Below are 72089 nucleotides of genomic sequence, written 5' to 3' on the forward strand. Positions count from 1 at the left end.
ACTTGTACAGGACCTTGACAACTTCTACGTGGTGAAATTTTGTATTAGTGGTTTTCATGGTTTTAACACTTAATAAATCTCAAATATTTAGAGCTTTTCTAAAAAAATAGGAAAACCACACATTTTATAGATTTGTGGAAAAAAAAATCGAGATTCAATTGTTAGTAAATGGGCCCAAAAAACAGTTGCTAAGCATTGGGCAGAGGCCCATCAGGAATGATCCATCAAGTTTTAGATGCATGCCTATTGATCAAATAGCAAATAAATCAAGGGGTGGAGACTTACAAAAATCAATGGATACATTAATAAGATTGTGTCACACCCAAAGGTTTGAATAGTCATTTGAATTTAGGTTGTTTTCTGGGATGAACAGAGTGGAGTCACTTTAACAATGTGGCAAAAAATAAAATTACAATTATACAGTTTATTTGTAGCAGATTTCTTCTAATGTAATGATAAGTTACTGTATTTGTATTTTTAAAGATTGGATTGGCTTAGATGTGCCCAATATGAAACATCAAGATTTTTTTTCATTATTATTTTGGCTTTTGCACAACGATTTTATTAACATGTGAGTGACATCTAGTGGTGAAAGACACAATTTGAACTTTTTCATTTTTCATACTGTTCAAAAGGTTTTGCGCATATTCTGAATAAACTTTATTAGTACATGTTACAAAGGAGAGGAATCTGAAGCGATCTAAACTTCTGTTCATGGAACTCTTTCACTCAACTTTCATCTGATTCATTAAGAATTCTATTGATTCAGTATACATTTTACACAGGGGCCAAGTTTTATCTGCAACTTATGCAACTTTTACCTGAAGCTTTCAAGGTTAAAACTCCCAAACTTGGCTGCCCTTTTATTTGCCACTACTGGGATCACCTGACTATGGCTGGAAATGGTGGGAGCTACAACATGGAGCTGGTCACTGCTCCTGTATAACTATAACAAACAAGGGAAAGTTGTGCTCACTAATTTTTAAAACTATTAATCTGGGGGTGCAATGAGTCTGTGACCACAAAATCCACATAGACACATACAAGAGTCCTCTGCACTGAACCCATTAGCAATATATTTAGGACATTGAGACATTTTGTGCCATTTTGACTTTGACGTAGTTGGCCACAGATGTCAAACTAAGTTTTGCATATAAATGTTCCCTTTGTGTCCATCACTAAACCAAGTTTAACGCAAAACCTGCATTAGAGATACGGATTGCTGATTGGAGGATAGAGAAGAGTAACTTTATTAATACAGAAGCAATACCGAATTTTGAACTGATCATATATAGAAAGCTTCTTATTTCCATGGGATAAAGCCTTTGTTAAATGTTTCTATTTTGGTGGTGAAGAGATTTTAGAGACTAGCAACTAAGTTTACAAGAGGAAAATCATATTTTAAGTAAATGTGGACAGTAATAAATATGTATTTTACAATGTCACTAAGGAGGTTAATTATCAAGATTGACTGTTAGAGTTTTTATAACTCGAATTACAGTAACGTAACTAGTAGGGGGGCGGGCCCTGGCACGGGACGCGCAGCCGGGCCCCCTCCGTATGCTATTTTGGCCCGGAATCCAGTGGCGCGCGAGCTACCGGGGACACTAGGGGTTGCGGGCCCTGGCCCAATTGCACTCCCTGCTCCCCCGGTAGTTACGCCACTGTCGAATTAACTCGAATTAACTCACAACTCGCATGGTTCCTAATTTAAGAAAAAACTGAATGGAAAAAAACTCAATTCAGTGAGTTCAGGGTTAACAACCTGAAAACTCATATTAATATAGTTTTTGGTAGGAAAATCACTTAAATTGGAAGAATTTTCTGGCAAAACCCTCTGAAAAAATCTCCAACATCATGAAGGCTATTAACATCTCCAAATGGTTCAAGGGACCTCTACCATGGACTTCTACATGACCTTGACAGGTTTGAGATGGTGTATTTTCAGATTTGAGCTATTTCAATAGGTTTTTTTTAGCCCAAAAATGTGATTTGATAACCCCCTAAATATCTTTGAAAAAAAAAATGATGCATTATTATACTGCATTGTAAATGGTAAAACTCTTCTGCCATAGACATTGTGGAAATTAGTGTAAGCCACTTGCAGTTACATTTTTAATTATTTCCTTTGGTTTTTGAGTGTACTTTGTAGAAAGTAAAAAATTGAGATGTTTCCTTTGAGACAGAATAGAAAACACGTTGTTCTGAAAGAGCTGACTATATATTGAGTGGCAAATATCAAGTTTGCAGTCAGCTTCCTCAGAGATTATGCTAAAGGTTTCACAAAATGCTGAACTAACCGGCGAAATTTAAGTTTATTTTATTTAGTGCATATACTGTGAGTATGAAGACACTCAAATTATATGAACAGACAGGAGGCAATACATCTGCAGCTGATGAATATGCTGTGATAAAAAAGCAGTCAGAGGGAATAAGTATCTTGCTAACCGTACTTCTGTCTTTAATGGTTGTGCTCATAGTTTTAGGTAACAGTGTTGTGATATTGTCTTTCATTGTGGACAAGAGACTCAGGAATCGCAGTAACTTCTTTCTCCTAAATCTGTCCATTTGTGATTTTTTAGTAGGTAAGTTTGCTGCTTGTTTAGCTTAGTTGTTTTGGGAGTCAGTGACATCTGTGTAAAGTACATTTATCATGTACTATGTATGTTTATAATACATATGCTGCATTGTTTTCCTTTTTTTTTAAATTTGTGACCATTTAACAATTTTTTCACCAGGAGCCGTCTCTATCTCCATGTATATACCGTACAAGTTCACTGGAAAATGGATGCTGGGAAAGTTTCTCTGCAAACTGTGGATAATATTTGACTTCACAACAACAACTGCCTCTGCCTACAGTGTCGTTCTTATCAGTTATGACAGGTTTATTTCAGTCAACAAGGCAGTTAGTATTCTCTTATTTACTTTAGTCCTCTGGTGATCAGGGCTGCCAGATCAAAGCTGAGAGGTCGTGGATCCTGGGTGTTTTTTCTAGGTTTTCTAAATGATCAAATTATTGATTGATTTTTAGAATGTGTGTTAGGGATATCAAACCTGCAACTCTCCAGCTGTACTGCAGTATCTAGAATTTTTCCGGTTATCACTAGTAATGGGCGAATTTATTTGCCTCGCTTGGATTTGCGGCGAATTTCTGCATTTCGCCACTTGGGAATTGTCTTGCGAACTGCTGCCAAAAATCGGTGGTGAAAAAATTTGCTGCGACAAAGAAGTTGCTTGCGTGAAAATTGTCACGAGTCAAAATAATTTTGACACCGGTCAAAATAATTTTGACGCCGACTTTAATGCATTTGGACAAAAAACATGTAAAAATTGTCGAGCGCATAAAAATTTTCACGCGTCATAATAATTTTAATGCCCACTGACTTTAATACATTTTGCAAATGTTTAGTCGTTTTGTGAATTTTTTCCGAGTTTCGCAAATTCCTCAGTAAAACTAAATGGGACAGATTCGCCCATCACTAGTTATCACTGCAAGGCCATGCATATCCCATTGTTCTCCTCAAGTTAAAAAAGTAGCCATTTTGAATTGTTCTCTATAATTCTTCTCTTACTCAAGCCTGACCATAGTTAAAAGGTGTCATTGAATTATATCTCCTAGCTAACACTGTTATCTCCAATTCAATAACAATTTATCTGTGCAAATGTGTAAATTTTCAGTACATCCAAACCAAGCCCAAGTGAAGTGCAGAGTGATTAAAGAGAGATAATAAAAATGCATATTCTGCTGGGCCAAGAAGCAGGAGTCTAGTTTTGAGTTTTGAAACTTTGAAACAATAATAAAATGTCATAGTTTGTATTTAGGATTTTCCTTTTCAAATGTGCATTATGTATAGTCTTATAATAGAAGAATTACCTGTGCAGTGCATCTTGAGATGAGATGTCTCAAATGAAAAACTTTCTTCAGACTTTGGGAGAAATCTCTGCAGTATGTCGCTATGTAACTGTACCGTATTAGATAGTTCTGTAATCAAGAACTGAAGAAGAAATATTCCACAAGAGTGGAACTATATTTGCAAAGCTAACATAGAGATATCAAAGGATACAAAATTGCAATAATTTAGTTATAAGTTGATATCCAGATGGTATTATACACCTACTAAACTTTATAATATGTATGAAATGCCCGAGGTATGTTGGAGATGTGGAAAAGAGAAAGGAACATATACCCACCTATGGTTTGAATGCGAGGTGATCAGGCCATTCTGGGAATATGTCCTATCTGTAATAGATAAAATGGGAACCTATATATCAGATACAGACATAACACAAATTATATTGCTCTATGACTATAAAAAGAAGAAAACTATCACTGATTCAGTAATTAAATTAATAATAGGTGTGGCAAGGAATATGATACCACATAAATGGAAAACAAAATTACCAATAAGTAAACTATCATGGATTAAGGAAATTGAAGAAATAAGAGGTATAGAAGAAATAATAGCAAAAAAAAGAGGTAAAATGAATAAACACCATAAATTATGGTGTGATTTCCTAGAGAATGAAGGACAATTAAGAAGGGGGTGACAGTATTAATCTCTTTATTATTATTATTATGATTATTTATTTATTAAAAAAATTCTTTTTTTTCTTTTCTTTCTTTTCTTTCTTTTTTATGTATTTGTGCATACAGATAAATGTATTTAATGAGCTGTGACGACCATACAATTAGAAAACATTTATTGCTGTGTTGTTTTGTTATATGTTGTACTCTTTGTTTTAACAAAAAAAAACTGAATAAATAAATTAAATATAAAAAAAAAAGAAGAAATATTCACTAAAGGTTTCAGGGTTAAGATAAAGATTACAGAAACAAGGACCTAGATGGAAGAGATGGAAAATTGGCACAGAAAATATACACATTAACTTTTATCACATTTTTATCTATCCCTTACCAAGGAATAGGTTGAATTAAGCATTATAGGGAATCAGATTGGATTTACTTAATTTTCACCAGGTTAAAACTCTTTTAACCAGGTAGTATAGGCTGAAGAATGGAATTCTTCTATACTGCCACTTTTAGGTGGCTGTTTCTATCCTAAAACAAAAAACTGCACTTTATTATGCTACAACTGATTGCTAATTTTTGTATCATGGACAGCACCATCACGGGTTTCTTTTCTTTAAAATACCTTTATTGAAACATGGGCTCTGACCCAAACAATCGTCAACATTTCAGACCGCAATCTGTCTTTTATCAAGCCTTGATAAAAGACTGATGGCGGTCTGAAACGTTGCAGATTTCTTTTAAAGAAAAGAAACCCGTGATGGTGCTGTCCATGATACAAAATTTGCTGTAACAAGTTGAAGGTGGAAACTGTTGGACGTGCACCAGATTGAAGCAATTTAGAGGGTACAAGTGCTGACTAAAGAACCTGTTGAACAACTGATTGCTAGCAAGCAGGTCTGAGGGAGACAGAATGGAACAAAGGTTACCGTCTCTTTCTTGAAATAGTAAGCTCTATTTGGTGGACACATTTGCCACCTTTCTCCATTGCTACGTTGGAATACATATACATTTATATGGAACTATAGTTCACTCTTGTTCTTTTCATGATCCTAATCGATTAATTATTCAATAAATTCTGTACATTTTTTTTTCATTTTAAAACTCTTTTGCAGAGCAATTTAAACAATGCCCTACATATTTCTAAATTGCAAAAACCATTTTCTAATTTCAGGTTTTACATCGCTCTCTACAAAAAAGACACAGCCAGACAGCACTTAACATGACCCTAGTTTGGATAGTTTCTTTTATTATCTATGGACCAGCAATTCTTCTGTGGGAGATCATTACCGGTACTAATAACCTTCCAGAGGACAGCTGTCGTGCTGCGTTCCTTGAAACGTGGTATTTTATTCTGGGTGCATCTACATTAGATTTCATCATCCCGCTTCTCAGTATTTCCTTTTTTAATTTAAGAATCTACCTAGAAATCATAAAACGCAGCACAAAGCGACAAAATCATTCCATATCTGGTAATTCAAAAGAAACAATAAAAGAGAACATGTCCAGTAGCATCGCAAACAATATTGTCCTTTCATCACCACAGACAAATAAGAAAGGGGACATTAGTTTGGACCCATGCACAGTTCATAAGATCACTTCAGATGCTCCTCAGAACTCTGAAAAATGCAATGGGCCCAATAATAGTAATAAACTTTCCCAGGACAAGAAGGCTGCAAAATCTCTTGCAATTTTGGTTTCTGTTTTCATTCTTTGCTGGACTCCTTATTCATTCCTAGTTTGTATTCGTGCTGCTTGCCATGGTTATTGTGCTGATATTTTCTATATAGAGATTACAGTTTGGTTTATATATACAAATTCAGTAATTAACCCTATCCTTTACCCTGTGTGTCACAAAAGTTTTAGAAAGGCTTTCAAATTGCTATTAGAACGGATTATGAAATTTTTCTAAACCTAACATTATTTCTTTTGTGTCGTCACCTTATCTACTGTTTCACATCAAACATCGACTATTGGGGCAGTCTTCATCTGGTTCTGACAATTATGCCCTAAAAAACTTCTTCTCAAATTCAAAAACTCAAGGTGGCCATCAACATTGTAACCATCTAGCCCTGTCTGTCCTGTTTATACAGTTTCTAACCCTAAGCATTATGGGATGTGACAATAACTCTTTAACGCTAACTTCAAAATCAACATCAAATAAATTAATCTAGCTGTAACAGAATATGTAAAAAGCCTGACCAGGTAGAGCACTTTATGCCCTAACAGATAATTGCTGTTTATTGGGAGAAAAAGAGGTTTGCTGGTCTCAGACCTACCTAATTAATTCCTTCAATCCACACTTTAAACTTTGAGAATTCTCTGTTCTGTTGGCCAACAAAACACTTTACTATTGTAAATGTTCCTGCTTAAACATTGTTTGATTACTTTATATTCTGCCAATTATGCTTTGTGATCATTTCCTTTGTGATCATTTGCTAATAAACTTTGCTGAATTAAAAAAGTGTAAAATTTTAAATTAAATATACTGAATATTAGACCAGTAATCTCCAAGTTGGTGTTTTTATAACATCTTGTATGTTGAAGGGCAAAAGGGGTTGTTCACCTTAAAATGTATATTTAACATTGTATAGAAAACAATTCTTTTTTACAGTTTTTAATTTTTTATTGTTGGTAACATAACATAGTAAAATAATAACTTAGGATGAAAAAGACAGACTTTCTTCAAGTTCAACCTTTTTTGTCTATATAAAACCTGACCAAGTTGATTCAGACAAAGGCAAAAACTGCTTTCAAAGCCTCTCCAATTTGCCTCAGAGGAAGAAGAAAAATCTCTCCTGACTTCAAGATGGCAATCAAACAAGTTCCTGGACAAATTTGTACTAAGAGAGATTTTCAATAAGCCTGTATATTCTCCCATGCTAAAAAGCCATGCAATCCCTCCCTCAAGCTATCTAATTCATCTGCCAGTACAACTGATTCAAAGAGAGAATTTCACAACTTTTCAGCTTTCACTGTCAAAGACCCTCTCCGAATATTAAGATGCAACTTTCTTTCTTCTAACCAAAATGAATGCCCTTGTGTCTGCTGGAGGAACCTGTTGGCAAATAAAGCTTTAGAGAGTTTAATATATGGTCCCTTATATGTGTATTTATTTATTCCTTAAGCACATCTTCTCCAGTGTAAAGAACACAAACCCATTTACCAGCTAACTTGTCCTTTTTTTTGGACTCTAATTCAATAATATCCCATTTGAGCAATGGAGATCAAAACTGCATGGCATGTTCTAGATGGGGTCTTGTAAAGTGGAAGATTGACCCTCATACTCCTGCAAATCTATATCCCTTTTATTACAACTTAAAACCTTGTTTGTCCTTGCAGCTGCTGATTTTCTAGCTTTGCTACAGCCAAATTTTCTATGTACAAGGACTCCAAGGTCATTTTCCATTATGGATTTGCCTAGTGCAGTCCCATTAAGGGTATAAGTGGCTTGGATATTTTTATGTCACAGGTGCATGACTTTACATCAACACCGAATCTCATCTGCAGTTTAGCAGTCCAGATTGTCAGTATGTCAAGATCATGTTGCAAGGATGCCACTTCCTTGGTGGAATTAATTGGGCTGCATGGTTTTGTGTCATCTGCACAACACTGGTACATTATTTACTATACCCTCCCTTAACTCATTAATTAGCAGGTTAAATAAAAGTACAAATACAAAACCCTAAGGCACCCTACTTTAGAACCATACTACATGCAAAGAATGTACCATTGATAAAAAGAAAGTTGTGTGTGTGGCACTGTAGCAAATCAAATAGATCACATGTACTGCAACCCTGCTGTCCAGCTTTTTCTGACCTCAACATTAAAATTAAATTAAAATTTGTCTGACATGACCTATACTTCATAAAGCCATGACGATTACTGCTTATAATGCTAGTCTCCAGAAAATAGTTTTGAATGTGATCCCTTAAAAAGCCTTTAGATAACTTGCCAACCATAGATGTCAAATGTACTAGGCTGTTATTGCCATGTTACGGGCCTGTAGTTGCCAGATTGCTGGCCTATAATTGCCAATTGGTAGATTAAGAACGTTATGTTTGAGGGTCTGAAAAAATATAATTAAATTAAAACGGAGACCAGCTTGAATGAAGAAGAAACATCTCATTTAAAAAATATATGTTATTGTGCCTAACGGGGTCTTGGGAAGTCTGGAGATCATTGAGATCCCTTGGAAAGTCTTATGTTGAGCCCAGTGTTAAGCAAATGCGGTGTAGTAATTTTCAGAGCCATTTCTTCACACAACTGATGTTTTCAGGGGTTACATATTCAAATAGTTAGGCGTAAAAATAAAATCAAAAAAATTATTAGACATGATTAGAAACCAGTGACTGTGAAAAAGCATTCATTTAATGAGGTTTTTCAGTGTAGAGTGTTATTGTACTCGACTTCAATTTTATTTTTTTATCCCAATGAAGACCCCCTTAGAGTGCTGAAATGTTTTGGAATATGGAGTGTTTTTTTATACAATTAATTAAAAATTAATTTCTTCAAAACCAGGGGTCATTGATGATGAATGCCACCTCTTTCCACACAGTAATGTCCAAAAGAGCAGAAGTGGAGATCTAGCATGGCAGTTTTCATTGTAAAGGTAAGGTGGTTGGGGCGGCAGTTGTAGAGAACATGTTCTTCATAGGTCTGCCAAGCCTGGAAAATTGTACAGCAGCCCTATGCAGAGCTATGTGAATTGTAGATAACATTCTTGTTTTTGTTCACAATGTTGTTCATGACCTTTAAACCACATTTAAGGTCATGCATTTTCTTAGTCCCTACCCTTACCGTATAACATTGCTAAAGCTAATTACTAAATCATATACTACATTAGCATTCCAAATGTATCCTGAGAAGTACATTAGCATGTTTCTGTACTAGTTGCTTCAAATACCTTAGATACCTTAATATAAGGGCAAGATTTACACCTAGACCTGCCACACCGATAATTGCCCTTATACCTAAGCCAGGCACTATTTGCCCCTGGTCTACCCGAATTATACAAGCTCCTAGACACCCAGGAGGCTATGTTCCTATTTTTCTTAAATACAAATGATCGTGCATCTAAATAAAGACAAATGAAAACAATCCTACTGGCTTAAGTTAATTTTTAAATGATATTTAAGAGACTTAAGAGAGAATGTAATTAAAAGTCGCAAGCGTTATTTAAATGGCATCTTTGCAATGTTTAGCACTGCTCGCAATGTAAAATCAGTTGCTGGCAAATATTACATTTTGCATCTTTGCTAAGCAAAGGTTTAGCCCTAACACCTTCTCTGGAGTTTCATTAAATATTTTGTTGCTAAAAAGACTTTGCGATGGTGGAATTTATTTACATACGCTGTGAATGTTCGCAAAAGCCATTTGTTCGCAAAAGTCGCTATGCATGTCATTGCATGCACAATGACGTCACGACATGTGTGGTTCCACAGGTTGAAGCCGGCACCACCATCTTTGTTGTGGGCTATGTTATATTTTGCCCTTACTTCCTATTTCGGTCCTTTTGGCACCAAATATCGCTATTTAAACCTGCTCTCATTCATTCATTGCCCAAGCTGGTTTCTGGTTATCTCAGATCCTGCTCAAGCTCTATAGTGTAATTTGTTCCTGGTTTTTGACCTTGGCCTGTCTTTTGACCTTGAAACTTGCTGCCTGTCCAGACCTCTGCCTGTTTTTGACTACACTTCACTTAACCCTCACCTGTACCTTACTTTTGGGATTTCTGCACTCCGAAGTTGGTAGGTTCCCAGCTAGGACCGCAGAAGAAAGTCCCAGGGTCCCAAAAGGGCGTCTGTGAAAACTGGGACTAGCTGGGCTCTCCTGCTATATGGAGGAGTCAGATCTACACCAGCAACCGACTTAAAAAGTTCATTACAGCATGGACAGGGTTGCTTTTTATGGTCTTGTCTTGAAGGGGGTGATGGGCAAAGATGTAAAAAGGCAGGAATTGTATGGGTTGGGCATTGAGAGGGTCCAAGGTAGGACTAACATGCCAGAGAGGGAGGATTGTAGGCAGAAAGGATACACTGGCATGTCAAGCATGCTAGACAAAGGGGTTCCTACCTCGAAATGTTGCACATTTACAATATAAAGCAAGTCCCTGATTGTCACTGCCTTGAGTGCCAGTGTATTATTTCGCCACGAGGGTGCCAATCCCTCCAACATTTTGCACCAGGCAATCATTTACTAAGAAGGCCAGGGAGTGCGAGTACTGAGCTGCAATCTATTCCCTATTTTAAACATATAACAGCAAACAGTATGCTGGCATTGAATACCAAGAAATCTAATGAAAAGAATTCCCAGGCATGGAAGATGTCTCAAAAGAATTAGTTAATGTGATAATGTGCAGTTGGAATAAGCAAGGGAATATGAAACCAATCTAAACATGTTTTAAGCAGGTCTGTTTTGATCTGACTCAGGAGGAAAGCTCCCTAGATTAACCTTGGAGATATATATATATATATGTAGAAGTACAGTAAACCCATAAGAGAACATTTTATGAACCGTACAATTTTCTGTAGTGCTACATTTTCTATACTTAGCAGCAGGTAAGTTGTTTTAAAGTTAGAGTAACTCATCTCAGGCAAATTTCAAGCAAATCTGAAATGTGTTAATTTTTTTTATTTTTACAGTCATGAACAATGTTTAATGTGTTCACCATGAGTGTCAACCCCAGAAATGCCTCATTCATACATTTAGATAACATTTCTGTAAATGCTTCTAATCAAAGCCAGAATGAAAGGAGACTCATCCAGGCTGCACTAATGTCTTGTATGATTTGCATCAGTGGCACAGGGAATGCACTTGTTATACTGGGCTTCATTGTAAACAAAAATCTAAGAACTCCGAGCAATTACTTTCTTCTAAATCTTGCCATCGGGGACTTCTTTACAGGTAGGAACCTCTGATCAATTAGATTGTGTAGTACTTTGTTGGAAGAGTGTAAAAAGAATGAAATAACACCTGTTTTGGTAAATCTTAAAATTGTGTATGTATAGTAACTTGGAGGTTATCAGATTTTCCAACCCATAGAAATCCATTTATCAAAATTTAAATCTGTTTAATTTTAGAGTTTTTTTCTACTTTGCATAAACTCGCATATTTAAAAAAACAAAAATTACATTAAAAAAACTCAAGTGGAACAAAAACTGGAATACTTTGTAAGCTACAAAAACATTAGAAAAACTCAAAGAAACTTGAATTGAAAAAAATTGCTTAATCTTACCTAGGATAACTCCTGTTGACTTTTAGATGCCGAATTTCTACATTTAAGTTTATTGTGCTAAATACTGTATATCTCTAAAATTTAAGTTTTTAAGTGTTTAAGTGTTGATAAATCAAGTGTGATAAATCACACCCATAGGGGCAAATGTACTAAGCTGCGAAAATTTGCCAGCGACGGCTTCGCAGGCAGCGCAACACTTTGCCAGGTGAAAATTTGCTAATTCACTAACATGTGAAGTTGTGTCCAGGGGTGCCGAACGCTGGCAAAGTAGCGCTAGCGTTAATTCGGCAAGCAGAACGAAGTTACGCTAGCATTTGCTTATTTGCATACAACGGGAAGTTAAAGTTGAATGGACGTATATGTAGCAGCAAATACATTACACTACACAAGGCCAGGGAAGCTTAATAAAAGAAAATAGAGTTGTTATATTGCCCTACACATGAGCCCAGTGTATTGTTTATGTGCCATATGTAAGGAAATGTAGGGGGGGAACCCGGTTACCCAAAAAAAATGTATGATCTTTTGTAGCCTATCACCCTGAAAAAAGACACCAGCGTTTTTTGGGACTTAGAAAAATGTTCAACTAAATTTTGAGGAACTCCTATCTACTCTATTGCACTTCGCCTGGTCTGAGGTGGCGAAGGCAAGTCTGGCGCAAGAGTTCAGTAAAATAGTTATGGAGATTCAACTTACAGAAAGAGCCCTTATCCGGAAAAAAATAGGTCCCGAGTATTCTGGATAACTGGTCCCATACCTCTTTTAAAATATATTGATTTTAAAGTAGAATGGGTCAATGATTGTTTCTGTTTAAATTCATTAACCCCCTAAAGGATGAACAGTTATAAGCAGAAATACAACTAATGTATTTGACCAGGGCAATGTCAAGGCATGTGGTCATCAGGACCCCTACTGAACCGCTATGACTTACCATTTCCCTATACACCTGACAGTCCAGGATGGATGTCAAAGGCCACAGCTTTATCAACACTGTCATCAAACAGACAAATATGTGCTGAAATTAACTTTCAGATTAGTTGGGAAAAGGTTAAATAACATTAGACAGATGTGATGTAAATACACACATTATAACACATTGGGTATGATGATGAAAATAATGATGCTATCTCTTACTGATACTGTCCTCAGAGTAACAAATCTGCCACAAACAAAATATATTAGGTTGACCAAAAAGTGCTGTATTCTTTCTTGTTCAACCAGATTTAAAATATGATTCCTTATTTCATCCTTTTAATTTAGGTACATTCTCTCTCCCGCTGAATTTGCACAGTTTCATAACAAGTGGAAGCTGGGTGCTTGGAAAACATGTTTGCAAACTGTGGCTTACAATTGACTATACACTGTGCCAGTGTACCATTTATAATATTGTATTAATCAGCTGCGATCGTTTCCTGGCTGTTACCAAAGCTGTAAGTTCTTTCAATTATTTTATTGTTTCTTAAGAATGCATCAGGTCAATAGGACATTTCTTATATAAGGAGAGGCCTCTTTTTATAGGTTTAAGAGTAACCACACTAAATTGTCAGCCAATGGGGGTCACTGACTCTGGCAGCCAAAATACTGTTGCTCTGCAGATTTCCGCGTTTCGCCACCAGTGAAAAAATGTATTTGACGTGTGTCTGAAAAGTTGCGGCAAAATCACCGCACATCAATACTATTCAGACGCCCATTCACTTTACCGACGGCTTTAAATTTGTCGTAGATTTTTGGGTTTCATTAATTTTTTATGAATTTTTCGCCATTTTGCGAATTTCACAGGAAATGCGCAAATTTTCCCCAAAGCAAAATGGAAGAAATTCGCCCATCACTAATGCTGAACAAAATGCCCAATCACTAAAAAAAAAAATTGAAACCCAACTGCAAATTGTCTACAATCCCAAGTATTATACTGTAGTTAGTAAATATGCACCTTATTATTTTCAAAAAAGAAAACACCATTTTTTTCAATAGTTTTCTATTATTGTTATTATCATTTTCTATTATAATTTTTGAATTTTTCTAAAATGTTAATTTTAAAATGAAAAGTTTGTTTTCTTTATCTAGTAAGAGCACAGGAAACAGGCCTGGAATTGTGGTGAGGCCACAAAGGCCTGGGCCTAGTGCGGTAAAATTTTAGGGGTGGCATGCCACTTAGCTGTATTCGAAGGAGCACTGATGGACTCAAGGCTCCTCAGTTCTACGGTGCATGAGTTTTTAAATTCATATACAAAATGTTTAGTGCTACATCTGGTTCCGTTCACATAAACTTAACAAAGGTGAATTTAAGCACCAAAAAACTTTATACTAAGCCTATGCTATATGCTGCATGCTTCATCTCTAGTGGACATTTTCAAAAACTCACATTAAAACAGCTCACCCGAAAAAGGTGGTGACCCGGGTGTGTAAACCCCGGGTCCCGCTCCTGGGTTCACTTATGCCTGAAACAGTATCATGGGTAATTTGCAAGAGGGAACTCACCAGATCAGACGGGTGGCCCAGGTGCATTGCCCCCAAGCCCGTGGCTATAGGTGAGTCACAGACAGTAGAAAAGATTTGATGAGCACTCCATTCACCTGTTGAATTAAAAGAAGTAAATGTTTATTTCAGCATATTAAAAGCATCCATGGATTCTTTTAATATGCTGAAATAAACATTTACTTATTTTAATTCAATGGGTGAATGGAGTAGGGATGCACCGAATCCACTATTTTGGAATCTAATCCGAATCCTAATTTGCATATGCAAATTAGGGGTGGGAAGGGGAAAACATTTTTTACTTCCTTGCTTTGTGACAAAAAGTCACGCAATTTCCCTTTCCGCACCTAATTTGCATAGGTAAATTAGGATTCGGATTTGGTTCAGCCGGGCAGAAGGATTCGGCCAAATCCGAATCCTACTGAAAAAGTCTGAATCCGGCCGAATCCCGAACCGAATCCCATATTCGGTGCATCCCTAGAATGGAGTGCTCTTCAAATCTTTTCTACTGACTACGGTGCTTCAGAGCACGTACGCACACAGAGGGTTGGGGGTTGTGCATGCTAGGAGCTGTCAAAATTTCACCATGACTGTAGATTTTGTAAAAAAAATAAATAAAAAAATTGGCATATGCGTGAAAGAAACAAATATGTCAGATTTGCTTAAGGGCTCTTACACATGAGCGTTCTGACCTGCGCTCCCCTGCGTTCCGTTTTTTGGCGTTCAGCCGCAGGGGAGCGCAGGAATAGACGCAAGTCATTATTTGAAATGGGGCTGTACTCACTCAGGCGCGTGTAGGCGCCGAACGCAGGTTCAGACGCATCATGCTGCATTTTTCCTGCGTTCGGCGCCTACACGCGCCTGAGTGAGTACAGCCCCATTTCAAATAATGACTTGCGTCTAATTCTGCGCTCCCCTGCGGCTGAACGCCAAAAAACGGAACGCAGGGGAGCGCAGGTCAGAACGCTCATGTCTAAGAGCCCTTAAACATCAAACAATAGAATTTGAGCACTCTTCTTTTTGTCTATTTATGATGAGAGCCAAAAGCCCTAATTGTTGTCAGAAGATTATCTGCTGTTGATGTAATACATTTTTCTATTGATTACTGTTATAAAGAACAGCTGTTGCATAGTGGAAAGGAGCTTCTCTCACAAGGTAGGCCAATATATATACTGTATAAATTGTAAATTCTAAGGATATTATAAGTTACAGAGGAGTTTCATGACCATATAAAAACACGTAGCCGAAGGCCGAGTATTTTTATACAGGTTATGGAACTCCGAGGTGACTTCTAATATCCTCATATTTTGCAAAAGGGGGTACTTTATTTGTTATAAATTCACAAGTTTCAGTGAGTCTTGTGACAGAAATGACATCACTACTCACCGTTTATAAGTCTATAATTTACAAGATATTCATCGCTTTTGTGTATTATATATATATATATATATATATATATATATATATATATATATATATATATATATATATATATATATATATATATATATATATATATATATATACTGAGCCTACTTATATATGCAGTATTGTGCAGTAATGCAGAATAACAGATGATGCACATATTTGTGCTGAAAATTTGATTTATAGGGCAAATGTAATATAACGTTTTAATTAACATAGTGAAAGCCAGAGTGTGCTGGTCATATGCAGTACCTGCCGGCACCAACCAGAAGGCAAGGTTTAGAGTGAGGGGGGACCAACTCAGAGATACTTTTTCTCATGGTCGTTATCCTGCACAATCAACCTTCTTGATGAGGTAAAGGGTTTCTAAACTAATCCTGCTGTTTGGTAGCAACTACATAAAAAATATATTTCAGAGGTTCTTTTTTGCTAGATTCTGTCATAAAATGAAACCCCTGTGAAGCATGTGGAATGGATTAGTGCTGCCGTTTGTACTGCTGCCTTTGCACAACCCCTCAACAGCAAGAGCAGGTTACATGTATATATATATATATATATATATATATATATATATATATATATATATATATATATATATATATATATATATATATATATATATATATATATATATATATATATATATATATATATATATATACTAGGCAATATTACTAGTGTAAAGAAAGAAAAAAACACTGTAAAAATTTTTTACATTATCAACGGATTTATTCATCGACAAATCAATCAATTGAAAAAGTTCACAATAAGCAGCAAACAGCAGTAAAGATTTCTGCTGGTACTTTCAGCAACTAATTGGATATTACCTGCCTACCTTCCCAGCTGCTTCATACTGACCAGGAAGGAGCCTGCCATGCCATTCATTACTCTCTGTCTCTCCACCCCCTCCCCCCAGCTTCTCGTTTCACAGAAACAGGGCAGAAACTCCCCAACCAGTCAGCTGGCCAATGAGAGGGGAGTGATCTTCCCCTTTCCCTGACTGATGGCCAATCATAGGAGGTGGGAGGAACACAAGGCTGCTCGGTATGCGTTTGAGTGCGTGTGAAGGGAGTAGCAAAGGAGAGGCAATAATTGCTGTGTGTGCTGTAGTCTGTTGCATTAAACAACAGAAGCGGCCCATTTCAGCAGTAATTGGAGCGACCCTTCGGGCATTTGCCCGAACAGGGACATTGCCAGTCCAGGCCTGTATATATGTTTTAACTGTAACTTACTAGCTGCTTTCAAAGTAAAACTCCCAAACTTGCTGGTGTCAAACAACTGCACTGTAATATGTTCTACAAGGCACCTAAAGCACAATAATAAGTAGCATATTTACATTTTCACCAAGAATTTTAAAATCATTGTAATTTTAGGTATGAAAGTGGATATTATATAAACCAAAAGAACAAAAGCCTATGAACACATGCCTATAATTTGAGCAGTCATTTAAACAGCGTACTTATCCTTGCGTGATGCAGTTTGCTCTTGGCATGTCAATGTGGCCAAAGGGTTATTTCATGTATCAGTCATGCTTCTGTTATTCTGTTTACAGGTGAAACACAGAGATCAGCAGAAGAATGTAAAACTGGCCTTTATGAAGATGGCAGCTGTGTGGATTGTAGCTTTCCTCAACTTTGGCCCTGCAATTATTTTGTGGGAGTACATTGTGGGATACAGTTCAATACCAGATGGTGTATGTAACACTGAAATCTATTATAGCACTAACTATCAGCTCTTTCTTTTTATTTTTGACTTCTGTACCCCAATGGCTGCTATAGCATATTTTAATCTCAACATATCTTTCAAAATAAGGTCTCTCATGAAAAACAAGAATCAAAACAGTTCTGTTATTGTGAAAAATCTTATAAAGGATGACATTTTCTCTGTGGATTCTACTATTACCTCAAACCATGTAGGTGCACTGAAAGAAAATAGCACCAAACATTCATCAAAAATAATGCATATCACTAGGCATGTTTTTTCAAGATGTAAATCCAACCCTGGTCAGTGTAGAGAAAATAAAGCTGAAGTACCCACAGCATGTGTCAGAATCATGTCTTATGATCCAGTCAAAAATGCAGCATTATCCAAGGATATAAAAATAGCCAAATCATTAGCAGTTCTTGTAGTCACATTCTGCATATGTTGGGCTCCATATACTTTAGTCACAATTATTAGGGAATGGTTTTGCTCATGGTGTATATCAGAAATACTGTATAATATCTTGTATTGTCTTTGCTACCTCAACTCGGTAATTAACCCATTTCTATATCCACTCTGCCATCCTGCATTTAAGAAAACATTGCTGCAACTTCTCTGCATTGACAAATCATCAAAAAAGTGAGATCATGCAATTTTCTTCTATGAAACGTGATCATTAACATAGGGAGCATTGTGGATTTAGTATTATATGAGGAAGTCAATAAGGATGTGACCACTCAAGAATCACCCCACCACACAATGTCCCTCCAGTCAGCTCCGTAGATTCCATGTGCTCAGCCACCAGTGTCCCAGTTGTGATACAGGTCCAAATAAACAATAGAGGCAGCACTTCGGATTTGAGGGGGTTTATTGTAACATTAGGGTAACAGGAAGTGTTTCCTGAAACGCATAAGGCAATGCTGTTACCCTAATGTGACAATAAACCCCCCTCCGGAGTGCCGTCTGTATTGTTTATTTGGACCTTTAGTATTATATAGTTACATTTTTGATTTTTGTACAACAGACTTGATTCTTTAAAATCACTAGACAATTTTCAGCTGACATACTCAACAATTATAATACAAAAGAACCCTGAATTACAAAGAAGAAAATGAGAAATGAGAAAAATATGAGAAAATATTTTTCCTTTGCACATGAATGAGCCGATCAGGTTCATGTCAAATCACACTTTATTTATTTTAAGGTTTACAACTAATTTAAAAGTTTTCTCCAGTTACAAATGAATCACCACGGCCTGAGAAATTGATGATGTCATGTTAGTAATACCATATCTTTGTTTTAAATAACGACAGTGGAAAAGCAAGGAAAACTCTATAATAATATGCATATAGTCATGATTTACAGTAGCATGATTTATTATGATAGCACACTAACATCTAGGGGGTTATTTATTAAAGTTGCGTTTTCTTGAAACATTTTTTTACTAAATTGGAGTTATTTGAAGTTTTTAAGCATAGAAACTTGATAAATGCAAGGTATTTGAGTTTTTTCCCCCGATTGCATTCAAGCAAGATTTTTTACATTGGGTTTTTTTCATAAATAAGCAAACATTCGAGTTGTGAGTTTATTCGAGGTAGAACAAACGTCACAAACCTCACAAACTTGACCATTAATAAATAACTCCCCTAGTGATAAGTTTCATTATGATTCTTGGTACATTGTTTACTGGCTCCCAGTATCATAAGTTCAGCAGAACCTCTGTTTTATGCAAGGCAAGTATTTATTGAGATATACAGTATATTACAGGTATTTAATTTTTCTCTGTAATAATAAACAGTACCTTGTTCTTGATCACAACTAAGATATAACTAATCCTTATTGGAAGCAAAACCAGCCTTTTGGGGTTATTTAATGTTTACATGATTTTCTAGTAGACTCAAGGTATGAAGATCCAAATGATGGAAAGATCTGTTACATTCTGATCTGGTTCCGAACATTCTGGATAGCAGGACCCATACCTGTACTTACAAAACTCATATGATCTGTATTCACAGTATACAAGACAATTTAAAAAGCACCAGAAGATGTCACTGCAGCTCTACGATTTTTACTCTTTTGTCTGTTATGAGAATATAAGGGATGCTTTGGAAAACCATTTACACATTAATACCCAATGATCATAAAGGTTTTTGTTTTAAAGACAATCCTTTAAGAAATCTATTCTTCGATTTTTTTCACAGATTATATTAAAGGAAAGCCCTGGGTCTATAAGCACTGGGGCTGCATGACAAGGGATGTGAATGGTTCACTGGTTTATGTTTAAAGATTGGCAGAAACAGATGTAGCTGTGAGTGGGTGAGAAGGAATGAGTTAAGGCAGGGAAAGCTGGGCTGGGGGTGGAGAAAGAGAGGGAAGTGATGTCAGGGGAAGAAGCAGTTCACTTCCTCTAGTGCGGCGCAGCGCCTAGCGAGGCGCGCCGTGACTGCTGGGGAGAGGGGAGAGCTTACCCGCCCCCCCGCGCGTCGCAGCGATGACGTCATCGCTCGGCGCCGTTAACATTAAATAGTACTGCGCACAAGTGCGCAACTCTCTTTGGCCTGCTCCCTCCCCTATGCAACGAGAGTTTTCTGGGTAAGATTATGAGATTAGGGGGTCAGCAGCATCTCGCCCACCTACCCCTATGTTTGTTGTTTTTCAATTAGAAATGCTATGCAGTTTTTTTACTTTGCAACTGTATGTTTACTTTTTTCCTATTCTGCAACGCAATTGTCACAGCGGAAAAAGTTTTGATCCTTGCCTTTGTACTTTATGAACAAATAAAAAATGATTGTTCTCACATGCCCATTGCTCTTGCAATGGCCGGCATCGGTGTTCTTTGAGTTAAATAAAGGGTTTTAAGTCGGTTTAAGAAATATGTGTTTATAAAGGTGCAAGGATCTTTATATAAAACATGATTAATAAAAGCTGTGTCCGACCTTCATCCACAAGTTAGCCTCCGAGTGCTTTATTTGGGCAATTCAAGTTTAAAAGAAAGGGGGGGATTGGTGTTCTTCCCTGCAGTCTTATCTTCTGAGCGGATAGAAACACGAGGCAGAGCTCTCTCTGTAATATAATGTTATTAGCTGCAGTATATACACACTAACTCCTCACTATACTGCTAGCTTTGTGGGGTAGAACTATTTGGGAAGCTACTTGTTAGTATCTTGCTATTTATTTGCTGTTTTACAGCAGTTAATCGCACGGTAATCACTGAGGCAGTCTGGGCCCGAATGACACCCTCTGTATTATATAAATATCCAGGCTGTGTCATTGAGCTGCTGCAACTCCAACTCATTACAGTATCAGAGAGCTGTAGTTGGATATACAGAAACGGCAGTGGGAATTAGTCGAGAGTATTCTATTTTACATAAAATTGATGATAATAAAAAAAGCATACTAGGGATGCACCGATTCCACTATTTTGGATTCGGGCGAACCCCCAAATCCTTCACAAAAGATTTGGCGAATACCGAACCAAATCCTAATTTGCATACGCAAATTAGGGGTGGGAAGGGGAAAACATTCTTTTGTGACAAAAAGTCACATGATTTCCCTCCCCACCCCTAATTTGCATAAGCAAATTAGGATTCTGATTCGATTTGGCCGTGCAGAAAGATTCGGCAAAATCCGAAACCTGCTGAAAAAGGCCGAATACTGGCCAAATCCCAAACCGTATCCTGGATTCGGTGCATCCCTAGATATTAGTATCCAATCCTCATCATTATTTGTACTAATTAATGGCTTTAAACAGATAATGATGAAGATTGGATATTAATATAACACTGGGGGCTCCTAACAGCCAGAGGATTGTATTATACTAGAGCAATAACTATAGTATTGACCAATCCAAAAGGCGGAAAGACGTATTTTTTATAAGTATGCTTTTATGTTATTACTTTTATGTAAAATATATATACAGTACACACACTTTTTAGCACAGTAGCACTTTACTAATGCCTAACAAAATAAATGCACATTTGATGGTCATCTTGGGGAGGCAATCAATAGTCACCATCCCAGTAACAACAAGGTTATCATTTATTTCTTTCTGTGGCTAGCTGTCACTACAATGACCATAATATCAAAGCTTAAGGCTTAAAGTGATTGGTTGATCTTTCCGTTTGAGCCCGGCCCTTATGAGCTAGTCTTGTGTGACTGGAGGGAGGTTTTTACATAGAGGATGGACTACTACAGAAACAGCATGGTAGAATGGTTGGTTGGCCTTACTGTAATAAAACCTACCTGCCCTGGTGGTCTAGTGGGGCGGCGGGGACGCCCGCCGCGTGGTCCTCTTCCTGCGCCATCTTGTCTTCCTTAGGGCTCGCGAGGCGCGCCTGCGTGTTGATTATAGGCGCAAACATGCTGGCGTGTTTGAACCATTGCGTTTTGGCGTGAATGTGCACGTTTTTGGCGTGAATTCTTTCCCCTATAAAAGGCCCATTCTGACTGAACTTGGTTTCTAGTGGTTTCCTGAGCCTTGTGCATCTGATCTGTATCCTGCTTGTCTGATTACCTGTGTTTGACCCAGCCTGTTCTTGACTACTCTGCATTCTGTATCCTGACCCTTGCCTGCCTACGACAACTCTTCCTGCTTAACTCCTTGATTGACAACCCGGTTTGACCCTTGCCTGCCTGACGATTCTGATATCTGCCTGCCTCGACCCAGCCTGTCTGACCATCATTCTGCCTAATCCTTTTGTACCGTGACCTTCGGCCCAAAAGACTTTGCTAACAGCCGTGCCCCTTTGCCAGCCAGAACATCTCGCCTTGTACCCCTCGTTAAGTCCAGGTGGCACCCAAGTAAGCTGAGGGCTCCTCCCGAAGCTCAACGGTGGTCACACTACTGGTGAAGCCGAGCCGAGACCAGGGTGCTTGGCACTTGTTCTGGTATTGGGTGCCGGTCGTGACACTTACCTTCTGAGCCAAGCAGGTATGGCTGGAGGCAGATCTCCACAATGTAGATGGGTGGCTACAGGTCCAGCACGTGATTGGTAGACTTAACCCTCTGAGCCAGGCATGTATGGCAAAAGGGATTCTCTACAGAAAGGAGGGACTACTACAGAAACATCATGGTAGAGAGGGTGGTTGCCCTTACCCTCTGAGCCAGGCAAGTTTGGCTGGCGGCAGTTCTCCACAGTGTAGATGGGCGGCTACAGGTCCAGCATGGCAAAGTGGTTGGTTGACCTTACCCTCTGAGCCAGGCTGGAGGGGGGTCTCTACAGAGAGGATGTACAGGTGGTACAGGTCTCATAGAATACTCTATGAAAGGTGGGGAATAGTAGGTCTAAGTCTCCTTGGTCTGCACCCAAAGGTTGGTGGCACATAGTACTGAAAAGCCTGAAGCAAGAGGCCTCGGTAAGGATGAAATTGGAAGTAGGAAACCACTTCAGTGGTAGTCAATGAAGGAACCTAATTTATGAGAACCAGATAGTGTTAGTTATAGCCACTGGCATAGCACATTTTAGGAATGTAAGACAGATGTAAGATAGCTAGTAAACCCAGTTCCACAGATTAGGGGGGTTATTTACTAAACCTCAAAATAATCTGGTTGGGCTTTTTGGGGCAACAACTAAAAAAATTTTGTGGAAAAGAAAACTCCAATTTTCAAGTTTTATTATACCCAGATGCTGCAAAAAGCCAGAATCCAAAAATCCACCATCTCAGACCTGTCAAGGTCCTTTATAAGTCAATTGGAGAGGCAACTACCTCAATTTGAAGTTTTCCTGGTCTGCACTGGATTTAGCCCGAAAATACAACATTTTTAGGCTTTTCGGACACAAACTAAAAAAGTCAGACAAGAGATTTTGGTTTTCACACGATTTTATCAAGTTTTTCAGCAATGCAATTAATTTGGGTTATATTGTTGATAAATAAGGTAAAATCAAGCATGGGAGTTTGGCCATGGTTTTTTTTAATGAAATATGAGATAAATTCAGATTTTAGTAAGTAACCCAGCAGGAGTAACATTAGGCTAGTAAGGTGATGCATCACAGCAGGAGCTCCAAAGAAGAGCATCTCAGGGCAGTGAATATTACCTTTGTTGACCCTGGATTCGAGCAATGTTCATTGTTCTTGTTGTGCCAAGGAAGATGCTTATTAATAACTGAAGTGCAAATAAAGATTGCTGCATCTGTTCTTGGTCTGCACAGATTAAGGATAGATGCTTGAAAGAAAAACATCTTTTAAATGCTGCAGCTGTCAAAGGATCAGAGATTCACTCTGTTTAAAGGACTAACTTTATGACTGAATTGTGAATTTTTTTCTTTTAGTAAATTCAGACTTTTGTGTGCTCATTTTAACAGGTAGGCAATTGCACAGGCATTCATCACTCACTCTGCACAATGTCATGCCAGAGGTCATCCATACAGTACTTCTGATAATGCTTCTACATACAGTAGTTCTCAGCTTTTTTCACAATCTCAAATGCTGTGAGGTTGTTCCTGTACCCTATTGTATATAACTGTAACAATAATATATATAGTATATGTGTGTGTGATTGTAATTAGGGAAAGAACAACACTAATGATATATAGTGAACTCTGAGTATTCTCTAGTATAAGGTGCTATAAAATCAGATAATTTTGCTTAACAAAACAATGTATTTGAAAATGGACCTTTCAATTGCCACAGCATGCTTTCTGGTGTTTTATTCAGCAAACCCTAAAATGTAGATCTCAGACTTCCTAACCATCTAACTTTTAAAAACAATTTATGACATGACAATTGCATCCTTTCACATAAGTACACAAAACTGACTGTAACACGCACAGTAATGGCAATTCTGAAATATTACATATACATTCTTGTGGCAAAGCAAAGACAAATAAATTCCTATATGCCTGAATGGACTATGTTTCCTCGTTGCATTCTCCAGGTTCCCCGAGTTTGGGTAATGTGTGGCGTAAACCTTTGTCGTTCCACTATGTTACATATTTAGCAAAGTCTGGCAAAGTAATTATTATGTAAACTACATAACAAAAACTATTGTACGTTCTTTAAGATAATCTCTCAGCATCGTCTGTAAATTTTCTTGCTTAAATTTTTACAGTTCTACAACTAAATATGTACAATAGCTAATGTGTTATCCACATGACAATTATGTATCACCTCTTACCATCATTTTAGAACATTAGAACATATGGGTTATGTAATAAAAGACACTATTTTTGCCCAGGGCAGTAACCCATAGCAACCAATCAGCAGGTTGAATGTATTGGTCACCTGTTTTTTCTGTGTTTAAATGCAAGTTTGAACGCAAATAAACGCATTTGCTAAATAATTCCATGATATTCCACCTGGTTGTATTCATGAGCTTTCTGAGTTATGTTTTAGGCCTTATATATTACTACAGGTATTGACCTGTTATCCAGAATGCTCAAAACCTGGGGTTTTCTGGATAACAGATCTTTCTGTAACTTGGATCTTCATGCCCTAAGTCTACTAGAAAATCATGTAAACATTAAATAAACCCAATAGGCTGGTTTTGCTTACAATAAGGATTCATTATATCTTTTGTTTGTATCAAGTATAAGGTACTGTTTTATTATTTCAGAGAAAAAGGAAATTATTTTTAAATATTTGGATTATTTGGATAAAATGGATTTTATGGGAAACGGCCTTTCCGTCATTCGGCGCTTTCTGGATACCGGGTTTCCAGGTAGCAGATTCTATACCTTTACAAACACAGGCACAACTAATAATAAATAATACGACCCACAGATAATATCTGGTGTTTGTATCCCACATTAAAATAAATAAACCATATATTTATATGTAAGACTTATATAGACAATGGGACGACTTTTTGGTGGATGTGCAAGGAGAGGGGAAGGATAAAATGCAGTGGCAAATTTTTGATGCAGTTTTGAGAACATTTTGCTGTCTGCAGAGCGCACAAGTTTGTGGCAAATCTGTACATGGCAACATTTTTTTGCTCATCACTACATATCCCCTTCAATTAACAAGCACCCATTAGCACTCATTTCCACACCCACTCTGAATGTAGCTGTTATTTTAGTAGGAACTTCATGAAGGTGATGCCTACAATGAATACATAAAAGGCAGGATATGTAATATGCAGAAACCATTATTATGTACCTTAATTATTGGTGGCCGTGCGCTGAGTGGGCACTGAACTGCATATTTTATGGATTTGTTGCAATTCAAAAATATCAAAATGTACAAATGTATCTTTTTATACAGGTTATTCAGGTTTTGTTTGTGCCAAAGAATTGTTAAAAAAGCATGTATGCTAATAATGTAGTGAGTTTTTCCCTGACATTTCACCGTGGCAGCAACATTTTGGTGTCAAAATGACGTAAAATATTGTAGCTTTTACAACTTTGCAAAAATTATGAATATTTGTGCTTCTCAACTACAATATTTCTACATGTTGTTTTACATACACTTTTGAGGCCCATTTATTAAAGGGGTAGTTCACCTTTAAGTTAACTATTAATATGTTATAGAATGGCTGATTCTAAGCAACTGTTCAATTGGTTATTATTATTTATTTTTTATAGTTTTTAAAGTACTCTCCTTTTTCCTTCTCTTTTCAGCTTTCAAATTGGGGTCACTGACCCATCTAAAAACAAATGCTCTGTAAGACAATGGATGTATTGTTATCACTACTTTTTATTTCTCCTCTTTTTATTCAGGCCCTCACCTATTTTTATTACAGGCTCTTATTCAAATCAGTGCATGGTTGTTATTCAAATCTTTTTGTCCCTCTTTTTACTTCCAAAATGTTGGGAGGTATGAATTATCTTTGAACTTTAATAAGTTATGCAGTTGGTATTTTATTTTTTGTGCACGTTTATTGAATGGGTTTCGTTTCAATACCTTATCTTCCTAACCTGGGATTTTAGCTGCTAAAAGTTCAAATTAATTGTGGGGGAAATTATAATTGTATCTCTCTATTCATGTCCCCTTCTTTTTATCTTGAAGTCTACATCACTGACCTTATCATAAAGCTGTTTAAAGGGCTCATTCACTCACCAAACCCAGCTACACTAGTGCCTTGTGAGGGAGTCGTATACCTATAACCAAGTGGTAAGTATGCGGCTCCCTTTGTGTTGCACCATATGAATCACATGTAAGTGAAGGGCATGTAATTGCACACCCAGGTACCACTAACAAACCACTCCTTCACCAGCAGGGACACCTATTTCCTAGCTAGTGTAAACCTTTGCACTTCCAGTAGTTTGTGCAAAATGTAGTACCAAATTTTCAAATTTTTTGCACTTTAAAATCCATTAAATAAGCATCTCTGGGACCCTTAAGTTCATCTTCCCACCCTGCCATTTAATATTGCAACTGCCAGGGTTACAAGCCACATGATTCTAGGTGTTGCTATTTTTGTTTTTGTTATGAATGGCTTGAAATATTCATTCATCAGCAAACATAGCCAGCTGCCTTCTGAGACTTGAAACAGTGCATGGTAGTAATGTAGCCCTAAGCACACAGGTCTCAGTCCTCAATCCCAACCTGGGACTGTTTTATTAAATTCCACTGAATAGGAAAGCTGCTTCAACAAGGGCATTCACTGTGCCCTTCAACAAGTTTAATTAAAATATCACAACATTTGGCACTTTAGCATTAATGTATTGACAGCAATGTCTACAGTTCTAGATGGACTTCCTTGCAGTACAATATTAAGGCTGGCGTGGTATAGTACCTTCTGTATTTATAAACCAGCACTTATTTTGCAACAATACAGTATATAGGCAGGGCTGCTTTGACGGTTTAAAGTAACTCTGCCACTGACCTCAATCCACATCAATCCAAAAGGAAATCTTATTTGCCTGTTGTTTTTTTTTGTTGTTTTATTTATTAAAACAACTGGTTTGAACAAGGTGTAAAAGAGGTTATTCTTGTTAAGGTAGTGACAACATCCCTTAACAGAGGAAGTGGCCTTCAACATCACCTGTCTGCTACATACAATGCTGTTCTAACATCTTTACCTCGATGGTTACACAAAACTTCACATCTCCATTCATGTAACTCTTGCAATAACACCTGTCTCTTTGAGTTGCATGACACATTGGAAATTCTATCACAGTAACTAAACGGCATTCGCAGCCTCTGTGGTCAGCTCTTAATGGACACTTATTAGGGGACAAATGTAGTGATAGTAAAATAACCAACATTCAGTTGGGTGAAACAATTATATTTTGTTAAAAAATGCTGGTAGCAAGCACCATGCCACTCACACCTGGAGGAAGGTTTTGGTTGAGGGAGACCATGTTGGAGCACAAGTGTGCAAATGAGGCTTGGGAGCCTATTTATCATGCTGTGTAAAAGGTTGAGTGAAGCAATACCAGTGATGTTGGCCAAAGCAACCAATCAGCAATTAGATTCAACAGTTAGACAAATCATCAGATCATATAGAAGTGCCTACAGACCTGTCGGACATCAACATTTGATAGGAAAGCTAACCTTGCTGATAGATATGGGCGATTTTGGCCAATGGGTAACTGTATGAGCTGGACCATCCTTAGTTTGAGATTTGGTACCTGATTACCATTAGTTTTCTATAAATTAATTCTCTATTTCAAATATATTCCAACTAGATATAATAAGATTTATTTAAACCAAGATTTTATTAAAATGTATTTAATCCAAAAATAATACTCATTATTCCCTATTTTAAACAAATAACAGCAAACAGTGTGCTGGCATTGAAAACCAAGAAATCTAATGAAAAGAATTCCCAGGCATGGAAGATGTCTCAACAGAATTAGTTAATGTGATAATGTGCAGTTAGCATAAGCAAGGGAAAATGAAACCAATCTAATCATGTTTTAAGTAGGTTTCTATGTTTTGATCTGACTCAGGAGGAAAGATCCCTAGATCAACCTCAGATATATATATATATGTGTATGTAGAAGTACAGTAAACCCATATGTTTTATAAACTTTACAATCTTCTGTAGTGCTACAATTTCTGTACTTAGCAGCAGGTAAGTTGTTTTGAAGTTAGAGTAACTCATCTCAGGCAAATTTCAAGCAAATCTGAAATGTGTTAATTTTTCTATTTTTACAGTCATGGACAATTTTTAATCGTTCACAATGAGTGTCTACCCCAGAAATGCCTCATTAATACATTTAGATAACATTTCTTTAAGTTCTGTAAATGCTTCTAATGAAAGCCAGGATGAAACGAGACTTATCCAGGCTGCACTAATGTCTTGTATGATTTGCATCAGTGGCACAGGGAATGCACTTGTTATACTGGGCTTCATTGTAAACAAAAATCTAAGAACTCCGAGCAATTACTTTCTTCTAAATCTTGCCATCGGGGACTTCTTTACAGGTAGGGACCTCTGATCAATTTTATTGTGTAGTGCTTTGTTGGAAGAGTGTAAAAAGAATGAACTAAAACCTGTTTTTGGAAATCTTAAAATTGTGTATGTATAGTAATTTAGAGTTATCCAATTTTCCAACCCATAGAAGTCTAATTATTAAAATTACAATTTGTTTAATTTTAGAGGTTTTTTCTACTTTGCATAAACTCGCATATTTAAAAAAACTAAAATTACAATTAAAAAACTCAAGTGGAAAAAAAACTGGAATACCTTCTAAGCTCAAAAACATAATAAAACTCAAAAAAAAAACCAGCTTGATCTTACCTAGGATAACTTTTGTTGACTTTTAGATGCAAAATTTCTAAATTTGAGTTTCTTGTGCTAAATATATAGATTAAAGTTTCTGAAAATATGTAGATTTTAATTTAAAAAAACAAACTTGAATTGCACCTTACATTTTAATTTATAATGCATAAGCACACATATTTTCCAGATTGATAGAACACATTTTATGATAAGTCTTAAGCACAGATCAGAAATTATCAACAAAACACATCAAATTTGCCCTATACTCAATACAGGTATAGGATACATTATCTGGAAATCCATTATCCAGAAAACTTGGAATTAGGAGATGGCCATTTTTTTTGTATATTCTTTATTTAACCAGTACAAAAAGCATTTCTCATACAATTGACCGACGTAAAGTAAGGGGATTAAATCCACAGTATTATAATATCATATCGACGAGATGGCCATTTTAAACAAATTATTCAAAATTTTTAAATATTGATAATAAACGCCTAAGGCGGTGAGGTTGTATCCTTGAGTTCTACAATAAACTACTATATGTTTTGACAAGCCTGCCTGGAAGATTGGTCTCTGCTAGTGCCTGGCCTTATTCTTTATACGGTGGTCTGCTCCCTAAGCTGAGGGTTCAGGGCGGTGCACCTGGACCTCCTTCCAAAACTGGTGAGTTCTTCAAGTACCTAAGAATTTTTCTACATTTTCCTGACTACTATCAACAATAGTGTGTGATATATATTCGACTGTCCTCAGAGTAACAAATCTGCCACAAAAAAATATATTAGGTTGACCAAAAAGTGCTGTATTTTTTCTACAAACTTTTGACAAATAAACCTTCTTGTTCAACCAGATTTAGAATATGATTCCTTATTTCATCCTTTTAATTTAGGTACATTCTCTCTCCCGCTGAATTTGCACAGTTTTATTACCAGAGGAAGCTGGGTGCTTGGAAAACATGTTTGCAAACTGTGGCTTACAATTGACTATACGCTGTGCCAGTGTACCATTTATAATATTGTATTAATCAGCTGTGATCGTTTCCTGGCTGTTACCAAAGCAGTAAGTTCTTTCAATTCTTTTTTTGTTTATTAAGAATGCATCAGGTCAATTGGAAATTTCTTATATAAGGAGAGTCCTCTTTTTGGTAACCATTTTATAGGTTTAAGAGTATCCACACTCAATTGTCAGCCAATGGGGGCCACTGACTATCAGCCAAAATGCTGTTGCTCTGTGAGGCTACCATTTTATTGTTACTCTTTATTACTTATCTTTCTATCCAGATCCCCTCCTATTAATTTTCCAGTCTTTCTTTCAAGATGCTGCATGGGTAAATTGGACCCTAGCAATTAGACAGCTGTTGAAATTCCAAATTAATAAGCTGCTGAACAAAATGCCCATAGACAAATACAAGAGTCCTCTGCACTCAACCCATTATCAATATATTTAAGACAGAGATATTTTGTGCATACTGCTACTGAAAAATGCCTTACCCTTTAAACAAAACAGGGATTGTTTGTCCATATATTGCAATATATTTAAGCTGGCCAACTATGTCAAAGTCATCCCATATCTGACCAGTCCTACGCTTAATTTTCATCTGATTCATTAAGAATTCTATGGCTTCATTATACATTTTACAAATGGACTAAGTTTTACCTGCAACTTACTTGCTGCTTTTAAAAATAAAACTCCTAAACTTGCCCAATCAAAATGCCCAATCATTAAAAAAAATAAAAAATTAAACCTAACTGAAAATTGTCTAGATTCCCAAGTATAATAGTTATCTTTCTTGATAGTAAATATGCACTTTATTTTCTGGATAGTAAATATGCACCTTATTATTTTCAAAAAAGAAAACACAATTTTTTTCAATAGTTTTCTATTATTGTTATTATTTTCTATTTTTATCATTTTTACATTTTTCTAAAATGTTCATTTGAAATTAAAATTGTGTTTTCTTTATTTAGTAACAGCACAGGAAACAGGCCTTTAATTGTGGCGAAGCCACAAAGGCCTGGGCCTAGTGCGTCAAAATTTTAGGGGCGGCATGCTGCCCAGCAGCATCTGAAGGAGCACTGGTGGATTCAAGGCTCCCTAGTTCTCTGGTGCTTGAGAGCACACTCGCACACAGGGGGGTGGGCGTTGTACGTGCTAAGAGGTGTCAAAATTTCACCATGTGGTACTGTATATTTTGAACACTGCTTAAAAAGAATTGGCCGTATTAGTGAAAGAAACACGTCTTATTTGCTTTAAACATCAAACAATAGAATCTGAGCGCCCTTCTGTTTGCCTACTCACGGTGAGACCCAAAAGCCCTTGTTGGGTGTACTTTAGGGACATAATATTATTTCAATAAACCAATTAATTGTTGTCAGAAGATTATCTGCTGTTGATACATTTTTATATTGATTACTGTTATGAAGAACAGCTGTAGCATTGTGGAAAGGAGCTTCTCTAACAAGGTAGGCCAATATATACATTATATATATGCTATTGCAGAGCCAAAGATACCTTTACCTCATTGTTATTTTGCTTTCCCATTGACTTTTGCAATTCAGCGGATATTCTGTTGAATTGGCACATCATTAATTTATACATTTCCCAGCTTTAGCACCAAATGAGAATGCGTCATATTTTTAGGGGCGCATTTACTATTGGTCGAATATCGAGGGTTAATTAACCCTCGATATTCGACTATCGAAGTTAAATCCTTCGACTTCGAATATCGAAGTCGAAGCATTTACCGCTATTCGTTCGATCGAAGGAATAATCGTTCGATCGAACGATTTTCCTTTGATCAAAAAAACCTAGGAAAGCCTATGGGGACATTCCCCATAGGCTAACATTGCACCTCGGTAGGTTTTAGGTGGCGAAGTAGGGGGTGGAAGTTTTTTTTTAAAGAGACAGTACTTCGACTATCGAACGGTCGAATAGTCGAACGATTTTTAGTTCGAATCGTTCGATTCGAAGTCAAAGTCGTAGTTGAAGGTCAAAGTAGCCAATTAGATGGTCGAAGTAGCCAAAAAAACACTTTGAAATTCGAAGTATTTTTCATTCTTTTCCTTCACTCGAGCTATGTAAATGTGCCCCTATGTCTCTGCAGGCAATCCATGTATGATACTGTAACAGCTGCATGTAAAAGACTTGCATAAATCTCCATAGAAATTTGAGCAACAAACTTTTTTGAAATTTTGTGAGCAAGAGTGCTCAGCTGCTACTGAGAATAATAAGAGGGAATAATTAAACTTAGTTTTAGAATAAAAATTGTATTCCAATGACTAAGATTTGTGGTGCTCTGTTATTTGTGGAGGTTAGCTACCCCTTTAATACCGCTGCAACGTGCAGTCAAGTGTGAAATGAACAACAATAAAACCAAGTCATAATGATAAGGCCCTTGATAATGCATATGCTCATTTTTAAATCTAAACCAGGAGCCTACATACCTATATCATTTTCTGCCTTATTCTGTCAATTTGGTATAACTGATAATAATTTACTTAATTTACTACCCCCTTGATAATTTTGACTGGATTGCTGATTTTGTCATAAAATGATTTCAGAAACATTTCTTCATTTGTAAAAGTTTTGAAACTTTCTGAATGGGTATTTTCAACATCAGTGGAAAGTAATATTAATGTTATTCTATTGCCTTATAAATAGGGCCCTCAGGCTGCCCCAGTACCTTCCATTCTCTTGTAGACAGAACTAGATCTGCTTAAACAAATTGCCTTGCTGGTGTCAAACAACTGCACTGTAATATGTTCTACAAGGCAACTAAAGCACAATCATAAGTAGCATATTTACATTTTCACCAAGAATTTTAAAATCATTGTAAATTTAGGAATGAATGTGAATATTATATAAACCAAAAGAACAAAAGCCTATGAACACATGCCTATAATTTGAGCAGCCATTTAAACAGCGTACTTATCCTTGCGTGATGCAGTTTGCTCTTGGCATGTCAATGTGGCCAAAGGGCTATTTCATGTATCAGTCATGCTTCTGTTATTCTGTTTACAGGTGAAACACAGAGATCAGCAGAAGAATGTAAAACTGGCCTTTATGAAGATGGCAGCTGTGTGGATTGTAGCTTTCCTCAACTTTGGCCCTGCAATTATTTTGTGGGAGTACATTGTGGGATACAGTATAATACCAGATGGTGCATGTACCACTGAAATGTATTATAGCACTAACTATCAGCTCTTTGTTTTTATTTTTGACTTCTGTACCCCAATGGCTGCTATAGCATATTTTAATCTCAGCATATCTTTTAAAATAAGGTCTCGCATGAAAAACAAGAATCAAAACAGTTCTGTTATTGTGAAAAATCTTATAAAGGATGACATTTTCTCTGTAGATTCTACTATTACCTCAAACCATGTAGGTGCACTGAAAGAAAATAGCACCAAAGATCCATCAAATAAAATGCATATCACTAGGCATGTTTTTTCAAGATGTAAATCCAACTCTGGTCAGTGTAGAGAAAATAAAGCTGAAGTACCCACAGCATGTGTAAGAATCATCTCATATGATCCAGTCAAAAATGCAGCATTATCCAAGGATATAAAAATAGCCAAATCATTAGCGGTTCTTGTAGTCACATTCTGCATATGTTGGGCTCCATATACTTTAATCACAGTTATTAGGGAATGGTTTTGCTCATGGTGTATATCAGAAATACTGTATAATGTCACGTATTGTCTTTGCTACCTCAACTCGGTAATTAACCCATTTCTATATCCACTCTGCCATCCTGCATTTAAGAAAACATTGCTGCAACTTCTCTGCATTGACAAATCATCAATAAAGTGAGATCATGCAATTTTCTTCTATGAAACGTGATCATTAACATAGGGAGCATTGTGGATTTAGTATTATATGAGGAAGTCAATAAGGATGTGACCACTCAAGAATCACCCCACCCCACAATGTCCCTCCAGTCAGCTCCGTAGATTCCATGTGCTCAGCCACGAGTGTCCCAGTTGTGATACAGGTCCAAATAAACAATAGAGGCAGCACTCCGGATGGATTTGAGGGGGTTTATTGTAACATTAGGGTAACAGGGAGTGTTTCCCGAAACGCATAAGGCAATGCTGTTACCCTAATGTGACAATAAACCCCCTCCGGAGTGCCGTCTGTATTGTTTATTTGGACCTTTAGTATTATATAGTTACATATTTGATTTTTGTACAACAGACTTGATTCTTTAAAATCACCAGACAATTTTCAGCTGACATACTCAACAATTACAATACAAAAGAACCCTGAATTACAAAGAAGAAAATGAGAAATGAGAAAAATATGAGAATATATTTTTCCTTTGCACATGAATGAGCCCATCAGGTTCATGTCACATCACACTTTATTTATTTTAAGGTTTACAACTAATTTAAAAGTTTTCTCCAGTTACAAATGAATTACCACGGCCTGATAAATTGATGATGTCATGTTAGTAATACCATATCTTTGTTTTAAATAACGACAGTGGAAAAGCAAGGAAAACTCTATAATAATATGCATATAGTCATGATTTACAGTAGCATGATTTATTATGATAGCACACTAACATCTAGGGGGTTATTTTTTAAAGTTGCATTTTCTTGAAACATTTTTTACTAAATTCGAGTTATTTGAAGTTTTTAAGCATAGAAACTTGATAAATGCAAGGTATTTGAGTTTTTTCCCCCGATTGCATTCAAGCAAGATTTTTTACATTGGTTTTTTTTCATAAATAAGCAAACATTCGAGTTGTGAGTTTATTCGAGGTAGAACAAACGTCACAAACCTCACAAACTTGACCATTGATAAATAACTCCCCTAGTGATAAGTTTCATTATGATTCTTGGTACATTGTTTACTGGCTCTCAGTATCATAAGTTCAGCAGAACCTCTGTTTTATGCAAGGCAAGTATTTATTGAGATATACAGTATATTACAGGTATTTAGTTTTTCTCTGTAATAATAAACAGTACCTTGTTCTTGATCACAACTAAGATAAAACTAATCCTTATTGGAAGCAAAACCAGCCTTTTGGGTTTATTTATGTTTACATGATTTTCTAGTAGACTCAAGGTATGAAGATCCAAATGATGGAAAGATCTGTTACATTCTGATCTGGTTCCGAACATTCTGGATAGCAGGACCCATACCTGTACTTACAAAGCTCATATGATCTGTATTCACAGTATACAAGACAATTTAAAAAGCACCAGAAGATGTCAATGCAGCTCTACGATTTTTACTCTTTTGTCTGTTATGAGAAAACAAGTGATGCTTTGGAAAACCATTTACACATTAATACCCAATGATCATAAAGGTTTTTGTTTTAAAGACAATCCTTTAAGAAATCTATTCTTCGATTTTTTTCACAGATTATATTAAAGGAAAGCCCTGGGTCTATAAGCGCAGGGGCTGCATGACAAGGGATGTGAATGATTCACTGGTTTATGTTTAAAGATTGGCAGAATCAGATGTAGCTGTGAGTGGGTGAGAAGGAATGAGTTAAGGCAGGGGAAATGGACTGGGGGAGGAGAAAGAGAGGGAAGTGATGTCAGGGGAAGAAGCAGTTCACTTCCTTATCTTCTGAGCGGATAGAAAAATGAGGCAGAGCTCTCTCTGTAATATAATGTTATTAGCTGCAGTATATTCACACTCACTCCTCACTATACTGCTAGCTTTGTGGGGTACAACTATTTGGGAAGCTACTTGTTAGTATCTTGCTATTTATTTGCTGTTTTACAGCAGTTAATCGCACGGTAATCACTAAGGCAGTCTGGGCCCGAATGACACCCTCTGTATTATATAAATATCCAGGCTGTGACATTGAGCTGCTGCAACGCCAACTCATTACAGTATACAGAGAGCTGTAGTTGGATATACAGAAAGGGCAGTGGGAATTAGTCGAGAGTATTCTATTTTACATAAAATTGATAATAAAAAAAGCATACATGGGATGCACCAATTCCACTATTTTGGATTCGGGCGAACCCCCGAATTCTTCACAAAAGATTTGGCGAATACCGAACCGAATCCTAATTTGCATACACAAATTAGGGGTGGGAAGGGGAAAACATTCTTTAGTTCCTTGTTTTGTGACAAAAAGTCACATGATTTCCCTCCCCACCCCTAATTTGCAGAAGCAAATGAGGATTCTGATTCGATTTGGCCGTGCAGAAGGATTCGGCAAAATCCGAATCCTGCTGAAAAAGGCAGAATACTGGCCAAATCCCAAACCGTATCCTGGATTCGGTGCATCCCTAGATATTAGTATCCAATCCTCATCATTATCTGTACTAATTAATGGCTTTAAACAGATAATGAGGAAGATTGGATATTAATATAATTCAAAATATAAAGAAGAAGGCGCACACCCTCTTTGGATAAACTACAGGGTGCTGATCCAAAGGTGACTCCCCATAAGGGTCTCCATAATATTTAACAGAAAAAGGAATGGATCGCACACCTAATTTTGAAAAAACCAAATTAATTTATTAGACAAAAAAGAAAAAATAATACAAAAATTACAGAACAAAAATCAAATCATAATGAGCCCAACGCGTTTCGACCTTAAGGGTCTTCATCAGGGGCACAAAAAATTAAAAAATCAAAAAGGCAGACCGAGCCTTACTGTCTGTGACATTTTATAGTCCATGCTGAGTCCACTCGATGGAAATCCGGCGTCTGACGTCACTTCCGCCCCTCTGATCATAGGGGGAAGAGCAGCGTCACCTGGTATCTTAGTGGAACGCACATGCGTTCCAATGCAGCGTGTGCCAATCCTTTAACATCAGCAGATGCGGACCGTTGCCATGACATCACTTCCGGTAAGCCGAACATATACAGAAACCTCAGCGTCGCTAGGAGATCCAGCTGAGACGCATATGCGTTCCACCCCAAAGTAGTTACTTTGCACGCTCAGGAGAGGTTGCGCAAAAATGACAATCACAATCAATTGTAATTCTGAAGGCTAACAAAATACAAGAAAAACTTTAATAATAAATCAAATTAATGAAGTCAATACTGAGCAAATATATATTATTCAAATTAATTAAAGATAATAGAAGTCATTTATGCAACCTCCCTCTCTAGCGTCAATAAAAGAAACTAACATATATCATGAAATTAGGGGAACATAAAGCATTATACTTCTTATTCAAAACAAGTGACTGGCAAAATCTCTCCAAAGGATCGCTAAATTCTCATCCACATATGCTAGATAAAAAAGAAAAAAGGGAAAAAAAAGGGAAAAAAAAGAAAAAAAGAAAAAAGAAAGGGAAAAGAAAACGAACAAATTAAACAAAATAGTAATAATGAGGGGGAAATTTCCATACTTACTCCGAATCAGAGGATCATGGCATATGTAGAGGCCGAGCAAGAGAACATGACAGGCCCCTCATCTAGTCTGTAGAAAGCAAGATAGATTTAATATGTCGTTAAGCCCTGACGGAGCTATCGTATTCAAACGAAAAATCCATTCCGCCTCACGGCGCAACAATAAAGTATTTTTATCCACACCTCCCATAGAAGAAGCTATCCAGTCAATCCCCATTAGGCGTAACGCTGATATATTATGATTATGTTCCCTACAGTGTTGTACTAAGGGAGTCGATTCCTTGCCCAACCTAATGACACTTTTATGTTTAATAAATCTATCTTTCAATTTTTGTATGGTCTTTCCAATATAATATAAGCCACATGGGCAGATAATAATATAGACTACAAAAGTAGATTGGCAAGTGATTCTATGTTTGATGTTGTATCTCTGTAGTGTCTGAGGATGAGCAAAAGAGGTACCCTGTATCATACTGTTACATACTGAACAATTAAAACATCTGTAGTTGCCTGGTTTGGGATTGCTTAGAAAATGTGGAGAAGTATAATGTAATTTATTGTTTGCCTTTACCAAATGATCTTTCAGATTTTTGCCTCTTTTATATGCGAACATGGGTGCATCCTGACATGAATTACCCAAGATCGCATCCGATTGCAAATGATGCCAATGTGTAGACATTGTATGTTTAATAAAACGACTAGCTGTTGTAAATTTAGATACAAATACAGTCCTGTTGCTAGTGGAATCTGCCCTGTCAGGGTTGGTTTTTACCTTTGTGATTGCTTGATCAATCACCGCAGGGGTATAGCCACGCTCACGAAATTTATCAGCCATAGTATCTATGGAGGAATCCAGTTCATTGGGATCTGATGTAATGCGCTTCACTCTAGTAAGTTGAGAATAGGGTAAAGCCTTGATCAGTGAAGGGGGATGGAAACTACTGGCATGCAAGAGTGTATTGCGATCCGTCGGTTTACGATATATACTCGTAGAAAGTTTACCTGCATTAAGGGTAATAAGGATATCCAAAAAGGATATCGTAGACGAGCTCCATGAGACAGTAAAACGTATTGTAGATTCGATTGAGTTCAGATAATTTACAAATGAAGTTAATGCAGATTCATCACCCTGCCAAATGAAAAAAATATCATCTATGTAGCGATGATAACTGGTTATATGTTTCCAAAAAGGTGAATTGTAAATGTATTTATCCTCATACTCTGCCATAAAAAGGTTCGCATATGAGGGAGCCACATTGCTTCCCATAGCGGTTCCTTGTTTCTGTCTATAAAATAGATTTTCGAAACTAAAGTAGTTGTGATCTAAAATGAAGCATAATAGTCCATAAATGAAATCTGCCAATTTCTGATTCTCAAATTTCTCAGTTAGTAATTTTTTAATAGTATCTTTGCCCAGACTGTGTGGAATATTGGTATACAAGCTAGAGATATCCATTGTGACAAGTAAAATTGGACCTGTCACAATAGAATCTCTATTTGCCAATTTCAATTTATCCAAAAAATCAAAAGAATCCTTAATGAATGAGGGAATCAGGAATACATGTTTTTGTAAAAATGAATCAACAAATTGAGCGAGAGGTTGACATATAGAACCGGAGGCCGATATAATCGGTCTCCCCGGTGGTTTACTCAGAGATTTATGTATCTTAGGAAGTAAGTATAGACATGGTCTCCGTGGATTCTGCATAATCAAAAAATCACCAGTTTTCACATCAATGATATTGGATGTCAATGCTGTATTGACCATCTCCTTAATTTCCTTAAGATATAGAAACGTCGGATCACCAGTCAATAACTCATAGCATACATTGGCCGCCAATTGATTTAACGCTTCCTTCCTATAATCTTCATAGTCCATAACGACGATCCCTCCCCCCTTATCAGCTGATTTTACAATACGTGATTTATCCTTAGCTAGCTCTTGTATTGCAGTTATTTCATTACGTTTGACATTACTTGTATAGCGATGTTTATGTCTCACATATTGTTTTACATCCCTCCTGACATTATTGGCAAAAGTAGTTACTGACCTATTTAGTATTGGCGGCATAAATGTAGATTTAAGACGTAGCTGATTGGTCATGTCAGGATTCAATTGCTCAGCCTCAGACACCGCCAGACCACCTGTAGGAGTAGAAGAAAAAAAAGATTGTAAGTTTAATTTGCGGCAGAATTTAAACAATTCAACCTCAAAGTTGAAATGATCAAAATGCGTAGTGGGTACAAAGCTAAGCCCCCTACCTAATACCTGAATCTGTGTATCTGTAAGCGGTATAGAAGAAAGGTTGAATATTATTTGTCCCTTCTGCTGCTGCGTGTCTTTACTGGACTGCCCTGAGATGTCTGCGGACCCTCCAGATTCGTTTGTTCGTCTATGAACTGTTTTTGATTTAGTCTGTCCCCTCCTTGTTTTTTTCTTTGTTTGCCTTTTGGGCCTTTGGATAAAAAAGAACCCTTTTGTTGTTCTGCAGGAGAATCACTGTCCACAGTGTCCGTAGCACTGTCAGACGATGAACCCCTAAACTGTTGTCGATTGGGAAAACGTCGTGGTCGCTTATTAAACAAATCAATTCTGGACCATCTATATACATTATCTGTTTTATAATCTTGTATGACCTTCAATAGTTTTCTTTTTTTAAAGGCAAGCAAATCATCTCTCCATGCATCAAGTGTGTGTGTCTGTGTGTGTTTTTGTGTTGTATGTCGATGTCTACCAGGGCCCTGGTAATGTGTTGTGTGCTCTAATTCATACAATTTTCGCATATCTATTTGCTTTGCTGTTTATGTATTTATGAACTATTTATTTGTATTTTTGTTTTGGTATTCAATTGAAGGTTTTTTTCCGTACAGTATTCATTGATATGTTTGCTCCTTCATGATCTAATATTTTCAATTTTTCCTTATCAAGTTGTATCTAAATATATATATATATATATATATATTTTTTTATGTACGTATCATCTATCCTCTATGGAGCATATTGAAACTTTGACAAAGGATATTACGAATAGGGCTGAGACCCTATCATTTACTGATACTCAAATCAATTCTATCCTGTTTAACAGTAGTCCTTTAGAGGCTTTTGGACCGGATAGACCACAGGATCTTACCAAAGATCTAGAGAGGCTTAAAAAGAAGGAGTTGGAACTCCACTCACATGGTGTATCCCTAAGTGAGTACTATAAACAAAAACTTATCCCACGGGGATTTAGAATATCTAATACTCCCACTACGGGTAGAAATGATAAGGATTTCTGTCAAAAATGGTGTGCAATTCTTAATAAAGCCTCTCTGGATCTAATGGTTCTTGTGATTGAACATACAAGCAATAATTTATCCAAAATCCGTATTGATATTCTTAAGACGGAAATTGAATTTGACAAAGTTTCTAACCAGGAGGAAAGAGATGTTTTTAATTTAGAACTGTCCAAAAAACTTGATGCATGGAGAGATGATTTGCTTGCCTTTAAAAAAAGAAAACTATTGAAGGTCATACAAGATTATAAAACAGATAATGTATATAGATGGTCCAGAATTGATTTGTTTAATAAGCGACCACGACGTTTTCCCAATCGACAACAGTTTAGGGGTTCATCGTCTGACAGTGCTACGGACACTGTGGACAGTGATTCTCCTGCAGAACAACAAAAGGGTTCTTTTTTATCCAAAGGCCCAAAAGGCAAACAAAGAAAAAAACAAGGAGGGGACAGACTAAATCAAAAACAGTTCATAGACGAACAAACGAATCTGGAGGGTCCGCAGACATCTCAGGGCAGTCCAGTAAAGACACGCAGCAGCAGAAGGGACAAATAATATTCAACCTTTCTTCTATACCGCTTACAGATACACAGATTCAGGTATTAGGTAGGGGGCTTAGCTTTGTACCCACTACGAATTTTGATCATTTCAACTTTGAGGTTGAATTGTTTAAATTCTGCCGCAAATTAAACTTACAATCTTTTTTTTCTTCTACTCCTACAGGTGGTCTGGCGGTGTCTGAGGCTGAGCAATTGAATCCTGACATGACCAATCAGCTACGTCTTAAATCTACATTTATGCCGCCAATACTAAATAGGTCAGTAACTACTTTTGCCAATAATGTCAGGAGGGATGTAAAACAATATGTGAGACATAAACATCGCTATACAAGTAATGTCAAACGTAATGAAATAACTGCAATACAAGAGCTAGCTAAGGATAAATCACGTATTGTAAAATCAGCTGATAAGGGGGGAGGGATCGTCGTTATGGACTATGAAGATTATAGGAAGGAAGCGTTAAATCAACTGGCGGACAATGTATGCTATGAGTTATTGACTGGTGATCCGACGTTTCTATATCTTAAGGAAATTAAGGAGATGGTCAATACAGCATTGACATCCAATATCATTGATGTGAAAACTGGTGATTTTTTGATTATGCAGAATCCACGGAGACCATGTCTATACTTACTTCCTAAGATACATAAATCTCTGAGTAAACCACCGGGGAGACCGATTATATCGGCCTCCGGTTCTATATGTCAACCTCTCGCTCAATTTGTTGATTCATTTTTACAAAAACATGTATTCCTGATTCCCTCATTCATTAAGGATTCTTTTGATTTTTTGGATAAATTGAAATTGGCAAATAGAGATTCTATTGTGACAGGTCCAATTTTACTTGTCACAATGGATATCTCTAGCTTGTATACCAATATTCCACACAGTCTGGGCAAAGATACTATTAAAAAATTACTAACTGAGAAATTTGAGAATCAGAAATTGGCAGATTTCATTTATGGACTATTATGCTTCATTTTAGATCACAACTACTTTAGTTTCGAAAATCTATTTTATAGACAGAAACAAGGAACCGCTATGGGAAGCAATGTGGCTCCCTCATATGCGAACCTTTTTATGGCAGAGTATGAGGATAAATACATTTACAATTCACCTTTTTGGAAACATATAACCAGTTATCATCGCTACATAGATGATATTTTTTTCATTTGGCAGGGTGATGAATCTGCATTAACTTCATTTGTAAATTATCTGAACTCAATCGAATCTACAATACGTTTTACTGTCTCATGGAGCTCGTCTACGATATCCTTTTTGGATATCCTTATTACCCTTAATGCAGGTAAACTTTCTACGAGTATATATCGTAAACCGACGGATCGCAATACACTCTTGCATGCCAGTAGTTTCCATCCCCCTTCACTGATCAAGGCTTTACCCTATTCTCAACTTACTAGAGTGAAGCGCATTACATCAGATCCCAATGAACTGGATTCCTCCATAGATACTATGGCTGATAAATTTCGTGAGCGTGGCTATACCCCTGCGGTGATTGATCAAGCAATCACAAAGGTAAAAACCAACCCTGACAGGGCAGATTCCACTAGCAACAGGACTGTATTTGTATCTAAATTTACAACAGCTAGTCGTTTTATTAAACATACAATGTCTACACATTGGCATCATTTGCAATCGGATGCGATCTTGGGTAATTCATGTCAGGATGCACCCATGTTCGCATATAAAAGAGGCAAAAATCTGAAAGATCATTTGGTAAAGGCAAACAATAAATTACATTATACTTCTCCACATTTTCTAAGCAATCCCAAACCAGGCAACTACAGATGTTTTAATTGTTCAGTATGTAACAGTATGATACAGGGTACCTCTTTTGCTCATCCTCAGACACTACAGAGATACAACATCAAACATAGAATCACTTGCCAATCTACTTTTGTAGTCTATATTATTATCTGCCCATGTGGCTTATATTATATTGGAAAGACCATACAAAAATTGAAAGATAGATTTATTAAACATAAAAGTGTCATTAGGTTGGGCAAGGAATCGACTCCCTTAGTACAACACTGTAGGGAACATAATCATAATATATCAGCGTTACGCCTAATGGGGATTGACTGGATAGCTTCTTCTATGGGAGGTGTGGATAAAAATACTTTATTGTTGCGCCGTGAGGCGGAATGGATTTTTCGTTTGAATACGATAGCTCCGTCAGGGCTTAACAACATATTAAATCTATCTTGCTTTCTACAGACTAGATGAGGGGCCTGTCATGTTCTCTTGCTCGGCCTCTACATATGCCATGATCCTCTGATTCGGAGTAAGTATGGAAATTTCCCCCTCATTATTACTATTTTGTTTAATTTGTTCGTTTTCTTTTCCCTTTCTTTTTTCTTTTTTTCTTTTTTTTCCCTTTTTTCTTTTTTATCTAGCATATGTGGATGAGAATTTAGCGATCCTTTGGAGAGATTTTGCCAGTCACTTGTTTTGAATAAGAAGTATAATGCTTTATGTTCCCCTAATTTCATGATATATGTTAGTTTCTTTTATTGACGCTAGAGAGGGAGGTTGCATAAATGACTTCTATTATCTTTAATTAATTTGAATAATATATATTTGCTCAGTATTGACTTCATTAATTTGATTTATTATTAAAGTTTTTCTTGTATTTTGTTAGACTTCAGAATTACAATTGATTGTGATTGTCATTTTTGCGCAACCTCTCCTGAGCGTGCAAAGTAACTACTTTGGGGTGGATCTCCTAGCGACGCTGAGGTTTCTGTATATGTTCGGCTTACCGGAAGTGATGTCATGGCAACGGTCCGCATCTGCTGATGTTAAAGGATTGGCACACGTTGCATTGGAACGCATGTGCGTTCCACTAAGATACCAGGTGACGCTGCTCTTCCCCCTATGATCAGAGGGGCGGAAGTGACGTCAGACGCCGGATTTCCATCGAGTGGACTCAGCATGGACTATAAAATGTCACAGACAGTAAGGCTCGGTCTGCCTTTTTGATTTTTTAATTTTTTGTGCCCCTGATGAAGACCCTTAAGGTCGAAACGCGTTGGGCTCATTATGATTTGATTTTTGTTCTGTAATTTTTGTATTATTTTTTCTTTTTTGTCTAATAAATTAATTTGGTTTTTTCAAAATTAGGTGTGCGATCCATTCCTTTTTCTGGATATTAATATAACACTGGGGGCTCCTAACAGCCAGAGGATTGTATTATACTAGAGCAATAACTATTGTATTGAGCAATCCAAAAGGCGGAAAGACGTATTTTTTTATAAGTATGCTTTTATGTTATTACTTTTATGTAAAATAGATATACAGTACACACACTTTTTAGCACTGTAGCACTTTACTAATGCCTAACGAAATAAATGCACATTTGATGGTCATCTTGGGGAGGCAATCAATAGTCACCATCCCAGTAACAACAAGGTTATCATTTATTTCTTTCTGTGGCTAGCTGTCACTACAATGACCATAATATCAAAGCTTAAGGCTTAAAGTGATTGGTTGATCTTTCCGTTTGAGCCCAGCACTTATGAGCTAGTCTTGTGTGACAGGAGGGAGGTTTTTACATAGAGGATGGACTACTACAGAAACAGCATGGTAGAATGGTTGGTTGCCCTTACTGTAATAAAACCTACCTGCCCTGGTGGTCTAGTGGGGCGGCGGGGACGCCCGCCGCGCCACCATCGGCGGGGACGCCCGCCGCGCCACCATCGGCGGGGACGCCTGCCGCGCCACCATCGGCGGGGACGCCTGCCGCGTGGTCCTCTTCCTGCGCCATCTTGTCTTCCTTAGGGCACGCGAGGCGCGCCTGCGTGTTGTTTATAGGCGCAAACACCATCGCATTTTGGCGTGAATGTGCACGTTTTTGGCGTGAATTCTTTCCCCTTTAAAAGGCCCATTCTGACTGAACTTGGTTTCTAGTGGTTTCCTGAGCCTTGTGCATCTGATCTGTATCCTGCTTGTCTGATTACCTGTGTTTGACCCACCCTGTTCTTGACTACTCTGCATTCTTTATCCTGACCCTTGCCTGCCTACGACAACTCTTCCTGCTTAACTCCTTGATTGACAACCCGGTTTGACCCTTGCCTGCCTGACGATTCTGATATCTGCCTGCCTCGACCCAGCCTGTCTGACCATCCTTCTGCCTAATCCTTTTGTACCGTGACCTTCGGCCCAAAAGACTTTGCTAACAGCCGTGCCCCTTTGCCAGCCAGAACATCTCGCCTCGTACCCCTCGTTAAGTCCAGGTGGCACCCAAGTAAGCTGAGGGCTCCTCCCAAAGCCCAACAGTGGTCACACTACTGGAGAAGCCGAGCCGAGACCAGGGTGCTTAGTACTTGTTCTGGTATTGGGTGCCGGTCGTGACACTTACCTTCTGAGCCAGGCAGGTAAGGCTGGATGCAGATCTCCACAATGTAGATGGGTGGCTACAGGTCCAGCATTTGGTTGGTAGACTTTACCCTCTGAGCCAGGCATGTATGGCAGAAGGGGTTCTCTACAGAAAGGATGGACTACTACAGAACCATCATGGTAGAGAGGGTGGTTGCCCTTACCCTCTGAGCCAGGCAAGTTTGGCTGGCGGCAGTTCTCCACAGTGTAGATGGGCGGCTACAGGTCCAGCATGGCAAAGTGGTTGGTTGACCTTACCCTCTGAGCCAGGCTGGAGGGGGGTCTCTACAGAGAGGATGTACAGGTGGTACAGGTGTCATAGAATACTCTATAAAAGGTGGGGAATAGTAGGTCTAAGTCTCCTTGGTCTGCACCCAAAGGTTGGTGGCACATAGTACTGAAAAGCCTGAAGCAAGAGGCCTCGGTAAGGTTGAAATTGGAAGTAGGAAAGCACTTCAGTGGTAGTCAATGAAGGAACCTAATTTATGAGAACCAGATAGTGTTAGAATTGCCACTGGCATAGCACATTTTAGGAATGTAAGACAGATGTAAGATAGCTAGTAACCCCAGTTCTAGGCTCCACAGATTAGGAGGGTTATTTACTAAACCTCAAAATAATCTGGTTGGGCTTTTTGGGGCAACAACTAAAAAGATTTTGTGGAAAAGAAAACTCCAATTTTTCAAGTTTTATTATACCCAGATGCTGCAAAAAGCCAGAATCCAAAAATCCACCATCTCAGACCTGTCAAGGTCCTTTATAAGTCAATGGGAGAGGCAACTACCTCAATTTGAAGTTTTCCTGGTCTGCACTGAATTTAGCCCGAAAATACAACATATTTAGGCTTTTCGGACAAAAACTAAAAAAGTCAGACAAGAGATTTTGGTTTTCACACGATTTTATCAAGTTTTTCCGCAATGCAATTAATTTGGGTTATATTGTTGATAAATAAGGTAAAATCAAGCATGGGAGTTTGGCCATGGTTTTTTTTAATGAAATATGAGATAAATTCAGATTTTAGTAAGTAACCCAGTAGGAGTAACATTAGGCTAGTAAGGTGATGCATCACAGCAGGAGCTCCAAAGAAGAGCATCTCAGGGCAGTGAATATTACTTTTGTTGACCCTGGATTCGAGCAATGTTCATTGTTCATGTTGTGCCAAGGAAGATGCTTATTAATAACTGAAGTGCAAATAAAGATTGCTGCATCTGTTCTTGGTCTGCACAGATTAAGGATAGATGCTTGAAAGAAAAACATCTTTTAAATGCTGCAGCTGTCAAAGGATCAGAGATTCACTCTGTTTAAAGGACTAACTTTATGACTGAATTGTGAATTTTTTCTTTTAGTAAATCCAGACTTTTGTGTGCTCATGTTAACAGGTAGGCAATTGCACAGGCATTCATCACTCACTCTGCACAATGTCATGCCAGAGGTCATCCATACAGTACTTCTGATAATGCTACTTCTGATAATGCTTCTCCATACAGTAGTTCTCGGCTTTTTTCACAATCTCAAATGCTGTGAGGTTGTTCCTGTACCCTATTGTATATAACTGTAACAATAATATATATATGTGTGTGTGATTGTAATTAGGGAAAGAACAACACTAATGATATATAGTGAACTCTGAGTATTCTCTAGTATAAGGTGCTATAAAATCAGATAATTTTGCTTAACAAAACAATGTATTTGAAAATGGACCTTTCAATTTCCACAGCATGCTTTCCGGCGTTTTATTCGGCAAACCCTAAAATGTAAATCTCAGACTTCCTAACCATCTAACTTTTAAAAACAATTTACGATATGACAATTGCCTCCTTTCACATAAGTACACAAAACTGACTGTAACACGCACAGTGATGGCAATTCCTTATTTCAGTAAATACCTTTATCATGATTTGCTTTTATTGCAATTTGCTGGCAGGGAATATCTGAAAAATAATTGTGATTTAGGCTGAATTTTATGTAGTTTACTTCTGAAATATTACATATACATTCTTGTGGCAAAGCAAAGACAAATAAATTCCTATATGCCTAAATGGAATATGTTTCCTCGTTGCATTCTCCAGGTTCCCCGAGTTTGGGTAATGTGTGGCGTAAACCTTTGTCGTTCCACTATGTTACATATTTAGCAATGTCTGGCAAAGTAATTATTATGTAAACTACATAACAAAAACTATTGTACGTTATTTAAGATAATCTCTCAGCATTGTCTGTAAATTTTCTTGCTTCAATTTTTACAGTTCTACAACTAAATATGTACAATGGCTAATGTGTTATCCACATGACAATTATGTATCACCTCTTCCCATCATTTTAGAACATTAGAACATATTGGTTATGTAATAAAAGACACTATTTTTGCCCGGGGCAGTAACCCATAGCAACCAATCAGCAGGTTGAATGTATTGGTCACCTGTTTTTTCTGTGTTTAAAATTTGCTAAATAATTCCATGATATTTCACTTGGTTGTACTCATGAGCTTTCTGAGATATGTTTTAGGCCTTATATATTACTACAGGTATGGGACCTGTTATCCAGAATGCTCAAAACCTGGGGTTTTCTGGATAACAGATCTTTCTGTAACTTGGATCTTCATGCCCTAAGTCTAGTAGAAACTCATGTAAACATTAAATAAACCAAATAGGCTGGTTTTGCTTACAATAAGGATTAATTATATATTTTGTTTGTACAAGGTACTGTTTTTTATTTCAGAGAAAAAGGAAATTATTTTTAAATATTTGGATTATTTGGATAAAATGGATTTTATGGGAAACGACCTTTCCGTGATTCGGAGCTTTCTGGATACCGGGTTTCCGGGTAACGGTTTCTATACCTGTACAAACACAGGCACAACTAATAATAAATAATACGATCCACAGATAATATCTGGTGTTTGTATCCCACATTAAAATAAATAAACCATATATTTATATGTAAGACTTATATAGACAATGGGACAACTCTTTGGTTGATGTGCAAGGAGAGGGGAAGGATAAAATGCAGTGGCAAATTTTTGATGCAGTTTTGAGAACATTTTGCTGTCTGCAGAGCGCACAAGTTCATGGCAAATCTGTACATGGCAACATTTTTTTGCTCATCACTACATATCCCCTTCAATTAACAATAGCACCCAATTCCACACCCACCACTCTGAATGTAGCTGTTATTTTAGTAGGAACTTCATGAATGTGATGCCTACAATGAATACATTAAAGACAGGATATGTAATATGCAGAAACCATTATTATGTACCTTAATTATTGGTGGCCGTGGGCTGAGTGGGCACTGAACTGCATGTTTTATGGATTTGTTGCAATTCAGAAATATCAAAATGTACAAATGTATCTTTTTATGCAGGTTATTCAGAAAGGTTTTGTTTGTGCCAAAAAATTGTTAAAAAAGCATGTATTCTAATAATGTAGTGAGTTTTTCCCTGACATTTCACCGTGGCAGCAACATTTTGGTGTCAAAATGACATGTAAAATTTGTAGCTTTTACAACTTTGCAAAAATTATGAAAATATGTGCTTCTCAACTATTTCTACATGTTGTTTTACATACACTTTTGAGGCCCATTTATTAAAGGGGTAGTTCACCTTTAAGTTAACTATTAATATGTTATAGAATGGCTGATTCTAAGCAACTGTTCAATTGGTTATTATTATTTATTTTTTTATAGTTTTTAAAGTACTCTCCTTTTTCCTTCTCTTTTCAGCTTTCAAATTGGGGTCACTGACCCATCTAAAAACAAATGCTCTGTAAGACAACGGATGTATTGTTATCACTAATTTTTATTTCTGCTCTTTTTATTCAGGCCCTCTCCTATTTTTATTCCAGGCTCTTATTCAAATCAGTGCATGGTTACTATTCAAATCTTTATGTCCCTCTTTTTACTTCCAAAATGTTGGGAGGTATGATTTATCTTTGGATATCATTCTCTACATCATACTAAAAACTAATTTAAGGGTGAAGAACCCCTTTAAAGGTTGAATTTTAGTGGTATTAGAGCTTTTTGAATCCACAATTAAAAGTGCCATGAAAGTTATTTAAAGATTCGAATATAAAAAGTATGAACGGGAAGTTCAGTTCAGTTCAGTGCAGAAAAAACTACAAAAATCTCTTAGGAAAGGTGCCAGCTATTTTCATTTGGGAATTTCCGGCTCAACCTTTAATAAGTTATGCAGTTGGTATTTTATTTTTTGTGCACGTTTATTGAATGGGTTGCCTTTTAATACCTTATCTTCCTAACCTGGGATTTTAGCTGCTAAAAGTTCAAATTAATTGTGGGGGGAAATTATAATTGTATCTCTCTATTCATGTCCCCTTCTTTTTATCTTGAAGTCTACATCACTGACCTTATCATAAAGCTGTTTAAAGGGCTCATTCACTCACCAAACCCAGCTACACTAGTGCCTTGTGAGGGAGTTGTATATGTGGCTCCCTTTGTGTTGCACCATATGAATCACATGTAAGTGAAGGGCATGTAATTGCACACCCAGGTACCACTAACAAACCACTTCTTCACCGGCAGGGACACCTATTTCCTAGCTAGTGTAAACCTTTGCACTTCCAGTAGTTTGTGCAAAATGTAGTACCAAATTTTCAAATTTTTTGCACTTTAAAATCCATTAAATAAGCATCTCTGGGACCCTTAAGTTCATCTTCCCACCCTGCCATTTAAGATTGCAACTGCCAGGGTTACAAGCCACATGATTATAGGTGTTGCTATTTTTGTTTTTGTTATGAATGGCTTGAAATATTCGTTCATCAGCAAACATAGCCAGCTGCCTTCTGAGACTTGAAACAGTGCATGGTAGAAATGTAACCCTAAGCACACAGGTCTCTGTCCTCAATCCCAACCTGGGACTGTTTTATTAAATTCCACTGAATAGGAAAGCTGCTTCAACAAGGGCATTCACTGTGCCCTTCAACAAGTTTAATTAAAATATCACAACATTTGGCACTTTAGCATTAATGTATTGACAGCAATGTCTACAGTTCTAGATGGACTTCCTTGCAGTACAATATTAAGCTGGCGTGGTATAGTACCTTCTGTGTTTATAAACCAGCACTTATTTTGCAACAATACAGTATATAGGCAGGGCGGCTTTGACGGTTTAAAGTAACTCTGCCACTGACCTCAAACCACATCAATCCAAAAGGAAATCTCATTTGCCTGTTGTTTTTTTTTTGTTGTTTTATTTATTAAAACAACTGGTTTGAACAAGGTGTAAAAGAGGTTATTCTTGTTAAGGTAGAGAGACACCATCCCTAAATAGAGGAGGTGGCCTTCAACATCACCTGTCTGCTACATACAATGCTGTTCTAACATCTTAACCTCAATGGTTACACAAAACTTCACATCTCCATTCATGTAACTCTCACAAGTAACACCTGTCTCTTTGAGTTGCATGACACATTGGAAATTCTATCACAGTAACTACACGGCATTCACAACCTCTGTGGTCAGCTCTTAAAGGACACTTATTAGGGGACAAATGTAGTGATAGTAAAACAACCAACATTCAGTTGGGTGAAACAATAATATTTTGTTAAAAAATGCTGGTAGCAAGCACCATGCCGCTCACACCTGGAGGGAGGTTTTGGTTGTGGGAGACCATGTAGGAGCACAAGTGTGCAAATGAGGCTTTGGAGCCTATTTATCATGCTGTGTAAAAGGTTGAGTGAAGCAATACCGGTGATGTTGGCCAAAGCAACCAATTAGCAATTAGATTCAACAGTTAGACAAATCATCAGATCATATAGAAGTGCCTACAGACCTGTCGGACATCAACATTTGATAGGAAAGCTAACCTTGCTGATAGATATGGGCGATTTTGGCCAATAGGTAACTGTATGAGCTGGAGCATCCTTAGTTTGAGATTTGGTACCTGATTACCATTAGTTTTCTATAAATTAATTCTCTATTTGGAAATCTTAAGAATTATCAAGATTCAAATATATTCCAACTAGATATAATAAGATTTATTTAAACCAAGATTTTATTAAAATGTATTTAATCCAAAAATAATACTCATTATTCCCTATTTTAAACAAATAACAGCAAACAGAATTCCCAGGCATGGAAGATGTCTCAACAGAATTAGTTAATGTGATAATGTGCAGTTAGCATAAGCAAGGGAAAATGAAACCAATCTAATCATGTTTTAAGTAGGTTTCTATGTTTTGATCTGACTCAGGAGGAAAGATCCCTAGATCAACCTCAGATATATATATATATATGTATGTCGAAGTACAGTAAACCCATATGTTTTATAAACTTTACAATCTTCTGTAGTGCTACAATATCTGTACTTAGCAGCCGGTAAGTTGTTTTGAAGTTAGAGTAACTCATCTCAGGCAAATTTCAAGCAAATCTGAAATGTGTTAATTTTTCTATTTTTACAGTCATGGACAATTTTTAATGCGTTCACAATGAGTGTCTACCCCAGCAATGCCTCATTAATACATTTAGATAACATTTCTTTAAGTTCTGTAAATGCTTCTAATCAAAGCCAGGATGAAATGAGACTTATCCAGGCTGCACTAATGTCTTGTATGATTTGCATCACTGGCACAGGGAATGCACTTGTTATACTGGGCTTCATTGTAAACAAAAATCTAAGAACTCCGAGCAATTACTTTCTTCTAAATCTTGCCATCGGGGACTTCTTTACAGGTAGGAACCTCTGATCAATTTTATTGTGTAGTACTTTGTTGGAAGAGTGTAAAGAGAATGAACTAAAACCTGTTTTTGGAAATCTTAGAATTGTGTATGTATAGTAATTTAGAGTTATCCAATTTTCCAACCCATAGAAGTCTATTTATTAAAATTAAAATTTGTTTAATTTTAGAGGTTTTTTTCTACTTTGCATAAACTCGCATATTTAAAAAAACGAAAATTACAATTAAAAAACTCAAGTGGAAAAAAAACTGGAATACCTTCTAAGCTCAAAAACATTAGAAAACTCAAAAAAACTTGAATTGAAAAAAAAAACAGCTTGATCTTACCTAGGATAACTCTTGTTGACTTTTAGATGCAAAATTTCTAAATTTGAGTTTCTTGTGCTAAATATATAGATTAAAGTTTTTGAAAATATGTAGATTTTAATTTAAAAAAACAAACTTGAATTGCACCTTACATTTTAATTTGAGTGTTGAAAAATCACACCCATAGAGTGCTGACCTTGCATAAGCACACATAATTTCCAGATTGATAGAACACATTTTATGATAAGTCTTAAGCACAGATCAGAAATTATCAACAAAACACATCAAATTTGCCCTATACTCAATACAGGTATAGGATACATTATCTGGAAATCCATTATCCAGAAAACTTGGAATTACGAGATGGCCATTTTTTTTGTATATTCTTTATTTAACCAGTACAAAAAGCATTTCTCATACAATTGACCAACATAAAGTAAGGGGATTAAATCCACAGTATTATAATATCATATCGACGAGATGGCCATTTTAAACAAATTATTCAAAATTTTTAAATATTGATATGAAACGCCTAAGGCGGTGAGGTTGTATCCTTGAGTTCTACAATAAACTACTATATGTTTTGACAAGCCTGCCTGGAAGATTGGTCTCTGCTAGTGCCTGGCCTTATTCTTTATACGGTGGTCTGCTCCCTAAGCTGAGGGTTCAGGGCGGTGCACCTGGACCTCCTTCCAAAACTGGTGAGTTCTTCAAGAACCTAAGAATTTTTCTACATTTTCCTTACTACTATCAACAATAGTGTGTGATATATATTCGACTGTCCTCAGAGTAACAAATCTGCCACAAAAAAAATATATTAGGTGGACCAAAAAGTGCTGTATTTTTTCTACAAACTTTTGACAAATAAACCTTCTTGTTCAACCAGATTTAGAATGATTCCTTATTTCATCCTTTTAATTTAGGTACATTCTCTCTCCCGCTGAATTTGCACAGTTTTATTACCAGAGGAAGCTGGGTGCTTGGAAAACATGTTTGCAAACTGTGGCTTACAATTGACTATACGCTGTGCCAGTGTACCATTTATAATATTGTTTTAATCAGCTGTGATCGTTTCCTGGCTGTTACCAAAGCTGTAAGTTCTTTCAAATCTTTTATTGTTTATTAAGAATGCATCAGGTCAATAGGAAATTTCTTATATAAGGAGAGGCCTCTTTTTGGTAACCATTTTATAGGTTTAAGAGTATCCACACTCAGTTGTCAGCCAATGGGGGCCACTGACTATCAGCCAAAATGCTGTCGCTCTGTGAGGCTACCATTTTATTGTTACTCTTTATTACTTATCTTTCTATCCAGACCCCCTCCTATTAATTTTCCAGTCTTTCTTTCAAGCTGCTGCATGGGTAAATTGGACCCTAGCAATTAGACAGCTGTTGAAATTCCAAATGAATAAGCTGCTGAACAAAATGCCCATAGACAAATACAAGAGTCCTCTGCACTCAACCCATTATCAATATATTTAAGACAGAGACATTTTGTGCATACTGCTACTGAAAAATGCCTTACCCTTTAAACAAAACAGGGATTGTTTGTCCATATATTGCAATATATTTAAGCTGGCCAACTACGTCAAAGTCATCCCATATCTGGCCAGTCCTATGCTCAATTTTCATCTGATTCATTAAGAATTCTATGGCTTCATTATACATTTTACAAATGGACTAAGTTTTACCTGCAACTTACTTGCTGCTTTTAAAAATAAAACTCCCAAACTTGCCCAATCAAAATGCCCAATCATTAAAAAAAATTAAAAATTGAAACCTAACTGCAAATTGTCTAGATTCCCAAGTATAATAGTTATCTTTCTTGATAGTAAATATGCACTTTATTTTCTGGATAGTGAATATGCACCTTATTATTTTCAAAAAAGAAAACACAATTTTTTTCAATAATTTTCTATTATTGTTATTATTTTCTATTTTTATCATTTTTAAATTTTTCTAAAATGTTCATTTGAAATTAAAATTGTGTTTTCTTTATTTAGTAACAGCACAGGAAACAGGCCTTTAATTGTGGCGAGGCCACAAAGGCCTGGGCCTAGTGCGGCAAAATTTTAGGGGCGGCATGCTGCCCAGCCGCATCTGAAGGAGCACTGGTTGACTCAAGGTTCCCTAGTTCTCTGGTGCTTGAGAGCACACTCGCACACAGGGGGATGAGGGTTGTACGTGCTAAGAGGTGTCAAAATATCACCATGTGGTATATTTTGAACACATTTTAAAAAGAATTGGCCGTATTAGTGAAAGAAACACGTCTTATTTGCTTTAAACATCAAACAATAGAATCTGAGCGCCCTTCTGTTTGCCTACTCACGGTGAGACCCAAAAGCCCTTGTTGGGTGTACTTTAGTGACATAATATTATTTCAATAAACCAATTAATTGTTGTCAGAAGATTATCTGCTGTTGATACATTTTTATATTGATTACTGTTATGAAGAACAGCTGTAGCATTGTGGAAAGGAGCTTCTCTAACAAGGTAGGCCAATATATACATTATATATATGCTATTGCAGAGCCAAAGATACCTTTACCTCCATGTTATTTTGCTTTCCCATTGACTTTTGCAATTCAGCGGATATTTTGTTGAATTGGCACATCATTAATTTATACATTTCCCAGGTTTAGCACCAAATGAGAATGCGTCATATTTTTAGGGGCACATTTACTATTGGTCGAATATCGAGGGTTAATTAACCCTCGATATTCGACTATCGAAGTTAAATCCTTCGACTTCGAATATCGAAGTCGAAGCATTTACCGCTATTCGTTCCATTGAACGATCGAAGGAATAATCGTTCGATCGAACGATTTTCCTTTGATCAAAAAAACCTAGGAAAGCCTATGGGGACATTCCCCATAGGCTAACATTGCACCTCGGCAGGTTTTAGGTGGCGAAGTAGGGGGTCGAAGTTTTTTTTAAAGAGACAGTACTTCGACTATCGAATGGTCGAATAGTCGAACGATTTTTAGTTCGAATCGTTTGATTCGAAGTCAAAGTCGTAGTTGAAGGTCAAAGTAGACAATTAGATGGTCGAAGTCCAAAAAAACACTTTGAAATTCGAAGTATTTTTCATTCTTTTCCTTCACTCGAGCTAAGTAAATGTGCCCCTATGTCTCTGCAGGCAATCCATGTATGATACTGTAACAGCTGCATGTAAAAGACTTGCATAAATCTCCATAGAAATTTGAGCAACAAACTTTTTTGAAATTTTGTGAGCAAGAGTGCTCAGCTGCTACTGAGAATAATAAGAGGGAAAAATTAAACTAATTTAATGTTAGAATAAAAATTGTATTCCAATGACTAAGATTTGTGGTGCTCTGTTATTTGTGGAGGTTAGCTACCCCTTTAATACCGCTGCAACGTGCAGTCAAGTGTGAAATGAACAACAATAAAACCAAGTCATAATGATAAGGCCCTTGATAATGCATATGCTCATTTTTAAATGTAACCAGGAGCCTACATACCTATATCATTTTCTGCCTTATTCTGTCAATTTGGTATAACTGATAATAATTTACTTAATTTACTACCCCCTTGATAATTTTGTCTGGATTGCTGATTTTGTCATAAAATGATTTCAGAAACATTTCTTCATTTGTAAAAGTTTTGAAACTTTCTGAATGGGTATTTTCAACATCAGTGGAAAGTAATATTAATGTTATTCCATTGCCTTATAAATAGGGCCCTCAGGCTGCCCCAGTGCCTTCCATTCTCTTGTAGACAGAAGTAGATCTGCTTAAACAAATTGCCTTGCTGGTGTCAAACAACTGCACTGTAATATGTTCTACAAGGCAACTAAAGCACAATAATAAGTAGCATATTTACATTTTCACCAAGAATTTTAAAATCATTGTAAATTTAGGAATGAATGTGGATATTATATAAACCAAAAGAACAAAAGCCTATGAACACATGCCTATAATTTGAGCAGTCATTTAAACAGCGTACTTATCCTTGCGTGATGCAGTTTGCTCTTGGCATGTCAATGTGGCCAAAGGGCTATTTCATGTATCAGTCATGCTTCTGTTATTCTGTTTACAGGTGAAACACAGAGATCAGCAGAAGAATGTAAAACTGGCCTTTATGAAGATGGCAGCTGTGTGGATTGTAGCTTTCCTCAACTTTGGCCCTGCAATTATTTTGTGGGAGTACATTGTGGGATACAGTATAATACCAGATGGTGCATGTACCACTGAAATGTCTTATAGCACTAACTATCAGCTCTTTGTTTTTATTTTTGACTTCTTAACCCCAATGGCTACTATAGCATATTTTAATCTCAGCATATCTTTTAAAATAAGGTCTCGCATGAAAAACAAGAATCAAAACAGTTCTGTTATTGTGAAGACTCTTATAAAGGATGACATTTTCTCTGTAGATTCTACTATTACCTCAAACCATGTAGGTGCACTGAAAGAAAATAGCACCAAAGATCCATCAAATAAAATGCATATCACTAGGCATGTTTTGTCAAGCTGTAAATCCAACTCTGGTCAGTGTAGAGAAAATAAAGCTGAAGTACCCACAGCATGTGTAAGAATCATCTCATATGATCCAGTCAAAAATGCAGCATTATCCAAGGATATAAAAATAGCCAAATCATTAGCGGTTCTTGTAGTCACATTCTGCATATGTTGGGCTCCATATACTTTAATCACAGTTATTAGGGAATGGTTTTGCTCATGGTGTATATCAGAAATACTGTATAATGTCACGTATTGTCTTTGCTACCTCAACTCGGTAATTAACCCATTTCTATATCCACTCTGCCATCCTGCATTTAAGAAAACATTGCTGCAACTTCTCTGCATTGACAAATCATCAATAAAGTGAGATCATGCAATTTTCTTCTATGAAACGTGATCATTAACATAGGGAGCATTGTGGATTTAGTATTATATGAGGAAGTCAATAAGGATGTGACCACTCAAGATTCACCCCACCCCACAATGTCCCTCCAGTCAGCTCCGTAGATTCCATGTGCTCAGCCACCAGTGTCCCAGTTGTGATACAGGTCCAAATAAACAATAGAGGCAGCACTCCGGATTTGAGGGGGTTTATTGTAACATTAGGGTAACAGGAAGTGTTTCCTGAAACGCATAAGGCAATGCTGTTACCCTTATGTGACAATAAGCCCCCTCCGGAGTGCCGTCTGTATTGTTTATTTGGACCTTTAGTATTATATAGTTACATATTTTATTTTTGTACAACAGACTTGATTCTTTAAAATCACCAGACAATTTTCAGCTGACATACTCAACAATTATAATACAAAAGAACCCTGAATTACAAAGAAGAAAATGAGAAATGAGAAAAATATGAGAAAATATTTTTCCTTTGCACATGAATGAGCCCATCAGGTTCATGTCACATCACACTTTATTTATTTTGAGGTTTACAACTAATTTAAAAGTTTTCTCCAGTTACAAATGAATTACCATGGCCTGAGAAATTGATGATGTCATGTTAGTAATACCATATCTTTGTTTTAAATAACGACAGTGGAAAAGCAAGGAAAACTCTATAATAATATGCATATAGTCATGATTTACAGTAGCATGATTTATTATGATAGCACACTAACATCTAGGGGGTTATTTATTAAAGTTGCGTTTTCTTGAAACATTTTTTACTAAATTGGAGTTATTTGAAGTTTTTAAGCATAGAAACTTGATAAATGCAAGGTATTTGAGTTTTTTCCCCCGATTGCATTCAAGCAAGATTTTTTACATTGGGTTTTTTTCATAAATAAGCAAACATTCGAGTTGTGAGTTTATTCGAGGTAGAACAAACGTCACAAACCTCACAAACTTGACCATTGATAAATAACTCCCCTAGTGATAAGTTTCATTATGATTCTTGGTACATTGTTTACTGGCTCCCAGTATCATAAGTTCAGCAGAACCTCTGTTTTATGCAAGGCAAGTATTTATTGAGATATACAGTATATTACAGGTATTTAATTTTTCTCTGTAATAATAAACAGTACCTTGTTCTTGATCACAACTAAGATAAAACTAATCCTTATTGGAAGCAAAACCAGCCTTTTGGGTTTATTTATGTTTACATGATTTTCTAGTAGACTCAAGGTATGAAGATCCAAATGATGGAAAGATCTGTTACATTCTGATCTGGTTCCGAACATTCTGGATAGCAGGACCCATACCTGTACTTACAAAACTCATATGATCTGTATTCACAGTATACAAGACAATTTAAAAAGCACCAGAAGATGTCACTGCAGCTCTACGATTTTTACTCTTTTGTCTGTTATGAGAATATAAGGGATGCTTTGGAAAACCATTTACACATTAATACCCAATGATCATAAAGGTTTTTGTTTTAAAGACAATCCTTTAAGAAATCTATTCTTCGATTTTTTTCACAGATTATATTAAAGGAAAGCCCTGGGTCTATAAGCACTGGGGCTGCATGACAAGGGATGTGAATGGTTCACTGGTTTATGTTTAAAGATTGGCAGAATCAGATGTAGCTGTGAGTGGGTGAGAAGGAATGAGTTAAGGCAGGGGAAATGGACTGGGGGAGGAGAAAGAGAGGGAAGTGATGTCAGGGGAAGAAGCAGTTCACTTCCTTATCTTCTGAGCGGATAGAAAAATGAGGCAGAGCTCTCTCTGTAATATAATGTTATTAGCTGCAGTATATTCACACTCACTCCTCACTATACTGCTAGCTTTGTGGGGTACAACTATTTGGGAAGCTACTTGTTAGTATCTTGCTATTTATTTGCTGTTTTACAGCAGTTAATCGCACGGTAATCACTAAGGCAGTCTGGGCCCGAATGACACCCTCTGTATTATATAGATATCCAGGCTGTGACATTGAGCTGCTGCAACGCCAACTCATTACAGTATACAGAGAGCTGTAGTTGGATATACAGAAAGGGCAGTGGGAATTAGTCGAGAGTATTCTATTTTACATAAAATTGATAATAAAAAAAGCATACATGGGATGCACCAATTCCACTATTTTGGATTCGGGCGAACCCCCGAATTCTTCACAAAAGATTCGGCGAATACCGAACCGAATCCTAATTTGCATACGCAAATTAGGGGTGGGAAGGGGAAAACATTCTTTCGTTCCTTGTTTTGTGACAAAAAGTCACGTGATTTCCATCCCCGCCCCTAATTTGCATAAGCAAATTAGAATTCTGATTAGATTTGGCCGGGCAGAAGGATTCGGCAAAATCCGAATCCTGCTGAAAAAGGCCGAATACTGGCCAAATCCCAAACCGAATCCTGGATTCGGTGCATCCCTAGATATTAGTATCCAATCTTCATCATTATCTGTACTAATTAATGGCTTTAAACAGATAATGATGAAGATTGGATATTAATATAACACTGGGGGCTCCTAACAGCCAGAGGATTGTATTGTACTAGAGCAATAACTATTGTATTGACCAATCCAAAAGGCGGAAAGACGTATTTTTTATAAGTATGCTTTTATGTTATTACTTTTATGTAAAATAAATATACAGTACACACACTTTTTAGCACTGTAGCACTTTACTAATGCCTAACGAAATAAATGCACATTTGATGGTCATCTTGGGGAAGCGATCAATAGTCACCATCCCAGTAACAACAAGGTTATCATTTATTTCTTTCTGTGGCTAGCTGTCACTACAATGACCATAATATCAAAGCTTAAGGCTTAAAGTGATTGGTTGATCTTTCCGTTTGAGCCCGGCCCTTATGAGCTAGTCTTGTGTGACTGCAGGGAGGTTTTTACACAGAGGATGGACTACTACAGAAACGGCATGGTAGAGAGGGTGGTTGCCCTTACCCTCTGAGCCAGGCAAGTATGGCTGACGGCAGTTCTCCACAGTGTAGATGGGCGGCTACAGGTCCAGCATGGCAAAGTGGTTGGTTGACCTTACCCTCTGAGCCAGGCTGGAGGGGGGTCTCTACAGAGAGGATGTACAGTTGGTACAGGTGTCATAGAATACTCTATGAAAGGTGGGGAATAGTAGGTCTCCTTGGTCTGCACCCAAAGGTTGGTGGCACATAGTACTGAAAAGCCTGAAGCAAGAGGTCTCGGTAAGGATGAAATTGGAAGTAGGAAAGCACTTGGTAGTTAATGAAGGAACCTAATTTATGAGAACCAGATAGTGTTAGAATAGCCACTGGCATAGCACATTTTAGGAATGTAAGACAGGTGTAAGATAGCTAGTAAACCCAGTTCTAGGCTCCACAGATTAGGGGTGTTATTTACTAAACCTCAAATTTATCTGGTCGGGCTTTTTGGGGCAACAACTAAAAAAATTTTGTGAAATAGAAAACTCCAATATTTCAAATTTTTTTATACCCAGATGCTGCAAAAAGCCAGAATCCAAAAATCCACCATCTCAGACCTGTCAAGGTCCTTTATAAGTCAATGGGAGAGGCAACTATCTCAATTTGAAGTTTTCCTGGTCTGCACTGGATTTAGCCCGAAAATACAACATATTTGGGCTTTTCGGACAAAAACTAAAAAAAAACGAGTGATTCGGGGGAAAAGTCAGACAAGAGATTTTGGGTTTCACACGACTTTATATAGTTTTCAGCGATGCAATTAATTTGGGTTATTTTGTTGGTAAAATCAAGCACGGGAGTTTGGCCATGGTTTTTTTTTAATGAAATATGAGATAAATTCAGATTTTAGTAAGTAACCCCCTAGGAGTAACATTAGGCTAGTAAGGTGATGCATCACAGCAGGAGCTCCAAAGAAAAGCATCTCAGGGCAGTGAATATTACCTTTGTTGACCCAGGATTCGAGCAATGTTCATTGTTCATGTTGTGCCAAGGAAGATGCTTATTAATAACTGAAGTGCAAATAAAGATTGCTGCATCTGTACTTGGTCTGCACAGATTAAGGATAGATGCTTGAAAGAAAAACATCTTTTAAATGCTGCAGCTGTCAAAGGATCAGAGATTCACTCTGTTTAAAGGACTAACTTTATGACTGAATTGTGAATTTTTTCTTTTAGTAAATCCAGACTTTTGTGTGCTCATTTTAACAGGTAGGCAATTGCACAGGTATTCATCACTCACTCTGCACAATGTCATGCCAGAGGTCATCCATACAGTACTTCTGATAATGCTTCTACATACAGTAGTTCTCAGCTTTTTTCACAATCTCAAATGCTGTGAGGTTGTTCCTGTACCCTATTATATATAACTGTAACAATAATATATATATGTGTGTGTGTGTGATTGTAATTAGGGAAAGAACAGCACTAATGATATATAGTGAACTCTGAGTATTCTCTAGTATAAGGTGCTATAAAATCAGATAATTTTGCTTAACAAAACAATGTATTTGAAAATGGACCTTTCAATTGCCACAGCATGCTTTCTGGTGTTTTATTCAGCAAACCCTAAAATGTAGATCTCAGACTTCCTAACCATCTAACTTTTAAAAACAATTTACGATATGGCAATTGCATCCTTTCACATAAGTACACAAAACTGACTGTAACACGCACAGTAATGGCAATTCCTTATTTCAGTAAATACCTTTATCATGATTTGCTTTTATTGCAATTTGCTGGCAGGGAATTTCTGAAAAATAATTGTGATCTAAGCTGAATTTTATGTAGTTTACTTCTGAAATATTACATATACATTCTTGTGGCAAAGCAAAGACAAATAAATTCCTATATGCCTAAATGGAATATGTTTCCTCGTTGCATTCTCCAGGTTCCCCGAGTTTGGGTAATGTGTGGCGTAAACCTTTGTCGTTCCACTATGTTACATATTTAGCAAAGTCTGGCAAAGTAATTATTATGTAAACTACATAACAAAAACTATTGTACGTTCTTTAAGATAATCTCTCAGCATTGTCTGTATATTTTCTTGCTTTAATTTTTACAGTTCTACAACTAAATATGTACAATGGCTAATGTGTTATCCACATGACAATTATGTATCACCTCTTCCCATCATTTTAGAACATTAGAATATATGGGTTAGGTAATAAAAGACACTATTTTTGCCAGGGGCAGTAACCCATAGCAACCAATCAGCAGGTTGAATGTATTGGTCACCTGTTAATTCCATGTTATTCCACCTGGTTGTACTCATGAGCTTTCTGAGTTATGTTTTAGGCCTTATATATTACTACAGGTATGGGACCTGTTATCCAGAATGCTCAAAACCTGGGGTTTTCTGGATAACAGATCTTTCTGTAACTTGGATCTTCATGCCCTATGTCTACTAGAAAATCATGTAAACATTAAATAAACCCAATAGGCTGGTTTTGCTTATAATAAGAATTAATTATATCTTTTGTTTGTATCAAGTACAAGGTACTGTTTTATTATTTCACAGAAAAAGGAAATTATTTTTAAATATTTGGATTATTTGGATAAAATGGATTTTATGGGAAACGGCCTTTCCGTCATTCGGAGCTTTCTGGATACTGGGTTTCCGGGTAACAGATTCTATACCTTTACAAACACAGGCACAACTAATAATAAACAATACGACCCACAGATAATATCTGGTGTTTGTATCCCACATTAAAATAAATAAACCATATATTTATATGTAAGACTTATATAGACAATGGGACGACTCTTTGGTGGATGTGCAAGGAGAGGGGAAGGATAAAATGCAGTGGCAAATTTTTGATGCAGTTTTGAGAACATTTTTGCTGTCTGCAGAGCGCACAAGTTGCAAATCTGTACATGGCAACATTTTTTTGCTCATCACTACATATCCCCTTCAATTAACAAGCACCCATTAGCACCCATTTCCACACCCACCACTCTGAATGTAGCTGTTATTTTAGTAGGAACTTCATGAAGGTGATGCCTACAATGAATACATAAAAGGCAGGATATGTAATATGCAGAAACCATTATTATGTACCTTAATTATTGGTGGCCGTGCGCTGAGTGGGCACTGAACTGCATATTTTATGGATTTGTTGCAATTCAAAAATATCAAAATGTACAAATGTATCTTTTTATGCAGGTTATTCAGAAAGGTTTTGTTTGTGCCAAAAATTGTTAAAAAAGCATGTATGCTAATAATGTAGTGAGTTTTTTCCTGACATTTCACTGTGGCAGCAACATTTTGGTTTCGGAATGACATGTAAAATTTGTAGCTTTTACAGCTTTGCAAAAATTATGAAAATTTGTGCTTCTCAACTACAATATTTCTACATGTTGTTTTACAAACACTTTTGAGGCCCATTTATTAAAGGGGTAGTTCACCTTTAAGTTAACTATTAATATGTTATAGAATGGCTGATTCTAAGCAACTGTTCAATTGGTCATTATTATTTATTTTTTTATAGTTTTTAAAGTACTCTCCTTTTTCCTTCTCTTTTCAGCTTTCAAATTGGGGTCACTGACCCATCTAAAAACAAATGCTCTGTAAGACAATGGATGTATTGTTATTACTACTTTTTATTTCTCCTCTTTTTATTCAGGCCCTCACCTATTTTTATTACAGGCTCTTATTCAAATCAGTGCATGGTTGTTATTCAAATCTTTTTGTCCCTCTGAATATCATTCTCTACATCATACTAAAAACGAATTTAAGAGTGAAGAACCCCTTTAAAGGTTGAATTTTAGTGGTATTAGAGCTGGTATTAGAGCTTTTTGAATCCACGATTAAAAGTGCCATGAAAGTTATTTAAAGATTCGAATATAAAAAGTATGAACGGGAAGTTCAGTTCAGTTCAGTGCAGAAAAAATACAAATATCTCTAAGGAAAGGGGCCAGTTATTTTCATTTGGGAATTTTCAGCTCAACCTTTAATAAGTTATGGTATGCAGTTGGTATTTTATTTTTTGTGCATGTTTATTTAATGGGTTGCCTTTCTATTCCTTATTTTCCTAACCTGGGATTTTAGCTGCTAAAAGTTCAAATTAATTGTGTGGCGAAATTATAATTGTATCTCTCTATTCATGTCCCCTTCTATTTATCTTTAAGTCTACATCATGGGCCTTATCATAAAGCTGTTTAAAGGGCTCATTCACGCACCAAACCCAACTACACTAGTGCCTTGTGAGGGAGTTGTATATGCGGCTCCCTTTGTGTTGCACCATATGAATCACATGTAAGTGAAGGGCATGTAATTGCACACCCAGGTACCACTAACAAACCACTCCTTCACCGGCAGGGACACCTATTTGCTAGCTAGTGTAAACCTTTGCACTTCCAGTAGTTTGTGCAAAATGTAGTAACATGCGGCAATTATGGTAGAATTGTTGGAAAGGTTATTATTTTATGATTAAACCAAAAGGCAAATTTTCTAATTTTTTGCACTTTAAAATCCATTAAATAAGCATCTCTGGGACCCTTAAGTTCATCTTCCCACCCTGCCATTTAAGATTGCAACTGCCAGGGTTACAAGCCACATGATTCTAGGTGTTGCTATTTTTGTTTTTGTTATGAATGGCTTGAAATATTCGTTCATCAGCAAACATAGCCAGCTGCCTTCTGAGACTTGAAACAGTGCATGGTAGTAATGTAGCCCTAAGCACACAGGTCTCAGTCCTCAATCCCAACCTGGGACTGTTTTATTAAATTCCACTGAATAGGAAAGCTGCTTCAACAAGGGCATTCACTGTGCCCTTCAACAAGTTTAATTAAAATATCACAACATTTGGCACTTTAGCATTAATGTATTGACAGCAATGTCTACAGTTCTAGATGGACTTCCTTGCAGTACAATATTAAGCTGGCGTGGTATAGTACCTTCTGTATTTATAAACCAGCACTTATTTTGCAACAATACAGTATATAGGCAAGGCTGCTTTGACGGTTTAAAGTAACTCTGCCACTGACCTCAATCCACATCAATCCAAAAGGAAATCTCATTTGCCTGTTGTTTTTTTTTGTTGTTTTATTTATTAAAACAACTGGTTAAACCTCTGGTAAAAGAGGTTATTCTTGTTAAGGTAGTGACAACATCCCTAAACAGAGGAAGTGGCCTTCAACATCACCTGTCTGCTACATACAATGCTGTTCTAACATCTTTACCTCGATGGTTACACAAAACTTCACATCTCCATTCATGTAACTCTTGCAAGTAACACCTGTCTCTTTGAGTTGCATGACACATTGGAAATTCTATCACAGTAACTAAACGGCATTCGCAACCTCTGTGGTCAGCTCTTAAAGGACACTTATTAGGGGACAAATGTAGTGATAGTAAAATAACCAACATTCAGTTGGGTGAAACAATTATATTTTGTTAAAAAATGCTGGTAGCAAGCACCATGCCACTCACACCTGGAGGAAGGTTTTGGTTGAGGGAGACCATGTTGGAGCACAAGTGTGCAAATGAGGCTTGGGAGCCTATTTATCATGCTGTGTAAAAGGTTGAATGAAGCAATACCAGTGATGTTGGCCAAAGCAACCAATCGGCAATTAGATTCAACAGTTAGACAAATCATCAGATCATATAGAAGTGCCTACAGACCTGTCAAACATCAACATTTGATAGGAAAGCTAACCTTGCTGATAGATATGGGCGATTTTGGCCAATAGGTAACTGTATGAGCTGGAGCATCCTTAGTTTGAGATTTGGTACCTGATTACCATTAGTTTTCTATAAATTAATTCTCTATTTGGAAATCTTAAGAATTATCAAGATTCAAATATATTCCAACTAGATATAAGATTTATTTAAACCAAGATTTTATTAAAATGTATTTAATCCAAAAATAATACTCATTATTCCCTATTTTAAACAAATAACAGCAAACAGAATTCCCAGGCATGGAAGATGTCTCAACAGAATTAGTTAATGTGATAATGTGCAGTTAGCATAAGCAAGGGAAAATGAAACCAATCTAATCATGTTTTAAGTAGGTTTCTATGTTTTGATCTGACTCAGGAGGAAAGATCCCTAGATCAACCTCAGATATATATATATATATATATATATATATATGTATGTAGAAGTACAGTACACCCATATGTTTTATAAACTTTACAATCTTCTGTAGTGCTACAATTTCTGTACTTAGCAGCCGGTAAGTTGTTTTGAAGTTAGAGTAACTCATCTCAGGCAAATTTCAAGCAAATCTGAAATGGGTTAATTTTTCTATTTTTACAGTCATGGACAATTTTTAATGCGTTCACAATGAGTGTCTACCCCAGAAATGCCTCATTAATACATTTAGATAACATTTCTTTAAGTTCTGTAAATGCTTCTAATGAAAGCCAGGATGAAATGAGACTTATCCAGGCTGCACTAATGTCTTGTATGATTTGCATCACTGGCACAGGGAATGCACTTGTTATACTGGGCTTCATAGTAAACAAAAATCTAAGAACTCCGAGCAATTACTTTCTTCTAAATCTTGCCATCGGTGACTTCTTTACAGGTATGGACCTCTGATCAATTTTATTGTGTAGTACTTTGTTGGAAGAGTGTAAAAAGAATGAACTAAAACCTGTTTTTGGAAATCTTAAAATTGTGTATGTATAGTAACTTAGAGTTATCCAATTTCCAACCCATAGAAGTCTATTTATTAAAATTAAAATTTGTTTAATTTTAGAGGTTTTTTCTACTTTGCATAAACTCGCATATTTAAAAAAAATGAAAATTACAATTAAAAAACTCAAGTGGAAAAAAAACTGGAATACCTTCTAAGCTCAAAAACATTAGAAAACTCAAAAAAACTTGAATTGAAAAAAAACCCAGCTTGATCTTACCTAGGATAACTCTTGTTGACTTTTAGATGCAAAATTTCTAAATTTGAGTTTCTTGTGCTAAATATATAGATTAAAGTTTTTGAAAATATGTAGATTTTAATTTAAAAAAACAAACTTGAATTGCACCTTACATTTTAATTTGAGTGTTGAAAAATCACACCCATAGAGTGCTGATCTTGCATAAGCACACATATTTTCCAGATTGATAGAACACATTTTATGATGTCTTAAGCACAGATCAGAAATTATCAACAAAACACATCAAATTTGCCCTAAACTCAATACAGGTATAGGATAAATTATCTGAAAATCCATTATCCAGAAAACTTGGAATTACGAGATGGCCATTTTTTTTGTATATTCTTTATTTAACCAGTACAAAAAGCATTTCTCATACAATTGACCTACGTAAAATAAGGGGATTAAATCCACAGTGTTATAATATCATATCGACGAGATGGCCATTTTAAACAAGTTATTAAAAAATTTTAAAAAAAATTTAAAAAAGCATTTCTCATACAATTGACCTACGTAAAGTAAGGGGATTAAATCCACAGTGTTATAATATCATATCGACGAGATGGCCATTTTAAACAAGTTATTAAAAAATTTTAAATATTGATATGAAACGCCTAAGGCGGTGAGGTTGTAGCCTTGAGTTCTACAATAAACTACTATATGTTTTGACAAGCCTGCCTGGAAGATTGGTCTCTGCTAGTGCCTGGCCTTATTCTTTATACGGTGGTCTGCTCCCTAAGCTGAGGGTTCAGGGCGGTGCACCTGGACCTCCTTCCAAAACTGGTGAGTTCTTCAAGTACCTAAGAATTTTTCTACATTTTCCTGACTACTATCAACAATAGTGTGTGATATATATTCGACTGTCCTCAGAGTAACAAATCTGCCACAAAAAAAATATATTAGGTTGACCAAAAAGTGCTGTATTTTTTCTACAAACTTTTGACAAATAAACCTTCTTGTTCAACCAGATTTAGAATATGATTCCTTATTTCATCCTTTTAATTCAGGTACATTCTCTCTCCCACTAAATTTGCACAGTTTTATTACCAGAGGAAGCTGGGTGCTTGGAAAACATGTTTGCAAACTGTGGCTTACAATTGACTATACGCTGTGCCAGTGTACCATTTATAATATTGTATTAATCAGCTGTGATCGTTTCCTGGCTGTTACCAAAGCAGTAAGTTCTTTCAATTCTTTTTTTGTTTATTAAGAATGCATCAGGTCAATAGGAAATTTCTTATATAAGGAGAGGCCTCTTTTTGGTAACCATTTTATAGGTTTAAGAGTATCCACATTCAATTGTCAGCCAATGGGGGCCACTGACTATCAGCCAAAATGCTGTTGCTCTGTGAGGCTACCATTTTATTGTTACTCTTTATTACTTATCTTTCTATCCAGACCCCCTCCTATTAATTTTCCAGTCTGTCTTTCAAGCTGCTGCATGGTGTCTTGGGTAAATTGGACCCTAGCAATTAGACAGCTGTTGAAATTCCAAATTAATAAGCTGCTGAACAAAATGCCCATAGACAAATACAAGAGTCCTCTGCACTCAACCCATTATCAATATATTTAAGACAGAGACATTTTGTGCATACGGCTACTAAAAAATGCCTAAACAGGGATTGTTTGTCCATATATTGCAATATATTTAAGCTGGCCAACTACGTCAAAGTCATCCCATATCTGGCCAGTCCTACGCTCAATTTTCAGCTGATTCATTAAGAATTCTATTGCTTCATTGTACATTTTACAAAGGGACTAAGTTCTACCTGCAACTTACTAGCTGCTTTCAAAGTAAACCTCCCAAACTTGGCTGCCCTTTTGTTAGACACCAGTGGGATCACCTGACTATAGCTGGGAAGGGTGGGAGCTACAGCATGGAGCTGGTCACTGCTCCTGTATAACTATAACAAACAAGGGAAAGTTGTGCTCACCACTAATTTTTAAAACCATTAGGCGGGGTTGCAATGAGGCTGTGACCACAAAATACATATAGAGAAATACAAGAGTCCTCTGCACTCAACCCATTATCAATATATTTAAGACAGAGACATTTTGTGCATACTGCTACTGAAAAATGCCTTACCCTTTAAACAAAACAGGGATTGTTTGTCCATATATTGCAATATATTTAAGCTGGCCAACTACGTCAAAGTCATCCCATATCTGGCCAGTCCTATGCTCAATTTTATCTGATTCATTAAGAATTCTATTGCTTCATTATACATTTTACAAATGGACTAAGTTTTACCTGTAACTTACTTGCTGCTTTCAAAGTAAAACTCCCAAACTTGCCCAATCAAAATGCCCAATCATTAAAAAAAATAAAAAATTGAAACCTAACTCCAAATTGTCTAGATTCCCAAGTATAATAGCTATCTTTCTTGATAGTAAATGTGCACTTTATTTTCTGGATAGTAAATATGCACCTTTTTATTTTCAAAAAAGAAAATAGTTTTCAACAGTTTTCTATTATTGTTATTATTTTCTATTTTTATCATTTTTAAATTTTTCTAAAATGTTCATTTGAAATTAAAATTGTGTTTTCTTTATTTAGTAACAGCACAGGAAACAGGCCTTTAATTGTGGCGAGGCCACAAAGGCCTGGGCCTAGTGCGGCAAAATTTTAGGGGCGGCATGCTGCCCAGCCGCATCTGAAGGAGCACTGGTTGACTCAAGGCTCCCTAGTTCTCTGGTGCTTGAGAGCACACTCGCACACAGGGAGTATGCGTGCTAAGAGGTGTCAAAATTTCACCATGTGGTATATTTTGTAAAAAGAACACTGTTTAAAAAGAATTGGCCGTATTAGTGAAAGAAACACGTCTTATTTGCTTTAAACATCAAACAATAGAATCTGAGCGCCCTTCTGTTTGCCTACTCACGGTGAGACCCAAAAGCCCTTGTTGGGTGTACTCTAGTGGCATAATATTATTTCAATAAACCAATTAATTGTTGATACATTTTTATATTGATTACTGTTATGAAGAACAGCTGTAGCATTGTGGAAAGGAGCTTCTCTAACAAGGTAGGCCAATATATACATTATATATATGCTATTGCAGAGCCAAAGATACCTTTACCTCCATGTTATTTTGCTTTCCCATTGACTTTTGCAATTTCAACGGATATTTTGTTGAATTGGCACATCATTAATTTATACATTTCCCAGCTTTAGCAACAATTTAGGGGCACATTTACTATTGGTCGAATATTGAGGGTTAATTAACCCTCGATATTTGACTATCGAAGTTAAATCCTTCGACTTCGAAGTCGAAGGATTTACCGCTATTCGTTAGATCGAATAACGATCCGAAGGATTTTAATCCATCGATCGAACGATTTTCCTTCGATCAAAAAAACCTAGGAAAGCCTATGGGGACATTCCCCATAGGCTAACATTGCACCTCGGTAGGTTTTAGGTGGCGAAGTAGGGGGTCGAAGTTTTTTTTTAAAGAGACAGTACTTCGACTATCGAATGGTCGAACAATCGAACGATTTTTAGTTCGAATCGTTCGAGTCAAAGTCATAGTCAAAGGTCGAAGTAGCCAATTCGATGGTCGAAGTAGCCAAAAAAACACTTTGAAATTCAAAGTATTTTTCATTCTTTTCCTTCACTCGAGCTAAGTAAATGTGCCCCTATGTCTCTGCAGGCAATCCATGTATGATACTGTAACAGCTGCATGTAAAAGACTTGCATAAATCTCCATAGAAATTTGAGCAACAAACTTTTTTGAAATTTTGTGAGCAAGAGTGCTCAGCTGCTACTGAGAATAATAAGAGGGAAAAATTAAACTAATTTAGTTTTAGAATAAACATTGTATTCCAATGACTAAGATTTGTGGTGCTCTGTTATTTTTGGAGGTTAGCTACCCCTTTAATACCGCTGCAATGTGCAGTCAAGTGTGAAATAAACAACAATAAAACCAAGTCATAATGATAAGGCCCTTGATAATGCATATGCTCATTTTTAAATCTAAACCAGGAACCTACATACCTATATCATTTTCTGCCTTATTCTGTCAATTTGGTATAACTGATAATAATTTACTACCCCCTTGATAATTTTGTCTGGATTGCTGACTTTGTCATAAAATGATTTCAGAAACATTTCTTCATTTGTAAAAGTTTTGAAACTTTCTGAATAGGTATTTCCAACATCAGTGGAAAGTAGTATTAATATTATTCCATTGACTTATAAATAGGGCCCTCGGGCTGCCCAAGTACCTTCCATTCTCTTGTAGACAGAACTAGATCTGCTTAATCAAATTGCCTTGCTGGTGTCAAACAACTGCACTGTACTGTAATATGTTCTACAAGGCAACTAAAGCACAATAATAAGTAGCATATTTACATTTTCACCAAGAATTTTAAAATCATTCTAAATTTAGGAATGAATGTGGATATTATATAAACCAAAAGAACAGAAGCCTATGAACACATGCCTATAATTTGAGCAGTCATTTAAAGGAGAAGGAAAGCTACGGAGGTATTTTATAGCCAATAGATTAGCTGCAATAGTGCAAGCTAGAATGCTATATTTGCAGTATTAATGTGGTGTGACATCACTTCCTGCCTGAGTCTCTCCCTGCTCTGGTCTCAGATTACAGTAGAGAAGGGAGGGGTGGGGGGAGAGGAGCAAACTGAGCATGCTCTTGCCCAGGGCAATGAGGTTTAAGCTGAAGGCAGGAAGTCTGATATAGAAGCCCATGTGTACACAATAGAAGGAAAGAAATGCAGTGTTTCTTTTGACGGGGACTCAGAGCAGCGCTACTTTTGGGGTTTACTGGTATATTTAGATGGACCTTTCTGATAAGGCTTACTTAGTTTTAACCTTTCCTTCTC

The 72089-nt window shown here is 36.7% G+C and overlaps 3 protein-coding genes and 2 long non-coding RNA genes across 5 annotated transcripts; 4 read left to right on the plus strand and 1 right to left on the minus strand.

The window, feature by feature from the left end:
• The first annotated feature begins 2344 nt into the window (after window positions 1-2344).
• On the plus strand, window positions 2345-6440 carry hrh4.f8.L (histamine receptor H4 gene f8 L homeolog). Its single transcript, XM_018266904.2, has 3 exons — window positions 2345-2585; window positions 2739-2905; window positions 5703-6440. The coding sequence occupies exons 1-3, from the start codon at window positions 2345-2347 to the stop codon at window positions 6438-6440; spliced, it is 1146 nt and encodes a 381-aa protein (XP_018122393.2).
• Window positions 6441-11199: 4759 nt separating this feature from the next.
• hrh4.g2.L (histamine receptor H4 gene g2 L homeolog) lies at window positions 11200-28436 on the plus strand. The gene is made up of 4 exons (XM_041565646.1): window positions 11200-11434; window positions 13023-13192; window positions 17215-17574; window positions 28407-28436. Exons 1-4 carry the CDS (start codon window positions 11200-11202, stop codon window positions 28434-28436), a joined length of 795 nt encoding a protein of 264 aa, XP_041421580.1.
• On the plus strand, window positions 28433-33786 carry LOC121394487 (histamine H3 receptor-like). The gene is made up of 3 exons (XM_041565647.1): window positions 28433-28676; window positions 29864-30033; window positions 32995-33786. The coding sequence occupies exons 1-3, from the start codon at window positions 28433-28435 to the stop codon at window positions 33784-33786; spliced, it is 1206 nt and encodes a 401-aa protein (XP_041421581.1).
• Window positions 33787-38131: 4345 nt separating this feature from the next.
• On the minus strand, window positions 38132-39389 carry LOC121394879. Its single transcript, XR_005962061.1, has 3 exons — window positions 39357-39389; window positions 38308-38434; window positions 38132-38192 (listed from the first exon to the last, which is right to left on the minus strand). It is a non-coding gene; the product is annotated as an uncharacterized LOC121394879 (long non-coding RNA).
• A 1979-nt stretch (window positions 39390-41368) lies between these two features.
• LOC121394880 lies at window positions 41369-42626 on the plus strand. Its single transcript, XR_005962062.1, has 3 exons — window positions 41369-41401; window positions 42324-42450; window positions 42566-42626. It is a non-coding gene; the product is annotated as an uncharacterized LOC121394880 (long non-coding RNA).
• Window positions 42627-72089: the final 29463 nt, after the last annotated feature.

This window comes from Xenopus laevis, chromosome 6L (genome assembly GCF_017654675.1).
Source record: "Xenopus laevis strain J_2021 chromosome 6L, Xenopus_laevis_v10.1, whole genome shotgun sequence".
In the NCBI taxonomy this organism is placed as follows: Eukaryota; Metazoa; Chordata; class Amphibia; order Anura; family Pipidae; genus Xenopus; species Xenopus laevis.

What these genes read in the sequence shown, in the direction of transcription:
- LOC121394487 (XM_041565647.1), top strand. Translation starts at nt 28,433, where the DNA reads ATGAGTGTCTACCCCAGAAATGCCTCATTAATACATTTAGATAACATT. An exon ending in CATCGGGGACTTCTTTACAG is followed by an intron (nt 28,677 to 29,863) that starts GTAGGGACCTCT and finishes CTTTTAATTTAG; the next exon opens with GTACATTCTCTCTCCCGCTG. An exon ending in TCCTGGCTGTTACCAAAGCA is followed by an intron (nt 30,034 to 32,994) that starts GTAAGTTCTTTC and finishes TTCTGTTTACAG; the next exon opens with GTGAAACACAGAGATCAGCA.
- hrh4.g2.L (XM_041565646.1), top strand. Translation starts at nt 11,200, where the DNA reads ATGAGTGTCAACCCCAGAAATGCCTCATTCATACATTTAGATAACATT. An exon ending in TCCTGGCTGTTACCAAAGCT is followed by an intron (nt 13,193 to 17,214) that starts GTAAGTTCTTTC and finishes TTCTGTTTACAG; the next exon opens with GTGAAACACAGAGATCAGCA. An exon ending in CTACTATTACCTCAAACCAT is followed by an intron (nt 17,575 to 28,406) that starts GTAGGTGCACTG and finishes CTATTTTTACAG; the next exon opens with TCATGGACAATTTTTAATCG.
- hrh4.f8.L (XM_018266904.2), top strand. Translation starts at nt 2,345, where the DNA reads ATGAAGACACTCAAATTATATGAACAGACAGGAGGCAATACATCTGCA. An exon ending in CATTTGTGATTTTTTAGTAG is followed by an intron (nt 2,586 to 2,738) that starts GTAAGTTTGCTG and finishes TTTTTTCACCAG; the next exon opens with GAGCCGTCTCTATCTCCATG. An exon ending in TTATTTCAGTCAACAAGGCA is followed by an intron (nt 2,906 to 5,702) that starts GTTAGTATTCTC and finishes TTCTAATTTCAG; the next exon opens with GTTTTACATCGCTCTCTACA.